General features: G+C 39.3%; 2 protein-coding genes across 3 annotated transcripts; one reads left to right on the top strand and one right to left on the bottom strand.

The window, feature by feature from the left end:
* Positions 1-26630: 26630 nt before the first annotated feature.
* On the top strand, positions 26631-33314 carry LOC112173470 (protein DETOXIFICATION 46, chloroplastic). Its single transcript, XM_024311098.2, has 14 exons — positions 26631-27198; positions 27281-27375; positions 28468-28576; positions 28719-28774; positions 29300-29355; positions 29692-29830; positions 29957-30094; positions 30305-30373; positions 30463-30573; positions 30717-30845; positions 31116-31193; positions 32590-32661; positions 32751-32813; positions 32893-33314. The coding sequence occupies exons 1-14, from the start codon at positions 26784-26786 to the stop codon at positions 32992-32994; spliced, it is 1632 nt and encodes a 543-aa protein (XP_024166866.1). The 5' UTR covers positions 26631-26783; the 3' UTR covers positions 32995-33314.
* A 179-nt stretch (positions 33315-33493) lies between these two features.
* Positions 33494-35958, bottom strand: LOC112173471 (F-box/FBD/LRR-repeat protein At1g13570). Of its 2 annotated transcripts, none has more exons than XM_024311103.2 (4): positions 35684-35958; positions 34420-35354; positions 34151-34306; positions 33494-34012 (listed from the first exon to the last, which is right to left on the bottom strand). In XM_024311103.2, exons 2-4 carry the CDS (start codon positions 35239-35241, stop codon positions 33734-33736), a joined length of 1257 nt encoding a protein of 418 aa, XP_024166871.1. In that variant the 5' UTR covers positions 35242-35354; positions 35684-35958; the 3' UTR covers positions 33494-33733. The 2 variants fall into 2 exon arrangements, with proteins under 2 accessions (XP_024166871.1, XP_024166869.1); XM_024311101.2 differs by having other exon boundaries at positions 34420-35241.
* Positions 35959-61021: the final 25063 nt, after the last annotated feature.

Below are 61021 nucleotides of genomic sequence, written 5' to 3'. Positions count from 1 at the left end.
GTCTGAAAATCATATGTCACAGATGGTGACAGGTCACAGATGGTGACCAACGTTGATTCTAAGACCAGATGTGGTCTGAAACTCTTATGTCACAGATGGTGATAGGTCGCAGATGGTGACCAAGGCAAGAAATAGGGAATCAGGCCTTTGGCAGGGTGAATGGTTACGATTAGCTAGAGCGCCAGTCTGTCTGCCTTTATAGCTTATGGGGGTAAAGGTCGAGGTTGCTGGAGACTTATAAATATATAGTTTAAAGGAGAGTTCCGAGAGTATTATTCTTTTATTTTCTAGATGAGACTTGAATTGTTTCTTGATGGTTAAGTTAGCAAATAGAATATTGTCACAACGGTGACTTAAGTTGTCCCTTCGGTGGAAAGGAGATGGAATGTTAGAAGGAATCATGGTTGCATTGTTTCCTTAAGCTGATTTGTGTGAGTTGTTGATTGATGTTCATTAGTTACTCATACGAGCTTTCATAAGCTTACCGGGTTTATTGTGTGACAACCTGGTGCACCATTCAAACGGTGTAGGGGTTAATCCTGCAGGTTAGGATAATCGGGGCTGAAGCTGAGGTAGCTTGTTGGCAGCAGAATAGGTAGGAAGCAAATTTTGTTGGCTTTGCCATTGTTATGACTTCCGCTATGTAGTAAGCTCTAAGGAGCATTTACGTTTATTTTGTGATGACAATTTAATTTGTAAGCTTATGTAATATATGACTCTGTGGAGCGGGTCAATATTGGAATTGTGGGTTCAGGGCATCGATATGTACTTGGTTTAAAGGGAAGATGTCTCTATGTATTTTGTATTGATGGCTGAACGATCACGCATGTATAATTATGGGATTATATATCGATTTTTATTTGTGTTAAAAATCAGGGGCGTGACAAGTGCGGCCCCAATTTCTCTTCAATCAAAACACTGTTTTCGAAAGCTGAACTAAACTTGATCAATAAACCTGATTACGTCGAATTGAAGAAAATGAAGGAGATTGTGTACGGTGTGTAGTTGATTCGGAAGCTTAAAACTTGAAATACACACACACACACACACACACACACACATATATATACATATATATATATAGCTCATTCTGAGGCGGACGTCTGCACTGCCGCAAAAGTGTGGAGGTCCATGCTTCTGCCGCGATTAGGCGCCGATGGCGGCGTGGCTCTTGCCGAACAGAGGCCAGAATTCGATCTTGAGCTTCTTCTTGTCGGTGGACTTGCCGGCTACCAGTTTGTAGTCGACCTTGATCGGGCTTGAAGTTTCAGGTGAGGTCGCTACCCAGAACCTTCGACCTCGATCTCGTTGGCCTTTATCTTCATGGTGAAGCTGTGCGGGATGCCTCTGGGCTCCGTCTGGAAAGAGTCGCACCACCGTCGGCGCCTGATCGTTGTAAAAGCATGGACGTCCACACTTTTATAGTACTGCGGACATCCGCTTCTAATCCTGTGTGTGTGTGTGTAATATGGAGCTTTGAAAGTCAGAAAAGAATTTGAAGAAGGGGTCAGTGAGGAATGGGGTGTTGAGATTAATTCAACGACAAAAAGGGTTATGTTGTTTGGTGAGCAAATTCGGAGTTCCAATGAAAATAGGGCAGCTTCAGTGTGATGGATGACGGAAGGTGAAAAAGGAGTCCCAGTTTTGCCCAGAAACAAAGAAAGGAAGTGACAGTCAGTCAAACAATGTTAAAATTCATCTTTTGCATTCACTATCAAAAAGAAAAAAAAACTTTCTTTTACTTTTTTCATTATCTAATGAAGAACAACTAAGAAAAAACAAAAAAAGGTAAATTGGTCATTTCAAGTTCAAAATTGCCAGCTGGCAGGCGCAGTAACGGAGCTAACAGCTCTAGATACCAAAGTTCAGTTTGGGTCAGAATCTCAGGTACCGTTCTAATATTTTCAAAATGAGGTACCAAAATTATAAGGAGCAATAGTTCAGGTACTGTTTGGACCAATTTCCCTTAATTGTAATAGGATTCTGTACTTGTATTCCAAGCAACCATCTATGCAACCCTCTCTATATATAGAGGCCCATATTATGAGTGAAATATATACAATAGTCTACCCGAATCATATTCTCTTAAACACATTATTAGTACGAGTCTTTAGCCCTACCTTCGAATAGCCAAAACCCTAGGAAGAAGAAAAAAATCTACCTGCCGCATTAGCCTCGCAAGCCTTTCTGCCGTGTCAGCCTCGCTTACAGACTGCCCTACACAAACCCTATGCACCTTGCCAGCTAGCCTCACCTACTAGCCCCAGTAGCCCAGTGCTAGGACGCTCCTACCCTCGCATTTAGCCTTGCTAGAAGCCCACTGTCCTAGCGCATCACTCTAGCCTCGCTTAGCCAGCCTCTTCATCCCGCCTCTGCGCTCGTGTCCTAGCAGCCCACTGTCTTACTCCCTATACCCAAATTTACCGGTCTACTAGTCATCTGGACGGTAAACGACAATTATCTTCACTTTTAACTTCATTTCGATACTTTTAGGGACTTCCGAGAGTTGACTTCTTAATCCGTTCACTTTACGAGAAAACTTCATTCTAGAAAGTTGTAGAGGGCACTAAACTGAGTTTGTGGACAACTGCCATAGCTTTAAATCAGTGATTGGACATTTATTTTTAATTAAATGAGCATGCAGTATTATTTTCTAAATATTGTTCAAGTAAAACCCTAATTTGTGTTTGGCCCAAACTCTAGGTTACTTGACCTAGTGGTAATAGGGTTTAATTAGTAGAATCTAGAGATTATTTTTCCTTGTATGATTCAGACTCTATGCATTGTAATCCTCTATATAAAGAGGCCCCTATTATTAATGAGAATAGACAGCGATTTCCTCTCAATAGACAGCGATTTCCTCTCAATTGGCCCAAAAACCTAGAAAAATCGCAACCTTGCCACCACTGCTCCTACCCCATGCAGCAACGCAACAGTCTCCTGTGACCCCCTGCTGCCCAGCGCCTCCACTTCATCCCATCAGTTAATTGGTTAGCCTTTGCCAGTGAAATGAAAAAAAAAAAAAAAAAACCAGAAGGAGGAAGAAGAAGACACGTAGAAGAAAGAAAGAGAAGAAAGAAGAAAGAGAAGGAGAAAGAGGGAGCGGGAGATGGCCCAACAGAAGAAAAAAATATATATTGGCCATGCTGCCCACGTGCCCACAAGAACGAAAGAAAGAGAAGAAGAAGAAAAGAAAGAAAGAAAAAGGAGGCGGCCCTAGAGAGAGAGAGAGAGAAAAAAAAAAGAAAAAAAAAGGAGAAGATGGTGTAGACGTGGCCCACTGCCACAAGAAGAAGAAAAGAAAGAAGCAGAAAGGGAAGACATGGCTAGAAGAAGAAAAGAAAAACAAAGTGGCCCCGCGGCCCAAAATTTGGTCAAAGGCAAAAGGAAAAAAAAATAGAGAAGGAAAGACATGCAGGCCCAGAAGAACAGTCAAGGCCTCAGTGGGCCTGGGCCGAAGCAAGAAAGAAAAGAAGAGAGAAATAGGCCTGGGCCAAAGCAATTGATCAGCCCACCAGCCAACCTCCAGCCACCTCTGACCGCCGCCGCCGCAGGCAACTGCTATTTCTGGCCACTTTCCGGCCAAATTTTCCAACCATCTATTTCAAGGTATTTTTTACTAAAAGTTCCTGTTTTTGAGTTTTTATTCAATTTCTCTTCTTTTTCTCGGGGACTTGCAACCTCCCTTCTTCTACTCCCCTTTCTTCATCAAAGGGGAGACCAAATTAAGCCGAACTGTGGGGGTTCATGCTCACTCCAAGCTTAGAGCTTGTTGAGATCTCCAAACTTAGAGTTTGTAGAGAATTTATGATCAACCACTTACGTCATTGTTTCTATCTAATCCAATATCTCTTGGTATCGAATTTCTTGGAAGTGACTATGCTCGGAAATTTCTAATTTTTTGGAAGCGATTACGCTCAGAAATTTTATATGTTTTTGTGGTAGCCTATTGCGCTCCGAAACTAACCCTAATTTCTTGTTCTCTTTCAAGATGAGTAACCTGAACAAATTGGACTTTGCTCCATTGGGAACAACTGGCTCTGGATATCACAGGTGGGTTCGTGATGGCCGCCAGCATCTCAAGGCCGATGGAATCCTAGATATGATTCTCAAGCCTAGCCAGGACGTGCTAACTATTGAACAAGCTCAAGCTTTAGAAGCAAATAGAGCAGCCTTAGAGGCAAACAAGGCGAAAGCCATCATCCTAATGACTCATCATATGGATGATCCGCTCCAGTACGAGTGTATGAATGAAGAAGACTCCAAAAGGCTGCAGGTCTCACTCGATGAAAGATTTGGCAACGTCCATGACTCCCTGCTTCCTGACCTAGAAGTGAGATGGCATAACCTCTGCTTCTGTGATTTCAAGTCAGTTCTTGACTACAACTCGGAAGCACTTCGCATTAAATCCTTAATGGAATTCTGTGGTAAAGAGATCACAAATGCGATACTGATTGAGAAGACTCTCTCTACCTTCCTAGTCTCTGCATTGATGGTTGCTAAGTACTATTGAATCGATGTTACTGCAAGACGAATCACTAGGTTTCATGAGCTTATTGGAGCTATGAATGTCATTGAAAAGCATGACAACATCCTTGTGAAGAACTATAATTCGAGATCCGTGGGAACAAAGCATATTCAGGAATCCAATTATAGTCGCACCCCAAAGAGAGGGCGCCAAGAGCGAAACCCTAATCTTAGGAATACATTTGGACGTTCTGGTCCATATAATCGTTCTACTTGGGAAGATAATCGTCAAAATAGGCGAACACGGAACCGAAGAGGTCAAGGTGGAAAGAGAGAGGGAGGCAACGCCTCTGGCCATGTTGGTGGCGCCACCAACACTAAAAGCCATCTAAATGACGCTTTCAAAGCGCCTCAATCAATGGAGTTTGAGCATAGAGATTTATGTTCTCGATGTGGAGTGTCTGATCATTAGGCACACATTTGTAGAGCTCGTGACGAAATTGTCATCGCCTACAAAACATATTGTGAAGTAAGAGAAGCTCACTATGTGGAACAAGAAGATCAAGAAGATGATCTAAAGTGAAGGGTTGAAGACTACAAATCTGGCTGTGATCAATATATCGTCAATTCTATTTAAGTCTTTATTTTTCCAAGAGAAGTAATAGGCAATTGCCATATATTTTTGTAGTAAATGCTAACGGTTTAGTATTTCTTCAAAGTAGGCTCACCCAAAGTAAGTGTGATGTCTAGGAAGGTTCTGAGATTAGTGGTACTTAAGCGAGACTTGCTCCACCGACATCTCTCTACTCACCTAGTCACATTTACTTTGGAATTACCGAAAGAAGTTAGATGACTACCATTGTTTTGCATTAGCTATCATTTTGGATTAGATTTTCTTTGGTCAAAGAGACAATGATGTAACTCTGTTGGCTTATGAATAAAATTTCGAGTTCTTTTCATCATGACTCCATTTTGATTATGAGCATATGACTTTTATGACTACGATGGTTGGGCCATCAGTATTAATTCAAGGACATGGAATAGCCCAAGTTCCACTTGCCAAATGGCACCTTAATTACTGTCACAAAAGCTCTCTACGCTCCTAGGGCCAATCGCACCTATGAATAGCCAACAGATTCCATGCGAAAAACGCATGTAGAGAACGGAAATGAGTTTCTTTGCAATACCTCTAATGATTGCGAACAAAGGCACATCTTAGAGAAGTTTATGTGTCTCTCTAGTGGACTCTATGTCACTATTCGAGCTATTAATCCAATAAAAGTTATGAGAGAAGATCTCTTGGATTTAGACACATATTGGCTTTGTCAAGACAGGATAGGTCATCCTAGTCATGATATGATGATCCGTCTACTAAAGACTTCACATGGACATCTTTTCTCTTGAGCGAAATGAAGCATGAATCAAAAATTGATTCCTGGACTAAGTGTGACCGACGCTGCTGCCTAGGGCACCGCCTCCGTCCACCACCAGCCTAGGGCTGGCGCAATCCCTATCCATAACGCCATGGATGGCGTCCATCATGGTGATGGTGCCCCAGGTGATGCTGCAATCACCAACTTGCTTCAAAATAGCGTTTCAGATGCTCAGGCCTAACCAAAATTCTCATTGGTTGCTTCTAAAGCCTCTCGCTCATTTTACAAAGCCCGTTCCTTAGGGAAATTAGAACTGAGACTGTCCTATGCAAAGGATATGAAAATACTCATTATGTTCTTACATAGAATCCGTAGGGATTCTGTGGACTATTTCAACCAACCTGCGGACGTTTAAATATCTCATGATATTGGCTGACACGCAAACACGCTGGTCACGTGTTGCGCCATTGTCCACTTGTAATGCTGCTTATGCTACACTCCAAGCAAATATCATATGACAACGGGCTCACTCTCTGAATTAGAGGTGGCAAACGGGCCGGCACGGCCCAGCTCGGCCCATTTTAAGCGGGCCTAGTCGTGCTTCGTGTCGTGCTTGGGCCGGCCCATTTATTATCATGCCGGGCTCGTGCCGGCCCATTTACTTAAACATTAAGCCCGGTCCGACCCATGGCCCGAGCCCATATCGTGCCGGGACAATAACGGGCCGTGCTCGTGCCTACCCACTATAAAGCACGATTTTAAAATCTTAATTTGAACAAATAAAAATTAATTTTATTTAACTATTTAGAAAATTAAAATAAATTATGTTCTACAACGTTTTTCTTAATCTTAGCTTTTTAAGATTAGATTTCTAATAATTTTTTATATTCCACTATAAGAAAGAAGGAAGAAAAAAAAAACTCAAAATATATTGTTTTTAGTATATTATTGTGAGATTAATCTTTATTAATATAATGAAGATTTAGTATCTATTATTCTTTCCTTCATTCTATAGTTGTATTATTATGAGATTAGTCTTTATTAATAAACATATATTTAATATTTAGAAAAAATACTTATGTCAAAACAAGGATATAATGTTTTGTTTCATTATTTTGACAATATAAAAGAAAACATTGGTGGAATTGCCATGAGATTTTAAATAAAAATGTCTCATATTCAAATCTCATCATTGTATTTTTTTTAATATTTTTAAAAACAAAATGAAATTTTGTGTTTGTAACGGGCCGGCCCACAATATGTCGTGCTTAGGCCGTGCCGGGCCCATTACGGGCTCGGGCCGGGCCAGGCCAATGGGCCAATATTCTTAGGCCCAGCCCAACCCATTATTCTAACGTGCTCGGGTCTTGCCGGGCCACTAACGGGCTTGGGCCGTGCCGGGCCCGTGCCGTGCTCGTGCTTAGTGGCCCGTTTGCCACCTCTACTCCGAATCATCATATTCAGTCAATTGGATTTGACATTGCTAGAGAGTTTACATCGAAGACTTTCGATGGTTATTGCAATGAGATTGATGTTGGACATCATATTCCCATGTAAACACCCAAATAGTCTCGCGGAAACGACTACGATGGTTGTCCGGACATTGGTAATGCGCACCAATCTCCTTATATCTGCTTGGGGTGATGCAATATGGCATGCAGTTATGCTAATTCGTCTATGACTCACCGCCACTCCATGTACCTCTGCATTACACCTAGTGACTGGGTACAAGTATTGTACTTACGCATATTTGAGTGTGCCATTTATGTGCCAATTGCGCCACCACAGCGCTCTATGATGGGTCCTTACAGATGAATGGGCAACTACGTTAGATTTGAGATTCTAACAATCGTCCGCTGCTTAAATGCCCTTGCTGGGCGATCTCCTTATCGCTATATTTGTAGATGTCACTTTGATGAGACAGTCTTCCCGTCGTTAGGGGGAGATAAGAACGCGGATGTTCAGCAGGAACGACAGGAATTGTCGTGACCTGTCCCCACTATGTCTCATCTCGATCCCTACTAAAGTGACGAGATCACACAAATATGCTGCAAACATGCCTGCAAGGAATGATGTCCCTACGAGAGGACGTAGCGCCTCCCTACACGGATGTAGGCATGGCGCCAATGTCATAGAGAGTGGCACTTTGGCGTTACAGGCCATGGCCCCAGCTAGGATGCGTGGGAGGCCCGTAGGTTCAAATGATGCTTTGGCACACTCCAATCCTTTGATCATCGACACTCAAAATCTGTCTCATGAGAATCTTCCGGGTTATGGTTATCATTGGGGGACACCTCAACGTCAGAACCTATTCATGAGAATATAGAGCTCTTTGAAACTCCATCATAACTGATGATGTAGTCGCTCATTTCGTTGCGCATGAGTTTGTTGAGTCCAATGATATCGAACCAAGCTCTGTTGATGAATGAATGCCAACGTAGAGAAATTTGGCCTAAATGGAAAGATGCGATCTAGGTTATGATGGATTCTCTAACGAAGAGGAAGGTTTTCGAGCTAGTGATGCCAACACCTCCTAACATAAAACATGTTGATTAATGGGTCTTCGTTAGAAAGCGTAGTGAGAAAAAGAGATGGTAATCTCGCCTTATGGCGCAAGGCTTCTCATAAAACGCCCTGGAATCGACTACGATGAGACATATTCTCTCGTAATGGATGTCATTGCACTCCACTAGCCTGTCAGCTTGGTAGTTTCCGAATAACTGAACGTGCAGCTTACAAATGTGGTCACTACGTATCTCTATAGGGATCTAGATACGGAATATACATGAAGGTTCATGGTGAACTTCATTTACCCAAGTCAAGTGGCTCTAGACCACGGAGCGCGTTTACAAAGTGGTTGAAACGCTCACTAAAGTGACTACTTGATTGGGCAGGAATATGCCCACGCGTTTCCATAACAAGTTTAGGATTCTATCGCGGTTCATGTTAGACATGATCTTCATTAGAAGCCCTTAAAGCGTTAAGGGAAACCGCTGAACACTTAAAATCCGATTTTGAGATGAAGGATTATGGGAGAACACGATTATGTCTCGGTTTGGAACTTGAGCATCGTGTCGATAGATGCTTAGGCATTTTGACAAGGTCAAACCTTCAAGCACTCCCATGATTGTCCGTAGTCTTGATCCTGAAAAGGATCCTCTTCGTCTGAAGGATGATGACGAAGATGTGCTAGAGGAAGAAGTGCCTTACTTGAGTACAATAGGCGCATTATTATACTTAGCTCAATGCACAAGACAGGACATCTCATTTGCAGTGAACTTGTTAGCTAAGGTATAGCTCTGCGGCAACACGGCGCCATTTTGATTGGTGTAAAAGACATCTTTCAGTACTTGAGATGTACGATTGATATGGGCTGGTTCTATCCCTACAGAGAGATGATGGATTCAGACCCATCACACGCCAGAAACGCCGCCAACACTGGCCTGCATTCTCTATCCCCACCCTAAAAACGACAAAAGTGTTTTGGAAGGTTTTGCTGATATTGGGTATCTCTCTGACCCATACAAAGGTCATTCCCAAAATGGTTAAGTGCTCACCATGGATAAAGACCGTGATATCTTGGAGGTCTACAGAATAGACCTTAGTTGCTATATCTAAAAAACAATGCAGAGATTATTACTCTTCACGAAGAGGTTCGTGAATGTATATGGATTGGATCCATAATTACGCATGTTCGAACAATTGTGGTTTGAAGTCTACCACAAATGAGCCTACGAGCATTTAGGATAATGCTGCTTGTTTTGAACAAATGAAGCATGGCTACATCAAAAGCGACAGCACCAAGGATAATCAGCAACAACAGACTCTCCTCAAGATCAAAGTGAACTAGGTTCAATCTGAGGATAGTGTGGCAGGCTTGCTCACTAAGTCATTGCCTAAATTCCACTTTCGAGAAACATGTTGGTTGCATCGTTTGTGAAAGTTATCCGAACTCCCATGACCGTTGTCATCAGGGGGAGATGCATACATCAGGGGGAGATTTTAAATGTATGGTCTCGAAACATGAAGGGTGTGTTGTGCTCTTTTTCCCCTTCGACCGAGGTTATTTTTGTCCCACTGGGTTTTTGTTACTCGGCAAGGTTTTTAACGAGGCAACGAGAGAAGCACCGCGTTTGGGCAACACAAGGGGCAGTGTTCAAGTAAAACCCTAATTTGTGTTTGGCCCAAACTCTAGGTTACTTGACCTGGTGGTAATAGGGTTTAATTAGTAGAATCTAGAGATTATCTTTCCTTGTATGATTCAGACTCTATGCATTGTAATCCTCTATATAAAGAGACCCCTATTATTAATGAGAATACACAGCGATTTCCTCTCAATTTCAGCTTCTCTAAAACAAATATTAATTTATCGAATTGATTTTACGATTTATAATAAATGAATTATGCTTTTGACAAGTTATTTATGATTTATCAGAATTACTTTAATTTTTGTTTTCGATGACTTGGTTGAGATTTGAGTATTCACTTGATAGTGGTCAATATTTAATATTGATTTTTGTTGAATATTATGATCGGCCTTGAGTTCATTTGAATTATAAGGATAAATGTAGTTTGATATTTGATTTTACGATTTATTGAGTTATTGAGAAATGGTTTTCAGAAAGTGGATCGGTTAAGTAAACCATATGAGAAATATTGAGTTTTCGAGGATTTCTTTCGGAAAATAGAGATTTCAATATTATGATTGATTGAGTTCAGAATTATGTATTCGATGAGGTAAATATGAACGATGATGAATGATAGCACATGCATGCATTACTTGGTCGGCAGTACCCTCCAGACAATATTATGGTTGGCAGTACTCTCTAGAATATATATTTTGGTCAGCAGTACTCTCTGATGCGTCATCTGGTCGATAGTATCTTCCATATGGCATGAGATATTTAGTCCGCAGTACTCTTTAACTATTTATTCCGGTCAGCAGTACCCTCCAGATAACATGATATGGTTAGTCACCAGTACCCTCTAGCCATCGCCTCCTCGTATTCCGGGTTGCCTCCGATGAGTCACCTGGTCGGCAATACCCTTCAGGTGGCATGAGACGACTAGTTGGCGGTACCCTCTAGTTATCGCCTATTTTATGATGTGAGCTTTTTAATTGAGGTTTATGAGATTTTTGAAATGAATTTTGAGATATTCTATCATATGAGGATTTGTAACGATTTTTGAGAAGATTTACAGTATATTGAGATTTCTAGAATGATTTTGAGATAAATCATTATGAGATATCAAGATATTTTCAGATTTCAATACCAGAGATCAATTAAAAGTATTTTCTCGATTCCTTACTGCATGCTTGGTTTTATATGAAAAAAAAATTGGGAAAGCAATAAATCATGTTTTATTTTCCTTTGAAATTATTTATTTTTCATCCTCTCACTCTAACAGTTTTCGAATGCTTTTCCTTGGGCTTTTGGGTTTTACGTGCCCAATCTGCAGATAGGTTGAGGTCGAGCGTGCATAGGTGTCTTCGCGATGAGGCATAGTGTCCACCACTTCCGATTTCTTGTAGATTAAATATTTAATTAACTTGTACTTTATTTCAGCTTAGTATCTAGATTGCTTTGATGACCAACTTTCAGTTGTATTACTAAGAAGAATATAATTTGAGATTGTGATTAAGTTTTCTGGTATTTCACTTGGTGGAAGTTGAATATTTGAGGAGAGCTTGTAGGCTTACTAGAGATGGAGTTTTGGTTGGCAATTACAGAAGTGTTTAATTGTTCACAAGTTTGGGTAGTCCACTTTTAGGGGAAGTTTCGTCAAATTTTTGGTAGAATTTCTTCTAAGGTGTGCCTCGACAAGTTTAGAATTTTTTTCTTCGAACGAGTGTTCAAAGAGAAAAATTTGGGGGCATTGTGGGAATAGTCAACCTTTGCTGCTCCCGTAATTAAGGCGATTAACTCCGCAATTAGTATGAAGTTAAATTCCAATCATGAATGCAGGGATTATTATGGCCTTAACTACTACAATGATTATGGTTATCAATGCGTGACGAATGACCGTCGTAAATGAGTCATGATTGACCGTCGTTAATACAACAATGATTATCAACATAAGTGAGCGAATGAATGCGAACATAAAGATGGGAATAATGACGGCTTGTCCCCCAAGTAAGCCATCACTTAGGTGGCTCGATGTCAAGGTAATCCATCTTATTCCAACCTGTTTTACTCCACTCGACTAAGAAATGTACTGACTTAGGCATCGGAGGGTTTTCTGCAGGTACCCCCCCCCCCTTCTAAGGATTGTTTTGGAATTTAATTAGTAGTTGTTGGAGGATTTTGTGGTTCATGGATGAAGAGGAAGTGTTTCGGACGAATAATTACTCGAAACGTTTTATTTTCCAGGGGTTAAAAGGTTGACTTTTTATACGTTGAGATTCTCTAAAAGCTTCCTTCACAAAAGTCGTTGAGCACGTCGATACGAGTTCGTGGACATATGGAAAGTGAAAATTGAAGTTTGTATGAGGAAGTTATGGTCAGCAGAAGTTTCTACTATTTTTGGAAATTTCTATAAATAGGGGTTTCTGTTTTGAGTAAATCAAAAATTTATTAGTTTGGAAACTTTTCAAAACCGGAAACCTTCCAAACGCTCCGTTCTCTCTCTTCTTTACACTCGACCCGACCCAAACCCGCTTTTCCGAACCAGTTTTATCTCTAAGCTCCGGTGACGACGGACCATCGGACAAGCTCAGACCTCTTCGCCTCCACCATGCGCTCCTCTCTGTGGCATCCTCTAGCGTCGATTCTCACCTACGGCGGCACTGCAAGGCTGCGTAATCGAGTGTAGTCGGACCCGATCGGTTCTCCGATCTCCGACGATGGTGGGGCTTCAAGCTTGTGGAGCTCGCAGCAGCCTCCCCTGTCGATCCTTGTGGTGGTTTCGAACGATTCTCAGTGTGGAGTTGCAACTCAACGTGAACAGTAATTATTGAGCTTTGAACGGCGATAGGCAGCGATCTAGACTAAGTTGGCTTGAACCCCAAGGATTAAAGTTGCTATACTTGGTATTCTTGATATTATGGACGATTGGATTGATGTGGTTTTCAATTTTGGCGGGCAGTGGTTGTGCCTCGGCCTGTGGCGGCGCTGTGACGATGTTCCGGCCATGTAAGGGACAGTTTCTAGTTTTATATATCATCTACTATTGATACGAGCGTTTTGATATATAATACATAATTTTTGGAGATCGTATGATTATGTTATGATATTTACGGTTTCGAACCGTTCAATTATTCGATCCGTGAGGATTCGAGTGTTCGATCGACTTGTGGTTTTGATATATCGATCGGACGATTGTTCCGAAGACTTCAGGTGGTCTCGGATGTGCTTTCGCCTCGATTGGCGTCACTTTGGAGATTTTAGTTCAAAACGGTTCAAACTTTAATCACTTTGTGATTGTGATTCATGCACTGAATCAAGACCGTATGTGTTTAGGTACTTGACAGACTTGTGTTGAGCAGGTTGCGGTGATTTGTGCTTATCTTTGTTAGCGTGTGAAGACGTAGTAGGATTCAGAGGTGAGTAAATCTCATGATATTCGTTATGAGCATAGTTACCATATTGTCTTGGAATTATTAGTTTAACCATGACTATAGTTGGTATTAGTGGCATTCCTGAGTGGATGACTACGTATATATATATATATATATATATTTACGTGAAATATATATGTATTGGTGCATTTGTTGTGATATGAGCAATATATGATGTATTGAGTTCATCATCGTTTGGAAATAGTGAAATTGTGTATTGAGTCGTAATTGTAGAATTTCATTTGTTGAGATACCATGGGTCTAGTATGTCCATCTTAATTGGGATTTAAGATATAGTAGCTTGTATAGGAATATCTGTGTAATGAATCGATGACATCAGTGTGATGAATCTTTGTGATGATTATGTTAATCCTTATTGGGTTTGAGTACCCTCTTGATCAATCTTTTGTCGCAAATACACAATATATATTTAAGAATTAAATAAAAGAATCGAAACTATAATATACTACAATATATCCAACAATCACAATACTAAAGCAAATTGAATGAACAAAAATGCAGTCACTGACTTGGTTAGTTGAGAGAGGCTTGCGTATACAGCACAATGTCCTAAGATAGAATTTCGTCCCCACATAGGTGTTGTGGTTGATCGTAGACAACTGCCCTGCAGGATACAACTCTCGTTCCAAGGCATGGCACCGTTGCCTTGAAACCTAGCGAACTTCACTTGTGTTTCTCTCGAGTGTTTATGAGAAGAGATGTCAGAAGCGATTTTTTTCTTATTCTGCAATGAACCTTCATGTCTCTTTTATAAAGAGCGGACAAGAAGAAGAAGACGTAACTGTTCAATCAATTTGAATTTGATTTGAACAGTTACAACCGTTTTTGGATCAGTTTTTCCAAAATTGTCTTTATCCGAATTTATAAAAAGAAATGGTTTTATTGGAATTTTAATTTTGGCCCAAGGCCCAAGGCCCTATCTTTGATATATTGAATATATATATATATATATATATTTATCAAATATATATTTCTAATATTTTCATTGCAAAGGGCTTGTTTCCCATTCAATGGGCCTCCACTTTCACTTTGTCTATTTAATATGTTTCTTGTGGAAACATATATAAAGAGATCAAAGTATGACCTTATCTCCTATGTGGGATAAGGGAGCACTATCTATTCCAATCGGTTCTAACAGATTATTATGTAAAGCTTGTGTAGGAATATCTGTGTAATGAATCGATAACATCTGTGTGATGATCTTTGTAATGATTGTTGTGTAAAGCATGTGAGAATATCTGTATGATTACCGGTGAAATATGTGTGATGATCAGTAGGATGATTGCTATCTGTGTGATGACAGGTGAAATATGTGTGGTGATTAGTGTGATGACTGCTCTGTAGAGGAGTTGAATTGTAATTAAGTTAACAACAATTGAGAGGATTGTTGTGATGGTTGGAGCTACCTACAGATGTCAGAGTATGGGGTTATGATGATTACTATGACTTGATTTATTTTTTTTAATGTAACCTCCTGAACTAAACTATATGGGGGTTACTATGAATTGTTTCACTTTGTTTTGAATTGTGATTGCCTTGTTTTCTTCTTGGTTTTATTTGTTGATAGTTTGATTGATCTTAAAAGCCATAGTGGTGACGATTATTCTCTACGGTGAGGATAGGAAGGTGATTCATTGATTTTCACCTTTGATGTCATGTTAATGACAAAGGCTTCCAGTGGGGAGGAAATGAGTGTGATTTTATAATTCGCCGTAGTGCGTTAAAATGGTTTCAAACATTACTTGAGGAAGTTTTGTTTGACCGGATTTTGTGTAATTAGATGGTAGGTTGAGAATCTGAGCATGTGGTTTTAGTCACGAGTTGACCTACGTGAGCATAATATGGAAGGTTATGAAACTGATGGTTGTAGCTGTGAGTTATATGTTTATCGCTGTTTAGGTTGAGGTGACTTAAGAATGTATTTCTGCTTTGTGGTTTTGAGTTTACTCATACAAGCTTTCATAAGCTTACTAGGTTTGTTGTGTGGCAACCCGATGCACTATTCGATGGTGTAGGGGTTAATCCTGCAGGTCAGGGTAATTGTGACTAAAGCTGGGGTAGCGTGCTACCAGCTTTACGGTAGTTTACGGTAGGAAGCCAATTTTGTGACTTTACGGTGATTAAGACTTCCGCTGTGTAGTAAGCTCTGAGGAGCATTTACTTATTATTTTGTTGTGGCAACTTAATTCGTAAACTTATGTAATATTTGACTCTACGGAGCGAGTCTGTATTGACATAGTGGGTTCAGGGTATCAGTATGTACTTGGTTTCATAGGAAAAAAATTTCCAAGTATTTTGTATTGATGGCTAGACCATCACGCATGTATAATTATGAGATTATATATTGATTTTTAATTGTGTTTAAAAATCAGGGCGTGACACTTCTATCCAATCCGCCATCGTCACCTTTTTCGTGAGATTGGCATGCTTTCTACCTCTCGATAGATGTACTTTGGATTTATGTGTGTACTCCACTTTTACTTTGGTAGTATGAAATTTCGGGGACAAATAAGGTGGGGAGATTATTACACCCTATACCCAAATTTACCAATTTACTAGTCATTTGGATGGTAAACGATAATCATCTTCACTTTTGACTTCAATTCGATACTTTTAAGGGCTTCCAAGAGTTAACTTTTTAATCCGTTCACTTTACAAGAAAACTTCCTTTTGGAAAGTTGTAGAGGGTGTTAGACCGAATTTGTGGACAACTGCCATAGCCGCAAATCAATGAGTGGACATTTATTTTTAATTAGATGCGCATGCAATATTATTTTCTGAATATTAATTTATCGAATTGATTTTACAATTTATAATAAATGAATTATGTTTTTGACGAGTTATTTATGGAATTATTTTAATTTATGTTTCCAATGACTTGTTTGAGATGTGAGTATTCATTTGATAATGGTCGATATTTAATATTGAATTCTTTTCTGATTATTATTATCGGCATTGAGTTCATTTGAATTATAAGTATACATGCAATTTGATATTTGATTTTATGATTTATTCAGTTATTGTGAAACGGTTTTTGGAAAGTGGATGAGTTAAGTAAATCATATGAGAAATATTTGGTTTTTGAGTATTTATTTCGGAAAATATAGATTTAAATATTATGATTGATTGAGTTCAGAGTAATATATTCGAGGAGTTAAATTTGAAAGATGATGATGATAGCGCATGCATGCATTACCTGGTCGGTAGTACTCTCTAGTTAATAGTCTAGTTAGCAGTACCCTCCAGAATATATAATCTGGTCGGGAGTACTCTCCAGAATATATATTTCAGTCTGCAGTACCCTCTGATGCATCATCTGGTCAGCGGTACCTTCCAGATAGCATGAGATAGTTAGTCAGCAGTACCCTCTAACTATCTATTTCAGTCAGCAATACCCTCCTATGCATCATCTGGTCGACATTACCTTCCGGATGTCATGAGAAGGTTAGTCAGCAGTACCCTCTAGCCATCGCTTTCTAGTATTCCGGTCGACAGTACCTCCGATGCGTCACCTGGTCGGCCGTAACCTCCAGGTGGCATGAGATCAATGACTAGTCGGCAGTACCCTCTAGTCATCACTTATTTTATGATGTGAGCTTTTTAATTAAGCTTTATGAGATTTATGAAATGATTTTTGATATATCCTATCGATCATATGAGGATTTGTAATGGTTTTTGAGAAGATTTACAATATATTTGAGATTTCTAAGATTTCTAGAATGATAAATCATTATGAGATATCATGATATTTTCATATTTCAATACCCGAGATTAATTAAAAGTATTTTAACCTACTTGTACTTTATTTCAGCTTATTATCTAGATTGCTCTGGTGACCAGCTTTCAGTTGTATTAGTAGGAAGAATATAATTAGAGATTGTGATTAAATTTTCTGGTATTTCACTTTTTGGAAGTTGAATATGTGAGGAGAGCATGTAGTCTTACTGCAAATGGAGTTTTAGTTGGCAATTGTAGAAGTGTTTAATTGTTCACAGGTTTGGGGAGTCCACTTTTAGGGGAAGTTCTACCAAATTTTTGGTAAAATTTCTTCTAAGGTAGGCCCTGCAGGGCCATTTCGGTTTTTAGGGTAAAATCCGGGGCAAGTCCTGTCACACTGCCTCGCACATCCCAGTGCAGCACGCACCCAGCAACTGCCCACATAGCAATCAGCCGAACACGCCTCCAGTCTGGCTTCCCTAGCGCGCCTCTTGCACAGTACTACACGCTGCTCTGATCACCAGCGCTGCACCCACGCACGCTTGTTAGCCTCGCCAGCGAGAAAACAAAATTTCAAGAATGGACTCCGGAGAACTACAATGTCTCGCGAATAGTGTGAATACGCACACTATACTTCACCATAGGCAATTATTTTAAGAGGTGTGCCTACACATGCCTTTGTGACAACAATGGCAGGACTGTCCAACTTGGTTCAGATCATGGAATATCCCAATTCCTCCAAATCTGCTTTAGGAATTGAGTTCAAGTATTTCAAAAAGTGATCTTTTCCTAAAAGCAGCATTCATTTATATCGATTAAAATTTTTTTCAAAAGTGGAAGCAGATTTATGTTTGCAGAATGTTGTATTGTATTTAAGTAGTGAGCCCACAAGCAATGAGTTCTTTTAGTTTTTTGCTGCTTTCATCACCACATTTAGGGAAAACATCACCAATGGTCACTAAGTTATGACTTATTCGACACTTAACTCACTGTATTTTCAACAATATCACTTAACTCACTCAGTTTTACGTCTTTCACTTAACTCACTGTCGTTAATTCTGCCATTAAAAGTTATTAAAATTGATGGTATATTTGTCTAAACACTAAAAAAAATGCATTTCTAACTTTTTCTTTTAAAAAAAAAGACAATTTTTTTTTTCAAATTATATTTAAGTTAAAAAAATCATTTTTATTAGAAATCTCAGACATTTAAAAAATTGAAAAAAGTCTAAAAAATGTAAATTGATGGTATATTTGTCTAAACACCAAAAAAAAATGCATTTCTAACTTTTTTTATTTTTAAAAAGACAAATTTTTTTCAAATTATATTTAAGTTAAAAAAATCATTTTTTATTAGAAATTTAAAAAAAATTGAAAAAAAGGTCTAATAAATGTAGTTTTTTAAAGTTAAAAATGATTTTTAAGTGTTTTGACAAATATACCCTCAATTTTAACGGCTTCTAACAGTAGAATTAACGGCAGTGAGTTAAGTGAAAGACGGATGTAAAACTAAGTGAGTTAAGTGATATTGTTGAAAATACAGTGAGTTAAGTGTCGAATAAGTCATAACTCAGTGACCATATATTGGTAATATTTCCCCCCACATTTAACAAGTTACGCAACCAAAAATATGAAAATAGTCAATGTGGATAAAATTTAGAATATCCTCATATTATGTCTAAGGGATTATATTATATAAAAATGAACACACTACCTTGAATACTATGGCTAGCATTGGTGCCTTGGTGAATCTAATTATTGTTATGATCTTCACCACTATTTATGTGCATCTCATTCACATTATACCATTTGATGATCTGACGATATCTTTTATTCGCGGTATTTATATCTTTGATGGTCACTTAACTATGACTCATTTGACATTTTGGTCACTCGATTTTCAAATATATCACTTGGTCAATCAACTATCACTCTGTCAATTACTTTAGTCACCGAATGGACATTTTGTCTCATTTTAGTCACTTAGACCATCTCCAACAGATGGGTCTTTTGCCATCTGGACACCCAACGGGTATTTTTGACCGACCAAACCATTCTCCAACAGATGTGTTTTTTACACGTGGATTTGACATCCACCTCTCCTCTGTCAAAAATGACAGAAACCATTGAAGCTGTCTTTTAATTTTTTATTGTTTCTTTCTCTCACTCTCTTTCCCTTTCACGGCTTTCTTCCTCTCCTCTCACCCAGAACTTCAAGCTTCCACTAAAAGATCACCCAGAACTTCAAGCTTCAATCTTCCTCTTCTCAAGATTCTTTTCTCTTCTTAGGATCATGGATCAAAAGAATTCAGCTTCATCTTCAGATGGTGCAGATGAGGAATTTTGGGATCTTGCCAATTCATCATCAGACGAAGACTTGATGAATATGCAGATTGAAGCTCGACAAGAGAAGGGGAGAAGAAGACGCCGGGGCTCAATTCCTGGTCACAAGCTGAATCTGACAGTGGGGATCATCCCGTCCTTGAATGTGGCAACCGGTCTGCTCGGGTTCTTCTTCGTCAAGTCCTAGATCGGGTTCTTGGCCCAATTTGGGTTTCAGGTGAAGCCCTTCACCAGGCAAGAGAACACTGTCATCCAAACTTGCGTCGTCTCTTGCTATAGCCTCGCCTTTAGCTGTATAACCCTCAAATCATTAGCTCTTTTAATCTGTGTGTAATTAAATTTGGTTGCATCTTTTTTAATACTGGAAAAAATTAAACTTGGGAAATTTTGATGACAGGGGGATTCGGTTCGTATTTGGTTGCAATGGATGAGAGAACATATAAACTCATCGGGGAGGATTACCCTGGTAACAGGGCAGAAGATGTTATTAATCCGAGCTTGTGGTGGATGACTGGTTTCCTCGTTGTTGTCAGCTTCCTTGGACTTTTTAGTCTTGTTCCGCTTCGCAAGGTAACTACTTCCACTGTGGTTTGTTCAATCTTCCAACAATGTCTTGGAAAGTATCTAAGCATGAGTTTAATTTGGAGCTGCTTTAAGTGGTTCTTCAGTGGTATTGGAGATTCATGTGCGTTTGACAACTTTCCTAGCCTTGAATTGACACTTTTTAAGAACACTTTTATGGTGAAGTTTGGTTCCTTCATTTTGTTGTGAGCAGCTGTTTGGTTGTTAACAGTCCGATTAGGTGAGAAATTACTCAAATTGCTTTCACTTCCAGCTGTTTGGTTGTGAGAAATTGAGTTGTTAGAATGTGAAATGAGATTTGTGTTCTGGCTTTCCTTCCCATATATTACGGCAGGAATTATGCATATGAATTAAATGCATTTTTTTGTTTTGATTTTTTAGATTTTGTATTGTTTTCTGTTGTGCAGACTGATAAATGCTACTTGTGTTAATAAATGCAAAAGAGTTAATAGAGTTAGCTACCAAATGTAAATGAAATGTACTTAAGAGATATGGAAGCCTTTTGAGTGCTTTCTCTGTTCATAAAATGGAACAGTTTGTTGTATATGAAGATTTTGTTGGGTAGATTTGCCCAACTATTTGTGTAAGAATTTGACAGTAAAAGGAAACACAAGTCATGGATTCCAAATCCTTGATTTGTAATTTACAGTGCAAAATATATTTTTGATGTATCATCATTTTTTAGATGTATGAACAGGCTCCTTGAGCCCAAAATATATATAGCCTTGGTGTGACTTTCAGCTTGATATGCAGTATGGATTCATTTGTGACCATGTTTGATGATTGCTTGCTGGGTATTTGAATTTGTCTGGGATATTTTGTCTTTGATGAATTTGATGCTACTAATATGAAGAACGAATCATATGAAATAATTTCCTACTTTCTGAAGCTCTACTGTTGTTTGAGTCTTTTTGCTCGTCTTTTCCTGTCTTCTGTGCTGCCAAGTTTGTGATGCTTCCTTCGCTTTGGTGTTTGATGGTGGCTTGCCATCGTATATTTGTATTGCTTGTATTTTTGGGATAATTGGGTGATATTTATGATGAAGAAGAAGAGCAGCAGAAACTAGCACTGGAACCATTTGCCTTGTATGGTCTTTGATTTACAAGATACAAAAAGAAAGAAAGGAAAACAACTCTTAAAATAGAATTTTATATGTTAAATAATATTCAAATTTGACATCTCCATTGGAGTTAAAACAAGTCTTCATGTTGCTATGTCAAATTTGCCACCTCATATGTCAAATTCAAATTTGACCAAAGCCAAATAACAAACCCATTGGAGATGCTCTTATCTCAATCATTCCAATTTAGATTTCTCAATTTTTCACGACTGGTTGAGCGACAATATCCTTGATATTATGGTAAATAAAGTTTTTCTTTTTTAATGAAAAAATTAGAGGAGTAACGAAAGTGAATAACAGAGTTAAAGTTGGGTGATCAAAGTGATATATTTAAAAAGTGAGTGACCAAAGTGTCAAACAGATAAAAGTTGAGTGACTAGTTGTGATATTCTCCCAAGTATTTAAGTATTCTTCCTTTGTTGTATAGGATCATCCATGAAGTAATTTTCGTAAATCCAAAATAAATTTCAGATTTTGAGGTTGGGGAGACTCAAACCCTTCCCAACACACATGCAAATGAAAGCCCCAACCACCGAACCACTTGCATGGTATTGGTATATTACAAACAAAAATAATATATATAGATATAGATGTATAATTGTTTTAAAAACAATTATATAGAGGAGGAGACGAACTTAAACACAGCCTCTAATGGCGGCAACCACCACCGCCAAGACTTCGGCTTCAACTCCCAAACTCAAGAGCTTCGCCCCAGTCCTCCTGCTCCTCCTCATCCTCGTCTTATTAACCATCTCCGGTGGATCTACGAATCGGATCCGGTTGGTTAAGAATCAGATCCCCAACTACTGCGACATGTCGTTAGAAGCGCAGTGCTCCCAGAACCCCAAGTGCCGGTGGTGCCACAGCGAGTCCTTGGATGACATCTGCTTCCCCAAGTCCAAGGCTTTGCGATTGCCCCCTCAGGTCTTCACTTGCAAAATTGATCCGATTCAGCCAAAAAATTTGAGCTACTATGATTGTATTTGAGTTTGTTTACTGAGTTGTTGTTCAAATTGTTTCGCTTTACTCAGAATCAACTAGTATGCGTTGTTGTTTGTTCATTAAGGAGGAGGAGCTGTAGCTGAATCTAGGGCTGTCTTTGAGGAAGATTTGGAGTGGACAAGAGCGAGAAAAGAAAGCTAGTCCTATCTTCCTCGATTGCGTTGACTATGCCGTTTTGTAGGGAAGAGAACGACGACTCGGCGGCTCCAGCGGCATCGAAGGCGACGTCGTACTCGGGGTTGATGAGGGCGCCGTCACTTTCGATGGAGACGGAGGAGGAGTGGAGGAAGATGAAGGAGTTGCAGACGTTGACGCGGTTAGTGGCGAAGCGGAGGAGGTCAGAGAAGCAAAGGAGCAGCAGCAGCTGCAAGGAGGAAGAGCTGGCATTAACTAGTTCTTCATGAATTCTTGGATTGGAATCTAGTTCTTAGGCATTAACTAGTTTGATTGGTTAGGTGGCTTCATATTTTCATTTATTATGGAGTACTAGAACAAGTGCTTAATTTAGAAGATGGCTTCTTGGGTTTCCCATGTGGTCTCCTCTTTTGACACAGGCTTGACGATGACAAAGTGTTTTTAAAACAATTATACAACTATATATATTATTTTTGTTTGCAATATACCAATACCATGCAAGTGGTCCGGTGGTTGGGGCTTTCATTTGCATGTGTGTTGGGAGGGGTTTGAGTCTCTCCAACCTCAAAATCTAGATTTTATTTTGGATTTTTCCATATTTGGTTGGCCAGGGTCAGTTTGGGAACTTCACTTCTGTGTGGGCCTCACTTTTGATGAGTTGGAAATGCTATGTCAGCACTTAACGTCTGAAATTGACTGAATTGAGTCGGAGGGACCTAGTTTGGGAACTTCACTTCCGTGTGGGCCCCACTTTTGATAAGTTGGAAATGTCATGTCAGCACTTAACGTCTGAAATTGACGGAATTGAGTCGGAAGGACCTATTGGACGAGAATATGATAGTGCGGGGGTGTTTTTGATAAAATTGAAAGTCGAGGGACTGAATTGATGTTCGACCAAAACCACAGGATACTAAACAATATTTAGCCCTTATAATAACTTATATATATTATTGTTCCCCAACACTACAAGCATGTCTACCAAGGTGGAAATCGCTTCAGGCTCAACTCAAACTCTCTTTTGAGCACCAGTTCCAGGAGAGTTGAAGAAAGCTCTCATTTTTTTTGCTCTTTTGGCTTCACCAATTGCTCTCCCCTCCTTAGAATTATATTCTTAGCCTCATTTAGATTATCACAATATATCCATCACAAATGGGAAATCAAACTCCAAATCCGATGTTGTCAATGAGAAAGTCTTGGTATGAGAGTTTCACACATTGCACAAGAGGCTAATAGAGTAAGTCTAATGAGAATCAACTCTAAGAAAGGCTACGAGAGCAAAAGTAGTTCCTAGATGCCCTGCACCACAGAAATCTCAAGGATAACAACCAATCTTTTGCTGTTAGAGATAGACAAAACCATGATCAATAGGAGAGATGAGAGCAGAGACGAATATGAAATAGATGTGAGAGATGAAAGAAAAGTTGGAGATAAAAAAGGAAGGAGAAATAAAATATGTTATCATTGACACGATCCATGATGGGGCCATAAAGTGGTGGATTGGCAATGTTATAGTTCATGACAAGTTTGCAACTGGTTTTGCAAAGCTGATGTTGGCAACTCATGATAGAAAATAATTTCTGATTCATTTTAATAGGGGATATGAGTTCCAAAGCTATCGAGTAGTTTGATAAATGACCATGAGATTTTTTTAGACATTTGCAGGGGCAACACAGTGCTTATGTAATGTAGCCAACACATCACATTCTAATCACACTAGCTTGAAATTCAGCGTACTTGTTGTTCCAATGAAGTAGGTAATCTATTGAAGAAATACAAGTAGAAGTTTCAAGGCGGCATGCTTACTATTACATAGAACTACCTTAGCATTAGAGGTAGCAAACAGGCCGGCCAGGCCCATTTTAAGCGGGCCTAGTCGTGCTTCGTGCCTTGCTTGGGCCGGCCCAATTATTATCGTGTCAGGCTTGTGCCGGCCCATTTACTTAAACATTAAGCCCGGTCTGGCCCATGGCCCGAGCCCATATCGTGCCAGGCCAATAAACGGGTCGTGCTCGTGCCTGCCCACTATAAAGTACGATTTTAAAATCTTAATTTGAATAAATAAAAAATAATTTTATTTAATTATTTAGAAAATTCAAATAAATTAAGTTCTACAATGTTTTTCTCAATCTTAGCTTTTTAAGATTAGTTTTCTAATAATTTTTTATATTCCACTACAAGAAAGAAAGAAAGAAAGAAAAAAATAACTCAAAATATATTGCTTTTAGTATATTATTGTGAGATTAATCTTTATTAATATAATGAAGATTTAGTATCATATTATTCTTTCCTTCATTCTATAGTTGTATTATTATGAGATTAGTCTTTATTAATAAACATATATTTAATATTTAGAAAAAATACTTTATGTCAAAACAAGGATATAATGTTTTATTTCACTATTTTGATAATATAAAAGAAATAACATTGGTGGAATTGTCATGAGATTTTAAATTAAAAAGTCTAATATTCAAACCTCATCATTGTGGTTTTTTAATATTTTTAAAAACAAAATGAAATTTTGTGTTTGTAACGGGCCGGCCCACAATATGTAGTGTTCGGGCCGGGCCGGGCTAATGGGCTAATATTCCTAGGCCCAACCCGACCCGTTATTCTAACATACTTGGGTCGTGCCGGGCCACTAACAGGCTTGGGCCGTGTCGGGCCGCTTTTAAGCTTGCCGGGCCTGTACCGTGCTCGTGCTTAGCGGCCCGTTTGCCACCTCTACTTAGCATATCTATTTGAGAAAAATCTGGTGAGTCCTCAAAGGGAAAGTGAAGACTATTTGTTAGGCAGTTATTGAACTTCTTGATCATGCTTATAATTGGTTCTCAAAAAAATTTAATGATAATGCAGATTTATTTTTACTTACATTTTTGTTTAAGAGATGGGGCCCAGCAAAAAACAACAAAACTGTAACTATTGCAATTCCTGTCAGAAGCTCATACAAGTCGTCAAGAATAGTAGGAATCAGTTGGGGAGGAGGTTGGTCCATGACTCAATGTCAAACTCGGAATCAACACTGAATTTAGAAGGAGCGTGATTGACCATATTCATGTCTTTTGTAATCATGGGTAAAATTTGCAGCAATTTAAAGTGATTTGCGAGGTGGGTTTCCTCGGCACCATTATGCATCATATGAACTAAGATTTCCGTGTCACATTCCACATGAAGTTTTATGTCGTTATGGAAGCAGCCATTCTAAGAACAACTAAAAAGGCCCGAGCATCTTTCTCATTCACCTTTCCGATTCTCATACTCGCAACAAAGCCAATGAGCCATTATGGTCTCTAATCAGTAATTAGCAATTCTCCAATTTAAACTTGATCTTGCACCATCAACATTAAGTTTGAGTCATACCAAAGGCGATCTTAACCATTTCAAGATAATAATGTTATTGACGAAGTGGTGTTAGCTCAGCGGTTAGAGCACCCACTACCTATGTACGAAGTCATGGGTTCGAGTCACCATGAGGGCATGAGTAAAACCTTTTTATCCTCTTTTTTATAAAATGAAGAAAAAAAAGATGATAATGTTATACCACTCTTGGGAGGCATAAACTGTTATTTTAGTAGGGTTATGTGGCTAGGTAAAACCAATATTGAATATGGTTTTGTTCTTCCATTTCCAAATGCACCAGCAAGTGAACATGACAGTACTTCGATTTAAGTCTCCATAACATTTGGAGTGTTCTATGTGACTGGCATGCACCAATCCAAATTTATTTTTATATTTATTTTATGAAATTTTATTATTAAATATTTATTAATAAGGTTAATAGATATCAAACTCGTATTATATTTCAAAAAAAATGAAAATAGCACCCCAATATAAAATTTGATTGTTGAAGACATGTATAGTCGTATAGATGCTATATGAATAGTGCTCTAAAGGAGATGCCAAAATGAGTTTAACCTACTAAAATAAGACTTCATCACTGGAATTTTTTTGGATCAATTATTTTCCGCACTAATTGAACATAAAATGATAAAATTACAAACTGTCCTAGAAGATTATTTATATCGGTGTAAATTACAGTCAACTAGCTAATAATTTTACCGTCAAATAGTACTAATGATGACAAATAATTCCCACCGGCGCAAACAACCTTCTAGATTTTGATCACTCATGTACACTCCTTACATGTATTCCCTATGCTTAGTTCAACCGAGAAATTTTATAAAAAAAAGTTGAGTTTTTGTTCGGATCACAAATCCTTTTGTGGTAATTTCCAAATTTTTTGTTCCTTTTCATTCAAGCCCTGATAAGGAAAGGAAAGGAAGAAATGGCCGCCAACCCTCCACGCAGCTCCCCTAACTTTGATTTGAAATTTCAAAACTATATAAACCACTCACACCTCTGAAGTCTGAACCCTCTCTCCTGTTCCCCCGTCTCCTCTTCTTCTTCTTTGCTTATTAATTTGGGGGCAGGGTAAAATCAAGGTGTGTTTTCCAGGAAGAAAGCAAAAATGCAAGCTAGAACCCTCCACCTCATTTCTCACTCTCTCTCTTCTCAACCTTGTTGTCTCTTCTCCACTACTCCTCCACCTTCTTCCTCTCTCTTCTTCAACCACACACCTCGATTTCCGAGCTCACGCTCACGCTGCTTCTCCTCCTCCTCAGCTTCAATACGACGCCGTCCGATTCGCCCTGTAATCGCCTGCATTGGTGATGGCGGGGCCGGAACGGACGCCATTTCGAGGTCTGGAGAAGCTGCGGAGGTTAAAGGAGGAGAGTTGGAGAGTCAGAGTATATGGAATCAGATGAAGGAGATTGTCATGTTTACTGGGCCGGCTACCGGGATCTGGATCAGCGGCCCACTTATGAGTCTCATCGACACCGTCGTCGTCGGTCAGGGAAGCTCCATTGAGCTTGCCGCATTAGGTCTTCATTCATTTCAACCTTTTTTTTTTTTTTTTTATTATGGTGGAAGAAGCTTAGCTGAGGTCTCTCTCTCTGTTTGCAGGTCCTGGAACTGTAATGTGCGATAATATGAGCTATGTTTTCATGTTCCTTTCTATTGCAACTTCCAATATCGTCGCTACTTCCCTTGCAAAAGGGGTTAGTTTAGTTTCTCTCCTTTCTCATCTATATGCACATTCATTTTCCTATACAGTATTGGTATTTCACTGTGTACGTCTCAATCATTGAAAACTTGCTTTAAGAAATGCAATGCTACATGCGAGGCTGTATCAAACAGTAATAGAATTATCGTGTTCAAGGGGACTAGATTTAATGAGGATCAGTGCTGTAACTATCTATTTCTTCAAGTCTATGTGTATACCTTTTTCGCTCTCAGGTTTTATTCTTTCATTTCGCTATGGGGTTTCAGTGTCTTTTGAAATTCCAATAAGCCCCTTGGCAAGCTTTTCCGACCTCTTTCTTTCTCTGAAACTGAGGGGCTTTTGTGATATAGATAGCAGAGCCCAAATTCTATAAAGTTGAGTCATTGTTGGTCATACACTAGTTGTAAGCTGCTACCCTTTCCACTATATTTAGCAAAATTGGATAGGTTCTATATTTAGCATAACTAGTGTTTATCTTTAGTCGAGTAATTTCTCATTCATGTATTTGGTGTGAATAGGTTTCCTTTATGGGGGCGATTCTCAACGCAGGCTACAGAGCTCAACTCTGACTGTTGTGATTAGAATCAGTACCCTTCATCCTGTTCCATGCTTATGCTTGCCATCATAATGTAATTAGAGTAAAGTTACTGTTAATTCCAAAAGCTTATGTCACTATCAATCATCGGGAAATAACTGTGGGCTGATACGTTCTAAACCAAATATCGATCTATAAGAGTTTGAATTGTTAGGAATGAACCCAAGAATTGTCAAGCATAGCATAAACACAAAGTAGGAATCAATTATGTTCATGCATCTTGTTCATATGTTTTGTCAGATATGTATGCACCATAGACTATACGACTATACTGGGTCAATTGTAAATATTTCATAGTGACATTCTACATTTACTGCAATGACATAAAACCATCTCTTTCTAAAATTAAAATAAAAAATCTCTCTGTACTTGTGAAGCCTTCTGATGTATATGTTTGATCACTAATATTTTCCTTTTGCCTTTCTTCTTTTTTATTTATTTATTATTATTTTTTTTTTTTATGCATTGTTTGACTATCTAGTATTTGTGCAGGATAAAAATGAAGTGCAACATCATATATCCACCTTGCTCTTTGTTGCATTGACCTGTGGCTTCTTAATGCTTTTATTTACAAGATTCTTCGGCTGTTGGGCACTGACTGGTAATAAGAATTGTTACAGCTAATGTTGATGTTGTTTTGTTTTTTTCATTAAGCATTTTAGCTAAACGTAGATAATGAGAGCTCTCTGAGTCTATCAAAGTAGCATTCATGACTAATGATTGCTGCAACTGTGGATTTTCAGCTTTTACTGGATCAAAGAACATACATATTATTCCAGCAGCAAATACATACGTTCAGGTGTACTTTCTTCTTTGAGCTAAAACTTGTTGGTTACTCCACTGTTCATAAAATTCTTTGGTTTTAAACCATTCAGCTGGTTTGGAAGAGTAAATATATGATCGAAGCCTTTTCTATTTATTTGTTCATTTTGTTACATTCTGTAAGCGTAACACTATTCTAATTTGTGGCAGACTTAACATTGTCTTGTCAACATATTCCGCGACCAACATGTCATTCTTTTGCTGTTCTCATTGTTCAAACTTCATATTAATCCTTTGCAAGGTCAAAATAGATAGTTGTTAAGGAAGTTCTGAATAATGTATCTGCAACATTACTGTGCCTGAAAAACTAATTAGTATGTGGAGCTCAGACAAACTGTGTATACTTGATTGGTATATTGTCATCCTCCAAGGATTTTCATTAGCATGTCCTTTTACTTCTTCTTCCACCAGTATATACCTTATCATGGATTTTTGAAACATATTTTAACACTCAATATCTTCTAAATGATTAATAACTGAATATGTTATTTTCTATTGGTAGATACGGAGTTTGGCATGGCCTGCAGTTCTTGTTGGTTGGGTTACCCAGAGTGCAAGGTTAGATATCTTGAAATAAAAATTTAAAATGATAGAAGATTTAGTTGCCCTATTTGCCCAATGTTTTTGGGGAGAAGAATTTACTGCTGAAACAAAAAAAATTGTTTGGCATGTATGGACTGAAATATGAAATTCTATCTAGTGTGTGAGTGGTTATAAAAATATCATGTCAAAAACAAAAAATATCAAACACGCACCCTCATTTTGACTTAAATTACTTATTCATTGCCTAAGGCAAAGTTATCTCTGGCAGGGAGTTTTAAATGCCAAGGTTAATGAGATTGTGAGCAGCTGTTTCATCATGTTCGTACTCTGATATTCACCATCTGTTTCCAGTCTTGGCATGAAAGATTCATGGGGTCCTTTGAAGGCCTTAGCTGTAGCCAGTGCTATTAATGGCGTTGGTGATATACTACTCTGCAGCGTTTTAGGCTATGGTATTGCTGGTGCAGCATGGGCGACAATGCTATCACAGGTATGCAGAACAACTATGTTTCGAATATAAATATTTGGTACATAATGGTCTGAATATATTATCATATGTTCTTGGTACTGACACAGAAGTTTCCCTTTCCAGTTTTATTGACTGGTGTAATTTTAGATTGTTGCAGGATACATGATGATTGAAACTTTGAACAAGAAAGGATACAACTCTTATGCTATTTCTGTTCCCTCACCCAAAGAACTTCTAACACTAATTGGGCTTGCTGCTCCAGTGCTGGTGACAATGATGTCCAAGGTTACAATTGACGCAATTATATTTCTTTATCCAGTCTCAGAGAACTCTTCAGAAGATTTGTTTAGTCATACCTTAAGGAGGGGTTCAAACAATTGAACCCCAGTCACAGAAAGAAATTATATAAGAACCAGCACTTAATTTATGAAACTAGTTCACACGACACACTAGGAAACCTCAAATCCTCTCTAACAAAGACATTGTGATGTGTAGGTTGCTTTCTACTCGCTCATTGTATATTTTGCAACATCTATGGGCACATATACAATGGCTGCTCATCAGGTTAGTTTTGGATGACCTTGTCATGTTTGTTGAATTTTCTCTTTGGAGATGAATTGTTGTTTGTATTAACTACTTGTCACTTACTCTAGGTCATGATTCAAACATTCATGATCTGTACGGTGTGGGGCGAACCTCTCTCTCAAACTGCACGGTCATTTATGCCTCAGTTGATATATGGAGTAAATCGTAGTTTGCCCAAGGTTTGTAATGACTTATGACTCGTGGTCAAATTTTATTAATATGGCAAATCTATCCTCTAATCTTGGTCATATTGGTTGACTCACAGTCATTTTCTGTATTGATCATTGTTATAATCTTCTGAAAGTTTAATGACATGAAACAGGCTCGAATGTTGCTCAAGTCACTTGTCATCATTGGAGCAATCCTTGGTTTGGCTCTTGGAACTGTTGGAACATCTGTTCCATGGTTGTTTCCTAACATCTTTACACCTGATCAGAAGATCATACAGGAGGTTGGTTCTTTCTGTTGTGAGCTATTCGTAATCTTCCTAATTTCTACTCGGTAGCATTAATTATCATGTTGGGTTTACTCTCTTCTACTAAGATGTCAAACACTTTACAGTATGTGCAGCTTTCTATTAAATCACTTCCTATAAGTAGATAACTCCTATTAAAAGAGTCATGGCCATTTAATATATCGATGATATTGGTCATCGTGAAAAGGTTTAATAACTGGTCCAGAAATATAACTCCTTTTGATATTCTATTGTGTGTTAATGCAGATGCACAAACTACTGATACCATTTTTTTTGGCATTGGCTGTGACACCCGCCATTCTCAGCTTTGAGGGAACATTGCTGGTATGTTTGGTTTTATCTTCAGTGTTATGAATTTTCTCATATTCTTATTACCAGCATTGTTGTTAGACATCTTGTGCCCATTTGTGGACCAAAACTTGATTGAAATTATGTGTCATCTATATGCTGCATTTGCAGTGGAAGTAATGGGAGGAGTTCATCCTGTTTATGAGGGTGAATGTAAGGTTGCTTGTAAATCTAATGACCATGTTATACGTGAATTGGATTTTAATATCTCTGTGGCAAAGCATGTGATGGGTGTTCTTGTAACTTGTCTTGTCTTGATCAATCACTTCTTGGGGAGAACTCAGTTTCCTCTATCTATTGAGTGTATAACTGCTACATATACACACACACACACACACACACAATCTTTCTATGCTAAGGACCTCCTTAGATTTTAAAATCTAAGGATTTCCTTGAATAACTTTTCGATCGCATATCCACATCTCGACCGTTCAGTTTTTAGGTCCTAATGTATAGATCACTTCTGCAAATTTTCAGCCAAATTGATAATCGTTAAGGTGTCGAACTAGATTAAATCAATGAACGAACCGAATCTGTCCAACCTGAACCGTTCGTGTTCATAATTGTAAATCGCAGTTTTGAATGCCTTAATGATTTTCAATTTGGCTGAAAGTTTGTAGAGATGATCTACTCATATGTGCCATGTAAATATGCAATCGAAAGTGAGTCTATTCAAGGAAATCCTTAGATTTTAATATCTAAGGAGATCCTTAGCATAGAAAGACTATATATTCATTTAACTTATAGTTTGATAATTTAGAGGACCTTCTCCTTTTCCCTTTTTTTTTTTTATTGTTATATATTTTGTATCAGACTAGTTTCTGTGTGTTTATTGATCTCAGCTGTAAAAGTTCATTTATGTACAAGAGCTGACAATTGACCTACAAATTTAACCGTAAGGAATCAAAGGCCTAAACTTAAGCAATTTAGATAATTGTGAATAGCGAGTACAAAAGGAGATTGTCATTTGGTTGCTTTTGCTGGACACTGGATGCAGCTTTTGACCCATGTTTCAACTTTGCTCAGAAATTATGGAGTAATAGTTCAGTTCTTTTGATCATATACTTGACTGCGATGTTAGGGATGCCATGTAGGCCATGGTGTATTTTCACAGATGCATAATCTTTTAAGTAAGCAAAATGACCTATCTACTCAGCAAGTTATTAAGTTTTGCAAAATATTCTGCTACTTTCTGATTATCCAAATTCCAAATTAATCAGGACACCTTCATGACTGGTGATTTGTAGTTCCAACTTGCTTTGACTTATGGTTCTTGATTTTATGCATTACATTTTAAAGGAGGTTGTCTAACATCATAGGTCATAAGTTTTCCTCTTATATCAGCGTACTGTTTGTTTGTTTGGTTCCTCAGGCTGGACGAGATCTTAGATTCATTAGTCTATCAATGAGTAGCTGCTTCTCTTTAGGTGCACTTCTGCTGCTGGTACGTTTATGTCTTTCACTTCTCTGGTGTTTTAGAAGAGTATTGATTCTTTATGTATTTAATTACCATCCCAATTTTTGTTTCATCAGCTTGTGAGTAGCCGAGGATGTGGTTTAGTAAGCTGCTGGTGGACACTTGTAGCATTTCAATGGGTAAGAGATCGTCTATAGCTTTCACATGTCTAGATATTTACGATTCAGAACTTATCTAAATACAAGTTTTAAATCTTAGGCTCGGCTTTTCCTTTCTTTACGGCGCCTTATATCACCTGATGGCATACTCTACTCTGAAGATATGAGCCGGTATAAACTGGAAGAAGTCAGAGCTGTATAGTTTAGGAATCTCACGAGTGATAAGCATACAAGATAAATGGTTGCATCTTGGTAAGGGTCAAAGTTCATGTATTAATGTCATCCTTATACGAAGTATCCAAAGATGAAGTCGACACTAGTCCTTTATTTGCAACAAGGCAGAGAGCACGACCAAATGTGGAGTCAAGATACACCGAGCACATGGAAACAACATATGGCGTCAAGAAATTAATCTCAAATAGCTGCTGGTTCGCTTTGGATCAATTGTTGTAATTGTTCTGTATGTTACAAAATTCAGTCCTAAAGTCCAAGCAATTCAAGGCTCATTCTTCTATCGAACTATTTTCCCTTTGTTCTATAATTTTTATACTTTGGTGGTGTATCAGAATAGTTCCGAAATGGGAAAGGAAATTAATTCTAGCATACCATACGCTATTTCCTCTTCAACATCAATGCATTGCTTCTGAAAATGACTCAAAATGGCTTCTCTAAATTCCATGCGGAATGAGTTTGGAATTCTGTTGAGGAAATACCCTGCAGTCCATAATATCATTGATTTGGAAAGAAAAATGCTAATACAGTTCCAGAGGTTTCCAATTTCCGAAGATATTAAGCAGTAACACCGTCATGAGGACTAGCAATAAAAGTATGGAGATTTTTAATAACAAACAGACATAAAAGACTCCTGCCAAACAGTCCAGAGCCACATTCATTCCTGCAGGTAGGTTCTCCTATCTTAGCCGCAAAGTTCCACAGATGAATCACGGGTCCAAGTAGATTATCTCTGAATGCACTGAGGCACGCCCAAGCCGGAGCAACTTTTTTAGCAGTTCTGAAGAACCATTGACAGAAGCAGGCTTAATAGTCATCCTCTCAAGCACAGGTGAACTTAAAAGCAAAAATCTAATGAAATCTAATTCAGCTTTGGCACCAGAGATGCTGGTTATTTTCACAAGTCGCAGTTTAGTGAATGACCAAATGAGGTTGTCATCTAACCAAGAGTTCACTTCTCCCACAACAGCTCGATCCTTTGGGAAGGCCTACAGAAAGCCTATAGCGTCAGAACATTGAACTTTCAACAAAAGAGCTCTTCAAAACAAATTTCTAGAGTAGAGTTGGTTTGTAATTTTTAATTTAACCCATCAAAATATTGCTTTCATCAGTAGAGCAAAACTTACTGCGATTTCTAGTTCTTGTAAAGCAGGGGAGCTTCTCAGAAGGCGTACAGCAGTTAAAATCTCCTCCAGATCATTAAAGTGTATCTCTATAGTAAGAAATTTCAGATGCAAACATGGTTTAGGCACCTTTCTTGTCAAGGCACTAACAGCCAAATACTGGAGCAGGAAGGATGCAGAAAACAGCAGACTCAGTTAATATATGATCTCAAATTCCAATAGCCATGTAAAATTGTTGACCATCTGAGAGTATGAAACCACAAGTCCATTACCTTTAAAAAGTTACTCCTGATTGCAAGTCTTCGAACACGAGGCAGGTGAAGGAAAAACAAGACCAGATTGCTAGAACTATGGGGAACCCATCTTTGGTCAACAGTAACCTCCAGATAAATGGTAACAGCATCAAGATTTATGGTGTTTTCAAGAATAACATCATCAAAACGACCCCTAAAGCCTAAGAATTGAAGTTTTGGAGCATCAATCTTGAGACGGGTGAAACCATCACAGTCTATGAAAGTCAATGTCTTGAGAAGAGGACAACAAACAATAAGATTTTCAAGAACATCTTGGGCCAAGGTAACACGCACAATATCAAGTCTCTTCAAGCTCCTGAAGCCTTTGAATGTGGGCAAAGGTTTTAGAAAACAATTCTTCAGCTTTAAATGAATCATATCTTGCCAAGAAAACAAACATGAAGGAATGTTGTAGCACTGCCCTTCGTGAAGTTCAAGTTTAAACTCTTTGATAGAGTGTCTTGATAGATGGACAATCCATCGATCGATATCTCTACTGGCTAGAAAGCCTTGTTGAGAAAGCTTGAAGCTATGTAAGGGGCCAATGTGAACTAAGAGTGCATGATCGACAATGGTCACAAAAGATGTGTGGTTTTGAGACGAGACGCACTGACCATCAAACACAAGCTGTGGAAGCTTCGCCCATCGGTACCTCCACTTGTTAGATAAAACACTTGTCCTCACTGCATCCCTAATTGGCAAAAGTAACAATATCTTTTCTATAACATCACTTGGTAAGTTGCTAAATTTGTCCAACCCCATATCCATTTTCAAACGGCACTTGGGTGGCATTTCTGGCATCTGAGATTTCAAGTAAATAAATTCAAAACTCACTGATCCAATGAAATAACCAATGATGTCAAGATCACATGCACCGTGTCCTTGAGTGTTTGAATGTTGTTCAAATTTCTACACTATAGCCAAACATGATATGGTCATTCCTAGTCTGTCATAGAACCAAATTCCAACACTACAAAACAAGATTAACATGCAACAAACAAAAATGAAGATACAAATTTAAAAAATGCAGGTTAAAAAGCACTACAAGTCTGAAACTTTCAAAAAGCAACTGAATTAGTGTAAAGCTAATTAAAAACTCGAAAGGAAGGGAGGATTCCCTAATTCCCTTCACTCCAAAAAATTGAGAACAGCACAATGCACTAGCACAGAAAATTCTCTATACTGTATGAATCAATGCAATGAAAATAATGCAAATTTCCCCAAAATAAAGCGGAAAACTTACCATCTCACTTGCCTTGTTTCAAGAAATGAAGATAGCGAGCCAAATACTAAGTACCCTTTTCTGAGATCATTGAGAATTCACCAAAATAACACAGTTTCAAACTAAATCAAGAAACTCTTATCATCTCTGACATTTTAATGCAAGAACAGGGAAGCCAATCGAGTTTGGAACAGGAGCCGAGCCCTACTAAACCCAAACAGTCCTGGGTCTTAGAGAGAGAGAGAGAGAGAGAGAGAGAGGGAGGGAACTGTTTTCCAGACCAGCTCAGTTCTGAATGTTGTAGTGTCAAAACATTTATTTTTCTCCTGTTTTTGTCTCTTTTGTAGTGGTCAAAAAAATTCTACCTTTCTCTGCATTTTCTATTTTTCTTTTAGAAAAATCGATTAAACAGTGTATGAACTTTTTCAGACTATTAACTTTTATACTTATATTTTAAAAAAATATCAAAATAGTACCTGACGATTTAAGCCCGATCCAATATTCATACCTAGCAACAGTAAAAACGTTAACTCCGTTAACTTTTCAATGGTATTTTCATCCTTCAGTATTCATACCAATATTACACACCAAATCTACTGTAGCACAATTTGGTTAGCTAACAACCTGGGTTCGACTCCCGGCAGCGGAGCTATTTTTTGTTTTGTTTTTGTTATTTTCCATCCTTTTTTCCTGTCCTGGTTGAAATCGACATCATAACCAATCCTCCAAACCCATTAATGGCCATGGCGGTGATGGCCACCAAAACCCTATCCTCCTTCCTTTCTCCCTTCACTTTCACACTACCCAACACCAACCTCCACAACAAACAAGAGCTGAAGCACTTTTACAGACCGAGAAACAAAAACACTGTCAAATCCACAAGAGGAGAGGTGAATAAGCCAGAAGAAGGAAGGCTTGCCCAACATTACATCAGTTTAGTCGCTTAGACATGGATGGTTTGTTACTCTAGTCAACTGTGAGTTTATCACCTTGTATACTACTACAAAAATTGAATCAGACGACGGCTAAAAACCGTCGTCTGATATGGAGGCAAACCGTCGTATATCGAGGCGCCGTCTGATGAAAGTTGATTGTAGGAAACCATCGTGTGAATGGCTCGACAACATGGCGGCAGCTTGTTGACAGCATTAGCTGTTGCGTGCTATTCTTCAGACGACAGGCGACTTTAGAAACTGTTGTGTGATTGCAATTCAGAGGTTGCTTTATTTTATGCCCGTTGTGTGACTTTCATTCATACGACAGTTTTTCAAAGTATCCATTATCTATTTTAAATTCAAACGATAGTTTTTATTGTTGGGTCATTGTGACTATTGTGCACATACAACAGTTTTTTTGTGGTTATTGTTGTCCTAATAGAATGATTCAATGCATTATATTTGCTGGATGTGGAATCAAAAATGACCAAATTAACAGTAACTGATCAATATATATATATATATAGAAGAAATTGTCATAATCCACATCATGCACCAAAATGAATTTTGCAAAGATAATCTTTTGTCCACAAAAGGAGTACATCTAATAATACATCGAGAAATTTACTTAAAGAGTGTCTAGCTTTGCTGCTCTCATGGCCTCATTGGAGTCTAAGGAGCTTGAAGTTTGAGGAGCTCCACACCCTCAATGTCTTCTGGAGTTTCTTCAATGGCATCAGAACTATTATAGGAGGCTCATTTGTACATTTGTCTTCTCTCTCTTTCTGTCAACTTTGGCTGTTTTCTATATCATACAGTGGTCGGGTACTTTACAGCTCCTTAATATAGTCAGTTGTCCATTGCCTGCTATAGTCACCTCCTTAATATAATCGCAGTGTGTTCATTGCCTGATATAGTCAGTTGGAACCAAGAACCCAATCAATTTAATAACACAAATTCACACAAAAATGAGAAGAATGTTAGCAATTAGAGAGAACACCATGAAAACGTAAACAAGCTGAGAAGTGGGTCAGAGGGTGTATAAACCATGTAATGCACACCATCCTGCAGCAAAGAACCACAGATTAACCATCAACACAACAATGGTTAAGTACGTACAACATATACAACATTATAACTTCTTGTACTTGATCTCATGAAATGAAATTTTAAAACTGTTTACATTCAATTGATCCACTCCAAAAGGTACTAAACCAAAAGAATGTATACTGAAGACTCTGTAGTAACATGTAAGTGAAAAAGGAGATGGAACGTTCTATTTCTCCAGACTATAAGAAAATAACTTTAAATCAAGATCACTTTATTAAGCAATGAATAACCTCTCCTAAAATGACAACACCTCAGGTTTGAATAGACTTTGTTCAGCAACTTTGTTATACTTACATAATATATTTCCAAGTCCACACACATTTCTTTCTCTTTACTGTTATCATCCATCTTTAACTGTTTGACCTCATGAGTAAGGACAAATATATAACATGAAAATTCATATATCGTCGAGACTCACCAGCAGTGTCGATCATATCATCTACCATCAACAACTTTTCCTTTTACATCGCCAATCAAGTTCATCACTTGGGAAGGCAAATATTAAATGTGCAACAAATCTTTGCTTGCCATTTTTCTAAACTAGTACTCGTACAAAAAGAATATTCAAGATTTCTATCAGCTAGTAACATTACTGTGACCATAATGTTGAGACCCATGTTGATATGCAACTGCCCCCAATAGTCCTAACATAATATAATCCCAAAGAAACTAATACGTAGTACAAATTGGAAGAGTAATGAAAGGCATTAACACTGCCGAAACTATTTCTAAGAGGATGGATTAAATGTGTGGAAAGACAAAGCATTAACGAAGACATGTGAAAACTGGTTTGACATTGACATAAAACTTCTTGATATCACTAGATAGCTGACCTTTCAAACTCATTATTAACTGTCATAAAACTTCCCAATTTAATAGTTACCAATAGTTTAACAATATCCATCTTACTTTGTCTATGTTCTATGGGATCATAAAGTTAGTCAATTCCTTGGTTTTTTTTTTCATATGGATCTCTACATGAAATAGAAACAAACATATAAGAAAGCATCAGACCAAATAAGAAACCATTACCAGTATGCAACCTGTAGATTCCTCTCACTATACATGGATAGTTTGCTACCTCACCAAGCATAAACAACACCCTCATGGGATCCAACCACTACTTCCATCTTGTAGCCTTATGTTCAAGCTACGCTACGGTATTCGGAAGTGGCAAATACGTCGCCGGGAAGCCACCTTCCCGGCCTTGCCAAGTTGCCTTCACAAACATGCTTTCTAGACTAGAATAGTGATTTCTACATCCCACATCTAAGAAAATGTAAAGGAGATGGCTTCCTTCACCTATAAAAGGAACTCTCCTCCCACATAAACATCACTTCATTACACAATTTATAATCCCAAACACACATACTACAACATTCAAGTGGACGTAGTCTCTCGCTAAGACGGAGACGAACCACTATACTTCTTGTGTGTATGTGTGTGTGTGTGTGTCTCTCTCTCTCTCTCTCTTTCTCTAAAGCTAACTAGAGACTCCCGCGGACTCTAACGTTAACATTGGCGCTAGAAGCACTCGGCCTTCCTTGCCTTGTATTCTCAATCAAGCCTTACATCCGCCGCAACCCATCCTAGCGGTAAAACAAAAACCAAACAATTCTTGCATCAAGTTCAACTTGGGCTCAGTGCTTGCAAAAATCCAAATCAAGGTTGGTCAACACCCAACAAGGCTAGCCAACTCCGGCCAACGACAGCTCAGAGTGGTTAACGCCCACTCAAAAAAAAAAAAAAAAAACTTTTTTTGCCAAATTGCTCTGGACACCTAGAGCTCCACTTTGGCGTTTTTCAATCATTATCAGCGCCTCCGTTGAACTATACGCCTCTGGCCAAGCACCAATAAACTCCACCACCGAGTATCTCCGCCAGCTACACCACCGTTGGACAACTCTCCACACCCAGAAAACTTCTCTGGGCACCCATCACCATTCTTCAATCATCATCAGCGCCAGCATCATCACCGTTAGTGGCGCAACTCCGCTAGCCAACCTCTGCTCCACTCAGACAACCTGCAGCAGCCTCCCTAGCACTACTACTGACCCAAGCAAAATCCCCGCTGAACTATACACCGCTGGCTAGGAGCTCTGTTCCGCTACCATTGCCGCTGGAAGTTCACCGCCGAGCTGCACCGCTGCAGGTTCACTGCCGAGCTGCACCGTTGGAAGTTCTCCGCCGAACTTCGCTGTCAAGCTCCGCTACAAGTTCACCGCTGAACTTCACCGCCGGGATACACCGCTGAAAGCCACCGCCGAGCATTACAGCTGGCCAATCACCGCTGAGCAGCACCTCCCTGGGCACCTCAGCTGAGCAGTTAGGCAGCCTCAGAGCTTCACCGCTGAGCTGAGCTTCTCTACCGCTGAGTTCTCCTCCTCTGAGAATCAGCTGAGCTCTCTTCCGCTGGGCTTCACCGCTGGCAATTTCCGCTGCACACTGATGAACATTCAAGCCATTAGCAGAGCTATCTGGGCTATATTAGTACCCAGCCATATAGCAATTCGATCTCTACGGCAAAGCTAAGTGTTCCTCCATATATAATATTCTCCTTACTATTAAAGCACCACGTGCTTCTGCTTTCTCTCATAATTGGGGCACACATACACTTTTGCCGCATGGGACACCTGTCTGCACAAACACCACATATAGTTATGTTTATATTGTTGGCCACATGCGCCGTTTCCAACTTTCCATCAGCTATGGCCACATACACAAACATATAGTGTTGAGCTAATTATTAAAATAATAGGTTGGAACTTCTTTACCAATTATGCATGTGGCAAAGGCATGTGAACTATACATATATATATTTAATTAATGACCTTATCTCAAAAAGCCTGTTGTTGCTTGCATAACATTGCCGTGCGTACAGCTCACACGCACCCTATATATACTATAATATATTATACACTTGCAGAGGAGATAGCATTGAAACATTATGTGTCATATTTTAAATATGTGCATGGTCAACTACAAATGCCATATAATTGCAATAGATGTGTCTTAATATCTATGACCGGGACATAGCCGCCATGCATGTTTCAATTTCTATTACACAACAGTAAATTCGGTATTGTCCCTCGGACACTTTGAACTACAAAATAGACTTGTGTAATCAATAGGTTAGTCTTCGACTAACTACATCACCGACACACTTGGCTTAAAACTAATCGATCAAAGTATATATGCAAAATACTAGTATTGATTTTACAAATCCATATATTAATCATCTATGTTGTTTTAGGGAAATTCAACTATTTCTATCAAAGCATTCAACCGCAACTACGGGTTGACGTACATTATCGGAGCACTTTATCCACCAAAGAAATGGAGCGTCATGCTTGAACAACTCCAACATGATTTGGGTACCAAAGCCAATTTCAACTCCAACTCGCTCCAAATCGACGTAAGATAAGTAACTCGATCTTATCTCTTACGCTCTTGCAATTAGAGACTTTGCCGTGACTATACATGTCTCCATGACCCTTAAGCATGCCTCCAAAATATTATGAGAAACTTTACTACAAGTACATGCTACACACATACATGCTTAAATTCACTTTCATGTGACATGCATCTAGAAGCTTGCGACACTTATGACTTAATTAAACATGCCCGGATAAACTACTTGCTCGGGTTGTGACTCGCTTGGGTATCGAGTATGGCCACGACTTGCGCTTGGGCCATGCCCCGCATGCTCGCACAGCGCCTATATACTCAACTACACCCAACTTGCTCGATCATGTCCAACATGATTCTCGATCATGTCCAACATGATTTACTTAAGCCCCAAGTTCACAAACACTTCATACTATGTCACCGGGACTACTCCCACAATTTTATATGGACACCTATTACACTTGCCACTATCTATTGTGCGTGTTATATGGCCATAAGATCCACATATACAACTACCAATATTTTACATGTTCATACACATTAATGGAATATTGAATTCTTCTACCATTTGTCGCTCGCAACAAATCGAATTCTTTTCGCATTCCATTAATACGAGCCGTAACCAATATAACAAAGCATTCTACATATGCGCGTTTTTTGTCTCATTGTGCAGGTTAAACTAGTCCCTTCCTACTTAAGGAGTTCGGGCACTTGTAGGGGCTAGGCGCCTCTCGGACATTGTTTATGCTTGATGACTTCATATAACTCCCCAACCAAGAAGCTCCTCGTACTCGGGGACTTCGGGGACTTGTAAATACCCCTCACTATACATAGATAGTTTGCCACCTCACCAAGCATAAACAACACCCTCATGGGATCCAACCACTACTTGCATCTTGTAGCCCTGTGTTCAAACTACGCTACGGTATCCGGAAGTGGCAAATACGTCACCGGGAAGCCACCTTCCCGGCCTTGCCAAGTTGCCTTCATAAACATGCTTTCTAGACTAGAATAGTGATTTCTAGATCCCACATCTAAGAAAATGTAAAGGAGATGGCTTCCTTAACCTATAAAAGGAACTCTCCTCCCACATAAACATCACTCCATTACACACTTTGTAATCCCAAACACACATACTACAACATTTAAGTGGACGTAGTCTCCCGCTAAGACGGAGACGAACCACTATACTTCTCATGTCTCTCTCTCTCTCTCTCTCTCTCTCTCTCTAAAGCTAACTAGAGACCCCGCGGACTCTAACGTTAACACAACCTTTCTCCCTCATTCTGAAATTTCTTCTTCTGGCACTTGTAGCAGCTATATAGCCTTGGCCATAAGAATCACAAATAGAAAAAAAAGGGAAAAATTATAATCAGTACCATAAGAATCTTCTAGCTAATATCCGGTATGCAAGATAGATAAGAAATTGCACATATGGTCAACAGAACATGCAAGTAGACAACAATAAGGCAAAACCTCAACCAATAGTAATAGATAGTTCTCTGTCTAAGGTAATACAAAATTTATGCTATATAAAACATGAAGCTGCACTAGAACTCATTGTTGCTTGCACTCATTTTCTTTCAACCACATAACATAACATCCTCTCAATTGCACAAGTAGTAGTACTAGAACTCATTGTTTCCTACACTAAACATAATATCCTATTTATTACACATAAACATAACAATCTGGGCATAACAATCTGCCAAGAATTAAAATATAACAATTGGGCAGCATATCAATTAAACTTCCTAGTAGACAAGCCTATTAAGTATATATCAATATATTAATTAAACAAATTGGGCAGCATAACAATCAGTATCTATCAATTGAAATCAGCAGCTGCTTATACTTTTTGAGGAGCATAGCAATCAACATAACAATCTGGACATGCTCTACTTTATTCATTTTCCTATTGACCTTTATCTTTTCTTTTCAATTTTGGAATGTTGGTTCTGGTTAGGCTATTACTGTTGGTTCATAATGCATTCAGTTTGTTGGCTAAACTATAATATGAGCACAAAACAGCCAAATTTTAGGTAGACAAATCATGATGTTAACCATTCAGGTAGATCAAGTAAGCCAAGAGATCAATACCAATCATTGACCGAAATAAAACGCAATAAACAAACAAGTTGTTCACTTTATGCCTCTTAGCACAATCCATATAGTAAACTTGGGAAGTTTTTAATTAACAACCCGCCATTCTTTGGCTCCCACCCACAACACAACAACAATAGTAACCAAAAGCAAGTCTAACAAAGGCCTAAGTTTCAACATCTGGGCAGGAATCAATTAAAATCTAGGCAACAAATTTGAAGAATACCAAACAACATCTATGCAATTCAGTCAATGATACAAAGAAATTCTGAATCAGTAGTAACAATCAACAATCTTATATTCACAAAGCCTTTGAAAAGCAGAGCCTAAACATTCAAAGTGCGAAAATCAATTGGAATCATCCCTTCAAATCTTTTGATGCGAATCGAACTCCAAGTCTACAACTTAAACTCCAAGTGCGAATAGTCTCTTTTAATGCCAAATCCTTGAGAAAACTAATGGGTTCTAAGAGATTTTTATCATCTTGCTGCCTTTTGGAAGTCAAGAGTGTAGAGTCCAGAAACCTAACATGCAATGTTGTTCAACTACCAAACTTGACAATATCAGATCACCCAATAGAAAAAGATGAAGTCTTTACTCAAAACTCAAACTGAATCCAACAAAATCCAAATCAATTCCAATAGGATCACAAAATCTACAAAATTAATAGTAACCCACAAACAAGAATATCTAAAAGATCAAAATCTGCAAAATTGACAGTAACCCACAAACTATTGCAACCAAATTAATGGGGTTGCTGGACAGAGCTTCAGCAGATTATATTTGACAAAAACACCAGATTACATACAACTTAAATCACCAAATTACATAGTTCATAACTTCATACAACTTAAAAGTCCCTTACAATGCAATCAACCCATCAACAAATGATGGCCAAAAGTAAGACATTTACTCAGACCCAGATACATATATGATTGTCTAGATAGGATCGACTCAAATCCAGATAAATATAGATGGGAATCATATCTTCAAATGGCATGTTGCTAATCAAACTCCAATACCTTCAAATGGCCTGCCGCGAATCGAGCTCCAATCTAGCTCAAATTGACTGCGCGAGAATCGAAATCAAACTCCTAACTCGAACTCTGGGTTAGGGATCGAGACCCAAATCAAAAAGTGAAAACGATTTTGAAGAGAATCGAGACCCAGTTACAGAATCGAAGCCAATCAACCAAAAGAAATGGTTTTGCTAACTAAGGCGACGAGAACAAGTCCAGCTAAACTGGCCAATAGTGCTTCGCTCCAAGGGAATCGGCTCGATCTGGAGAGGCTCAATCTCAGTTCACTGGCTCAATCCAATTTGCAGAGAGATGAGATTGGTTAGAGAGAAGAACGAGGGTTTGGGAGAGTGAGGTTTTGGCTAGAGAGTGAGGATTTTCGTTTTGGTATGGGTCTGTCGAGATAGAGAGAAGAATGAGAGTTCAGGAGAGTGAGGTTTCGGGTAGAGATCGAGTGAGAATTTTGGTTTTGGTCTGGGTCTGCCGACAGTGAGGCGACCAAGAAAGGAGACGACTGAGGATTTGTGTTGCGTTTCCTATTTTGGCTTTTAATTTTTGGGTTTGTTGACAGAGACGAGTCAAGATTGAAGGAGGCGCTAGCAGTCGAGAGAGGGTTTTGCTGTTTTGTTATGTTTTTTGCTGCAAGTGTTAGGGTTTCAGCCGGATTTGTGAGGACCTATCAATTTGGAAAAGGATTCACACAACAGATTTGTGTAAGAACGTGGTCTGAATGCAGCCATTTAAATTTGGAGGTTGTCTCATAATATTTGGACTTCCCTCCCTCAGAAGTTGGAGAAAAATTGTGGCGGAAAATCTCCCTCATTTCTGTCAAACATATTAATCAGACCACAGTTTTATTGTTTCTTGTCGTATGATTAATACATGTTGGGGAAAATTTGGGGTTTGAGATGGGGTTTGGCACCATATGACATGGTGGGAAAGTTGGCGCTTAAATTTTTTAGGGTCATACAACGGTTTTTTCCTTATACGTCTTCTGAACTAATCCATAATTCTATATTAGATGACGGATTTTTAAAAAACAACTTCTAAAAAAATAAAAATCAATCAGACGACAGAAAACCATAATGCGTCGTCTGATTCAATTTTTGTAGTAGTGGTAGGCTGAACCAACTGTGCATTCAAATGGTGATAATTAAAGTACCATAGTCTTCAGCCAATGTATATGCTCAATTCATTTTTGCTGAAGAAAGGCCATGATTGAGAGCCTGCCATATATGGTTATACAGCACAACCTTGGACAAGCCCTTGAAGCTTTCCACCGCTGTCGTTTGGCCGTGGTTCTGACGACCCGCTTTGGCGATCGATTAGTTCAAGATGCTCGAAGGAAGTTTAACATCTTTCACATGCTTTGAAATCCTTCATGTGATTAACCCAAAAACTCAACCAGGAAAGAGAAGTCCCGGCCAAAAATTTGGGGATGGAAGACAAAGAACCTTGAAATTTCAGCTAACCCAGGAAAAGAAGCCAACACCACCTCAATCAAACCCACTGGGAAAGATCATTCTGGTGGCATTAATTGCTGCCTGAATCCATTTCGGATGGGCCACAGTGACCGCTGCACCTCCCACTTTGGCCAACATCGTCCCTTCATCGTCGTCGACTCCTCTCTTGCCGCCATCACCGTCTTTCTTGCTTGGTCACCTCTTCAGCGAGTCCCTCGACAAACCAACCAAACCACGTGCCATCTCCGTCTTCGTCGTCCGGTTCTGGATCCTAGCGGTCATCTCTGACTCCGACACCAAGAAGGGATGAAATTAGGTTTAAGAGATCGATTTGGGGGAAAAGGATTAGGGTTCAAGTGAAGGGATGAGAAATACCCTTGAAAAGTTAACAGGGTTAATGTTTTTACTAGTGCTAGATACGAATATTAAGTCGGGCTTAAATCGTTAGGTACCATTTTGATATTTTTTAAAATATAGGTATGAAAGTTAGTAGTTCGGAAAAGTTCATATATTGTTTGGACGATTTTCCATTTTCTTTTCAACTGAACTTCTTACCTCTTCCAATATGTTGAAAAAATGCTTCTCTTTTTCTCTTGATGAACAATGAGTTAAAATGTGAAAAGTAAAAACTTCGAAGTTTTTTTTTTTTCCTTCAAGATATAATTGACCGGAACTTGGTAAAAATTTTGACAAACTATTAGTATTTCCCACACTGATTGGGACAGATTCTCTATTGATTAAATTGAAAATTTCAATCATTAGTCGGTCCAACATGGAATGAAATTTTAATCTAATCCTGTTGAGTTCTGATTCTCTGATCAGTAGCTATTAAGATTGAAATAGCATTTTCATTTTCCTAGAGCACATACTTTGTTATCAACTTCTCTTCCACTCCTAACATGGTCACAGCCTGGATATGTTCTTGCTTCTCAAATGGGCTAGCTCCTTATATTTGCTTGAGGTTGGTACTCATAATCATAATATAGGGTGGGTTTAACTGATTCAGTTTAAATTGGACAAATTTAGTTTGTTTGCTAATATAGCCTATTCAGTATATTAATAATTTTTAATTTGATTGAAAATTTGTAGAAGTCTACTTATGGATAGGGGCGGATTCAGAGGGGGGGGGGGGGGGGGGGTCGAGTCTAGGCAGTTGCCTAACCTCGAAACATAAGATAAGTTATGGAAGTCTCCTTGGTCTTAGGGTTATGCAGAAATCTTTTCTGAAAGAGAGGGCAAGAAGGTTGGGAACGATACCCTGCACAACCTTTTTGTTTCTTCTCTCTAATAAAGACTCCGCTTGGTAGTTTTTTTTTTTTTTTTTTATTTTTTTTTTTTATGACTGGAAGAAAGTTTACAAGGCAAAGACAAAAACACTAGAAACACCCCCTCCCAACTGATCCAATCGAAACGCTGGGCACATAGAAAGGGTAAACAGTAGAACCAACTTTTAGGACATTAAAAATTATAGGTAAACAAGTTAAATGATCAGCTACAAAATTCGCATCTCTATAAATATGCCTGAAGATGATATCTTGAAATTTATCCGCCAAATCTCTAATATCTAGAATCAAAATCTTCATCACCCAGGGAATTGTTGCGGAGCCACATATGCGATAATGAGTAGCTTGGAATCACCTTCCACTATGATACGGTTAAGTCCTTGAAGTTACACAGTATGCAGTATGCAACCGCCTGGTAGTTTGAAATCTTTAATTAGGGATAAGAGTCATAAATATATTTAAATACAATTAGGGTGGTGTTATTCACACACTCTTTTTCTCTAATCAAACACCCTATTTACTTCTCTATTATTTTAATTCAATTTTTTTTTTCAAATTACCCCAACTACCCTCTCTTGCAATTCTATTTTCTTTTTCTTTTTTTAACATTAGGCTGAGGAAAAAAAAAACTCTGGAACATTACTTCCAGTATGTAACAAGTAGATCATATGCAATAATATCTCAAATGTTGCAAAATAGCACTAACCAGCACAAAATCAAAGTATCTTATAATCAACTAGCCAAAAATCCACAGCCATATATACAACATCATAATGATGAGAATTGATTGTTAATCTTGCAAATAAAAATAATAGGAATGTATTATGCAAGGCCAGAATAATCAAAGTATGAGAGAACATACAAGTGTCAACAATGTTACACTACACCAATTTTTCAATCAGACGACAGTTTTTCACTGTCGTCTCAGTATAGAGTTGGCTGTTGTCTATCTCAATGCCGTCTGATACATGAATCAGATAATACCAAAAAACTGTCGTCTAATAAAGTTTACTACAACAGCGACTACTATATTTTCTGTTGTCTGAATACCACGAAAAACAACAGCAATTGGCACCTTAACTCTTGTGCAAAGTAATTTCAGTTGATAGATCCTAGAAGAATGTGGACGTGTAATGAAAATTTAGAGAACATTGATTTGTAAAAAAACTGTTGTCTGAAGGAAGCTTGTACATCTGCAAAGTAATTGAATACTATTGACTGACTTTGAACAAGACAAGAGCAAAACTATTAAAGCCATTGTGTATCATTGCTTCATACTATTGCATCCTAAAATAAACTGTTGTCTGAGATTTTCTTGAACTACAGCTTTCTTGCTTTATGGATCCTTAAAGTCTCTTTTCAACCATATGGCCTCCCAAGATGTTGTACTAGTTGATCAATTCATACAATTGTAGCTTTTCAATTCTCTGTGGTCTTCCTTTTCATCAGACAATAGAACACATTTTTTTTTTTTTTGTGTAATATCTTGTTAGACAATTGAATTTGTTTAATAACTTTTGTAGATAGATGATTCAGACAACCGATTTTTCTTTCTTTTTTCTTCATGTTCATTTGTTAGACAATGGTTTGCTGTTGGTTTTGAATATTGTCTGAGATATAAGAGAAGACATACATTCTGTTCAATTGAACACATCCTTGATTCCAAAAGCCATTTCATTCCATCAGCAATATTCATCCCAACATTTACATAAGAATTAACATTGCCTAAGTGCCTATAACTGCATAAAGCCAGAAAACATAAACGCGTCCAATGCGCATTAACCATGCCTATAACTAAAGCAAAAATAAAACCAGCTAGCAGGAGGCCCATCAAAATACCAAAACAAAAATGCCTTCAACTGCGCATTAACCATGACTATAACTAAAGCAAAAACTAAAACCAGCTAGCAAGAGGGTGATCAAAATACCAAAATAAGAGCCCTGCCTTGAACAACCATCACAGCTATGAAATATGATACTTCATCACAAACTTAGCCCACTCTAACCTCACAACATCAATATCCTTTTGGGTGTAGATCAATTAGGATCGTCGCTACCACTGAAACAAAAGGCATAGTACAATTTCAACATCACAAAATCATGCAGCAACAAGAACATTAAGTTATAAGGGAAAATCTCAAACAGTACCTGACCTATCGACCACTAATAACTTTCGTACCTCAAGTTCAAAAAATATCAAATTGGTACCTCAACTTCTGACCCCGACCTAATATCAGTACTTAGGAATAGTAAAATCGTTAACGGGGTTAATTTTTGAAGGGTAAATCTGTCATTTCACTGTTCATCATCTCCAAAACTCTCCCCTCTCTCTGCAATACCAGATTTCTTCTTCTTCTTCTTCATACCTCATCACCACTATCAACCAACCTTTCACTTCTTCAATAGCCACCATCCCATCCACCACCAACTCCTCTTACCTCTCACCTCTCCTTTGGTCAATTTGGGTTTGTGTGTGTGAGGTATGAAGAAGATAATGAAAAATCTGAGTTTGTAGAGAGAGAGGGGAGAGTATTGGAGATGATGAACAGTGAAATGACAGATTTACCCTTCAAAAATTAACTCCATTAACGATTTTATGTTCCCAAATACTGATCTTGGGTCGGGGTCAGAAGTTCAGGTACCAATCTGATATTTTTTTAACTTGAGGTACGAAATTTATTAGTGGCTTGAAGTTCAGGTACTGTTTGTGAGTTTTTCCCAAGTTATAAAGCTGTCGAACTAAAATTTAAGGCTTTACCTTTGAAGCAAAACCCAGGTTCTTATCCTCAATTATTTTCGTCATGTACTGCATGATGAATATGCCACAGTCCTTCACATTTTGTTGTGCCGGAATACCCTAAAAACAGTCATTACAAAATCTCAGCAGTGCACTAACCATAGCATGTACAAAATCTGAACCTACAATTATGAATACTAGCATACCCCCATGTTTTGCCACACTATTGATTTCCGGCCAGACCTATTTCTTTGAGCATTGTAAATTTTGATCCCACTTCAACAATAAAATAGAAGACAACAGTAAGTTTAATCAATCGGCGACAAACAAACCAACATAAAAATCATCATTCCAGTATTTTATCAAAATCAGATACTTAGGCAGACTTACTTTTCTACAACAATTTGCCATTCTCCACCAACTAGTCGACGCTGCAATGGATTCATGAAATAGATAGTTCTTCCTCCGGATTGACAATAGTCAACATCCAATGGTTACTTATAATTTATACCAAGAAATTAAGTCAGCTCCAATTTTTTTATTTTAAATATATATATATATATATATATATATATATATATATATACATATATATTACTTACTAAACGACATGTTTTAAGTAATTAATTAGAGAAGTTAAAGATAAGTCATTCACCCTGCATTATACGGCAACAAAAAAATCTGGCCCTTCTCTGCAGTTGTGAACCTATTTGCTAGAAAACGCAATCTTTCCGTTGTATTTCCACTTCCAGCTGCTCCAATCTGTGAAGGGTCCACAAAGCTAACCATGTGTGACATCTTTGCTCTCTTCAAGACTTCATGCAAGTAGCTGTAAAAGCACATAACCTTAATACATTTGAAAATAAATAAGAGTATACATATTGAATACATTTATGAGATAATAATTCATCGGAGCCTACTGATTTTTCCAACTTACCATATATACATTGAGATTACTCCACCTGATAGTTCAGTCATTGTACACATTAAGTCAGCTTCCTGTCGATGCCAAACACTTTCTGTTCCAAATTGAAGGAGATTGTCCTCCCATTTGCCAAATTGTCCCTTGCCCAAATCCACAAGCACTTTAAAGGTGCAGGGTAATCTTTTGGTAGCTTCTTCTTGTCAATATTCTCCTCTTCAGGAATGCTTACTTGCCTTTTCCTCTTCTTCAAACCCTTACTGGACTTATTTGGTTGTTTCTACATGATAACATATCGAGTTATTACTAAATACACAATGGAAGAACATGCATGCTTCAGTTGCAGTTTCAGTTAGTTTACCTTCATAGTGTTAGGAGGGGATTGAAGTATGAGGTCCCTCGGCCAAGCAATGTAAGTCCCAATAGCATCTTTGACAGTAACTATCTCATCATTGACTGGGAATGGAACCTTAGCTTGAGGATCAAGTGGACGCAAAATCGACACTCGCACATTCCCTTCTTCCAAAGCAAGACCATGAAGTGTTTGTTTTTTGCAATTAGTGTCCACTTCAACAATTGTCACGCCCCTGATTTTTACAACAATAAAAATCGATATATATAATCCCATAATTATACATGCGTGAATATTCAGTCATCAATACAAATACCTGGAACATCTTTCCCATAAAACAAGTACTTACTGATACACTGAATCATCCAAGATAACATACACTCGCTCCACAGAGTTATATATTATACAAATTTACGAAGTAAATTGTCATCACAAAATAAAGCTTAAATGCTCCTCAGAGCTTACTACATAGCGGAAGTCATAACAATGGCAAAGCCAACAAAATTTGCTTCCTACCCGTTCAGCTGCCAACAAGCTGCCTCTGCTTCAGCCACGATTTTCCTGACCTGCAGGATTAACCCCTACACCAAAAGAATGGTGCACCGGGGTTGCCAAACAACAAACCCGGTAAGCTTCTTCAAGCTCGTATGAGTAACTCATGAACATCAATCAACAACTCACATCAATCTACTTAAGGAAACATGCAGCCATGAATCCTTCTAACATTCAATATCCTTTCCACAGAAAAGACAACATGAGTCACCGCTATGACCATATCCTATTTGCTAACTTAACCATCAAGTAGCAAATCAAGTCTCATCTAGACAATTAAAGAAGAATGCCATCTGAACTCTCCTTTAAGCCGCGAACCTATGAGTCTCAAGCAACCTCGACTGTTACTCCCATAAGCTATCATGGCAGATAAACTAGAACCCTATTGAAATTGTAATCACTCGTCCTAACCAGAACGTGATTACCTATTTCCTGCCTTGATCACCATCTGTGATCTATCACCATCTGTGATCTGTCACCATCTGAGACATATGATTTCAGACTCCGTCTAGTCAGGAAATCAACATCAAGGTCGCCATCTGCAACCTGTCACCATCTGTGACCTATAATCATTAGACCCCATCTGGTCTCAGCTCAACCATTGATCACCATCTGTGACTCATGATCTTCAGACCCCATCTGGTCATGAAGTCAAACATCAAGGTTACCATCTGCAACCTGTTACTATCTATGATCTATCACCATCTGTGACGTAAGATCTTCTTAGACCCTATCTGGTCTTAAGGTCAACGTTAAGTAAGTCGCATCTGACCTAAAAACGTTACAACACCTAGTTTCGGTTTTCCTAATCCCTGCTCACCATCTGTGACCCTTGATACTAAAACCAATACATCTAAAATGAGTCACGCTTGACTCAAAATGTAACATCAAGCTCAATACTTTCCAAACAATAGAAAACATCTTTTTCTATAATATCGTTTCCTGAAAAGTCGCATTTAACAATAATATGAACACCATCATGCATATTATTATTCATCACAATCATTCACAAGGATATATATATATTTCATCTAAATATATATATATATATATATATATATGTAGTCATTCGCTCAGGAATGCCCACTAATACCAACTATAGTTTGCAGTTAAATAATTAACGCCAAAACAATAATGGTAAATCTGTTCATAAAGGTCCTTGTGAGATTTACTCACCTTGAACTCCTGCTGCGTCTTCAACACAGAACCGAACCAAAACTATCACCAACCACTCGTCTGAATACTTCGTCAAGTACCTATTCACATATGGTTCCAACTTAGTAATGATTCACATTTGATTTAAGTTCGAAACCCCTGTTTTTGAACTAAAATCCCCAAAGTGGTGCCAATCGAGGCAAAACCACATCCGAGACCTCCCTAAGTCTTCGGAATACGTCCACGATCGATGTGACCAAACCACAAGTCGATCGGACGCTCGTATCCTCACGGATCGAATAAATTCACCGATATGAAACGGCAAAAATCATAACAAATCCATTCGAACTCCAAAATTTGCATATTATATATCGAAACGCTCGTATCGACGAGTAAAAGACATATAATACCAGAAACAGTCTCATACATGGCTGGAACACCGCCGGAACGCCGCCACAGGCGGTGGCGCACCGCCGCCGGCCAAAACTCAAAATCTCTCAAAACTCCCAACATCAAAAAGCTTCATCTAAGCATGCTTGTGAACTTTCATAACTGGATCGAAGTCAGAAAACAAGCTTAAGGGATCGAAAACTACCTCACAAGCCGTGAATAGTAATCCAATCCGAGTTGATCGAATTTTCACGTAAACCGGTCGAAACAAACACCAAGGATCGACCAGGGAGCTTGTTCTGAACTCAACCCAAGAAGCCTGAAGCCACGAGGTCGCCGGAGTTGTGTTTTCCGGCCGGGTCCGAAAACACAAGGCTGCACCACCTTGCAGCGCCGCCGTGGAGAAGAATCGGCGATAGAGAACACCAGAGGGACGACCAGACGGCGGAGGCGATCCTGTCTGGAAAGTTTCGTCGCCGGAGGTGGCCGCAGTTCGCCGGAAATGTCGGGTCGGAATGCCGGGTTCGGGTCGGGTCAGTCGAAAAACTTCGACTCCGAGGGCGCGGACGAGAGAGAAGAGAGAGAGGATAAAAACTTCCGGAAACGGAAATGAGGAATAATGAAAAAAAAACTGATTTTTCCTTTATATACCAAAATGGAAACTTCTTTCCATAGCCATAACTTCCTCATACGAACTCCGATTTACGCGTTCCGCATGTCCACGAACTCGTATCGACGCGTTCTACAACTTTCGTGAAGGAAGTTTTCCGAGAATCCCAACATATAAAAAGTCAAACTTCACACGACCCCTAAACTGTGAAATTCAATTATTTATACGTACGAAAATCATTCCACTCCATATAAAATCTACGAATAAAGCATTATAACAATTATTCGTACAACTGGTCCATTATTAAATACCAAATTTAAATAACAGAAAACCAGGTCATCACAGTCTACCCTCCTTAAAGGAATTTCGTCCCGAAATTCACGCTTGCTCGTCAACAAACAACTGTGGGTACTTCGCTCTCATATCTGATTCCAACTCCCAAGAAGCATCACCCTCTTTAAACTCAACCTGTCTCCTTTTCAAATCTGCATAACTCTTCTGTCTACTCTGTGCTGTTCGAATCCTGTCCCTGATAACCGAAATCTTATCAGAGGTCTCCTGGACAATCTCAGGACCCAATAACACCTTATCTCCTGCCTCTGCCCCGCAGATCGGAGATCTACATGGCCTACCATACAGGGCCTCATATGGTGCCATGCCAATACTGGAGTGATAACTGTTGTTGTAGGAGAATTCAATCAACGGCAGATGATCCTCCCAGCTTCCCTTGAAGTCCAACACACAGGCTCTCAACATATCCTCCAACACCTGATTCACTCGCTCAGTCTGCCCATCAGTCTGAGGGTGAAATGCCGTACTCATATCTAAATCAGTTCCCATGGCCTTTTGGAACCCGCTCCAAAATTTTGAAGTAAACCGAGCATCACGATCAGAAACAATTGACACAGGCACACCATGAAGTTTCACGATTACCTCGATGTAAAGCTCGCACAACATGTCAACCGAATACGTCATTGACACCGGAAGAAAGTGCGCTGATTTCGTCAAACGATCCACAATCACCCACACTGCATCGCGACTTCGTTTGGACCTAGGCAGTCCAGTGACAAAATCCATCGAGATCTGCTCCCACTTCCATACGGGAATAGGTAATGGCTTCAACATACCTGCAGGTCTCTGATGCTCAGCCTTCACACGTTGGCAAGTAAGACACTTGGAAACATACTCTGCCACGTCCTTTTTCATTCCATTCCACCAGAATTGCCTTCGCAAATCCCGATACATCTTAGTGCTTCCAGGGTGCACAGTATACCGCGATCGATGCCCCTGACGAAGAATCTCTCCCCTGAGGTCAACACGATCCGGAACATACAACCTATGGTTCAACCTCAAACCATCATCTACTCCCACCGTCCACTCACCTGGAACATCAATGGGTACGTCTGCAGCTAACTCTGCCAACTTCGAGCGTGAGAACTCATCCTCTTTCTGACCTTGAATGATCCTGGAAATCAGGGCAGGCTGTACCGTGATACTTCCAAGGAAACTTCCATTCTCAACTCTTGCTTGCACAAGGTCAAACTCAGATGCAGTCTCCAACATAAGCCATTCCTGAACCATAATAGAAGCAACAATACCTCTGGGCTTTCTACTCAAAGCATCCGCCACCACATTGGCCTTTCCTGGATGATACTCCAAGGTGAAATCATAGTCCTTTATGAGTTCCATCCACCTTCTCTGTCTCATGTTCAACTCCTTCTGAGAGAACAGATACTTCAAACTCTTATGATCCGAAAAGAGTTCGAACTTCTCCCCATACAAGTAATGCCTCCAAATCTTCAAGGCAAACACAACAGCAGCCAACTCCAAATCATGAGTGGGGTAATTACGCTCATGCACCTTCAACTGTCTAGAACCATAAGCGACAACACCTCCATGCTGCATCAATACAGATCCCAAACCTTGATGAGACGCATCACTATAGATGACTAAACCGCCACCGCTTGTGGGAATAGTCAACACTGGGGCTGTGGTCAATCTAGCCTTCAACTCATTGAATGCTCGTTCACATTCCTCAGTCCACACAAACTGGACATTCTTCCTGGTCAACTTGGTCAAAGCCGAAGCAATGCTAGAAAATCCCTCAATGAATCTCCGATAATAACCTGCCAAACCCAGGAAACTACGTACCTCAGTAACTGTAGTGGGTTGGACCCAGTTCATCACTGCTTCCACCTTAGAAGGATCCACAGAGATTCCATCCTTCGAAATCACATGACCAAGGAACTTGATCTCCCTTTGCCAAAATTCGCACTTCTCGAATTTCGCAAACAACTTCTCTTCTCTCAAAAGTTGTAGCACAATCCGCAGATGCTGATCATGGTCCTCCAACGTCTTGGAATAAACCAAAATATCATCCACGAACACTACCACAAACTTATCCAAGTACGGACTGAACATACGGTTCATCAAGTCCATAAAGGCTGCAGGTGCATTGGTTAAACCAAAAGGCATGACAACAAACTCAAAGTGTCCATACCTAGTCCTAAAAGCAGTCTTAGGAACATCATCATCTTTCACCCTCAACTGGTGATATCCGGATCTCAAATCGATCTTCGAGAATACAGCAGCTTCCTTAAGCTGGTCGAACAAGTCATCAATCCTAGGTAAAGGGTACCTATTCTTAATCGTCACCTTGTTCAACTGCCGATAATCCACACACAACCTTAGTGAACCATCCTTCTTCTTCGCAAACACCACAGGTGCACCCCAAGGAGAAGCACTAGGTCTAATGAACCCTTGCTCAAGTAAACCATCAATTTGCTCCTTCAACTCTTTAAGTTCAGTTGGTGCCATAGATACAGGTGCAGTACCTGGTATCACATCGATAGAAAAAACCACTTCCCTCCTCGGAGGTAATCCTGGTATTTCCTGAAATACATCAATGTACTCGGAAACCACAGAAATCTCTGCCATAACCGCAGTACAACTCACTGACTCCACATGAGCTAAGAATCCTGCCCTTAAAGCAGTATCTGACCTAAGACACCGATAACGAAACACCGGCTGCCCAGGTATATGAAATGACACTACCATTTCAAAGCAATCAATCATAGCATGGTTTGGCCTCAGCCAATCAATACCCAAAATGACATCATACTTATGATCTGCTAATAAAATCAAGGCCGCGGTAAACTCCTTACCACCAATCACAATTGGACAAGCATCACAAAACTTATCAAGCTCAAGGGAAACACCAAGTGGGGAAATAACACACAAGGGTCTAGCGAGAGGCCTAGGAGTTAAACCTAACATATCAACCACAGAACTAGATATGAAAGAGTGGGACGCTCCCGTATCAAATAACACCCTAGCAAAGAATTCAAATAAGGATAAGGTACCTTCCACTCCGGCATTCAGCTGACCAATAGCAAACACCCTAGCATTTCCCGGAGGTAGATGCCTCTGCTGATTTCCTCGTCCCCTACCCTGCTGGGTACAATCCCTTGAGAAGTGCCCCGTCTGGCCACATGTGAAGCATGCCAAGTTCTTAGGTTTCGTGCAATCTCGAGCAACATGGCCCATCTCATTGCAATTGAAACACTTCGGGTTCGCCACTGGCCTATTAGGTGCAACCCTAGCAGGTGCAGCTGCAGCCCTAGCTGGTGCCTGCTGATTAGTCCTCTGTCTTTTCCAGAATCCACCTCGATTCCCAGATGCCTTACTGCTCCCCGCAGTTGCCTTTCCCTTTCTTTGGAAATCCCTCTCAGCCGATTCGTGTTCTTGGAGAGTCAAGTTCTCCTGCTCAATGGCCATAGCCTTAACGAAAATGAGCTCTACCGTCTTCAGTTCCAGAACAGCGACATCGCGCCGGATTGAAGCATTCAGTCCCCACTGAAACTTCATAGCTAAGCTCTCAGCATCCATCTGCCTCACAAAGCGATACAACCTTGAGAACTCAGCTTCATACTCCCTCACACTCTTAGTCCCTTGGACTAACGAGATGAATTCCCTTTCCATCTGCTCCCTCACTGAAGGCGGAAAGTACTTCTTCCTGAACAGTTCCACAAAACCGTCCCAGGTCATGGCGGACACATCCATCACCCTCTGTGTGCCATTCCACCAAACCCGTGCATCGCCTTGGAGCATAAATGTGGAAATCTTCCTCTTCTCAATGTCGTCACAGACGACCATCTCGAAGTAGGTCTTCATATTCTCAATCCATTGGTCTGCCAACATGTGATCCGTACCTCCCTGAAATGGAACTCCTCCCAATCTCGAAATCTCCTTTGCCAACTTCGACAAACGAGTAGGATCTACAACATTAGCAACCTCCACCACAGGTGGAACAGGCAACTCAACATTTGATGCCTCCACATCATTCTCAAACATCTCCTCAACAGGAGGAGGAATCCCGCCTCTACCTCGGGCTCTACCTCTGCCTCTGGGTCTACCTCGACCCCTAGCTCTGCCTCCTCGAGGGTCCATCACCTAAGGAGTATAACAACATGTGGTTAATACATGTATAACTCTCAAACACAAGTATAAGTCAACGCTATGACTCAATCAACCACAATGCTACGTCAAGGATACAATTCCATCCCCTACGTAAATCTTGAGTTAGACTAAAGGTCATCATTCCTTAAAAGTCTTTAACTCATAGAAGCTACATCTAGCTCCTACACTTCCTTCCCTAAGTCGACACTACCCTGACGACTCACATCCTACCGTTCACTACATACCCAATGACTATATCAATACCGAAGAGCATATGATGGGGATCCGCTGCAGACGGGCCATCACTCGAGGAGTATTGATTGTGTCACCAAATATGTACCTTACGCTCTGATACCAATCTGTCACGCCCCTGATTTTTACAACAATAAAAATCGATATATATAATCCCATAATTATACATGCGTGAATATTCAGTCATCAATACAAATACCTGGAACATCTTTCCCATAAAACAAGTACTTACTGATACACTGAATCATCCAAGATAACATACACTCGCTCCACAGAGTTATATATTATACAAATTTACGAAGTAAATTGTCATCACAAAATAAAGCTTAAATGCTCCTCAGAGCTTACTACATAGCGGAAGTCATAACAATGGCAAAGCCAACAAAATTTGCTTCCTACCCGTTCAGCTGCCAACAAGCTGCCTCTGCTTCAGCCACGATTTTCCTGACCTGCAGGATTAACCCCTACACCAAAAGAATGGTGCACCGGGGTTGCCAAACAACAAACCCGGTAAGCTTCTTCAAGCTCGTATGAGTAACTCATGAACATCAATCAACAACTCACATCAATCTACTTAAGGAAACATGCAGCCATGAATCCTTCTAACATTCAATATCCTTTCCACAGAAAAGACAACATGAGTCACCGCTATGACCATATCCTATTTGCTAACTTAACCATCAAGTAGCAAATCAAGTCTCATCTAGACAATTAAAGAAGAATGCCATCTGAACTCTCCTTTAAGCCGCGAACCTATGAGTCTCAAGCAACCTCGACTGTTACTCCCATAAGCTATCATGGCAGATAAACTAGAACCCTATTGAAATTGTAATCACTCGTCCTAACCAGAACGTGATTACCTATTTCCTGCCTTGATCACCATCTGTGATCTATCACCATCTGTGATCTGTCACCATCTGAGACATATGATTTCAGACTCCGTCTAGTCAGGAAATCAACATCAAGGTCGCCATCTGCAACCTGTCACCATCTGTGACCTATAATCATTAGACCCCATCTGGTCTCAGCTCAACCATTGATCACCATCTGTGACTCATGATCTTCAGACCCCATCTGGTCATGAAGTCAAACATCAAGGTTACCATCTGCAACCTGTTACTATCTATGATCTATCACCATCTGTGACGTAAGATCTTCTTAGACCCTATCTGGTCTTAAGGTCAACGTTAAGTAAGTCGCATCTGACCTAAAAACGTTACAACACCTAGTTTCGGTTTTCCTAATCCCTGCTCACCATCTGTGACCCTTGATACTAAAACCAATACATCTAAAATGAGTCACGCTTGACTCAAAATGTAACATCAAGCTCAATACTTTCCAAACAATAGAAAACATCTTTTTCTATAATATCGTTTCCTGAAAAGTCGCATTTAACAATAATATGAACACCATCATGCATATTATTATTCATCACAATCATTCACAAGGATATATATATATTTCATCTAAATATATATATATATATATATATATATATGTAGTCATTCGCTCAGGAATGCCCACTAATACCAACTATAGTTTGCAGTTAAATAATTAACGCCAAAACAATAATGGTAAATCTGTTCATAAAGGTCCTTGTGAGATTTACTCACCTTGAACTCCTGCTGCGTCTTCAACACAGAACCGAACCAAAACTATCACCAACCACTCGTCTGAATACTTCGTCAAGTACCTATTCACATATGGTTCCAACTTAGTAATGATTCACATTTGATTTAAGTTCGAAACCCCTGTTTTTGAACTAAAATCCCCAAAGTGGTGCCAATCGAGGCAAAACCACATCCGAGACCTCCCTAAGTCTTCGGAATACGTCCACGATCGATGTGACCAAACCACAAGTCGATCGGACGCTCGTATCCTCACGGATCGAATAAATTCACCGATATGAAACGGCAAAAATCATAACAAATCCATTCGAACTCCAAAATTTGCATATTATATATCGAAACGCTCGTATCGACGAGTAAAAGACATATAATACCAGAAACAGTCTCATACATGGCTGGAACACCGCCGGAACGCCGCCACAGGCGGTGGCGCACCGCCGCCGGCCAAAACTCAAAATCTCTCAAAACTCCCAACATCAAAAAGCTTCATCTAAGCATGCTTGTGAACTTTCATAACTGGATCGAAGTCAGAAAACAAGCTTAAGGGATCGAAAACTACCTCACAAGCCGTGAATAGTAATCCAATCCGAGTTGATCGAATTTTCACGTAAACCGGTCGAAACAAACACCAAGGATCGACCAGGGAGCTTGTTCTGAACTCAACCCAAGAAGCCTGAAGCCACGAGGTCGCCGGAGTTGTGTTTTCCGGCCGGGTCCGAAAACACAAGGCTGCACCACCTTGCAGCGCCGCCGTGGAGAAGAATCAGCGATAGAGAACACCAGAGGGACGACCAGACGGCGGAGGCGATCCTGTCTGGAAAGTTTCGTCGCCGGAGGTGGCCGCAGTTCGCAGGAAATGTCGGGTCGGAATGCCGGGTTCGGGTCGGGTCAGTCGAAAAACTTCGACTCCGAGGGCGCGGACGAGAGAGAAGAGAGAGAGGATAAAAACTTCCGGAAACGGAAATGAGGAATAATGAAAAAA

This window comes from Rosa chinensis, chromosome 6, assembly GCF_002994745.2.
Source record: "Rosa chinensis cultivar Old Blush chromosome 6, RchiOBHm-V2, whole genome shotgun sequence".
NCBI classification, from domain to species: domain Eukaryota; kingdom Viridiplantae; phylum Streptophyta; class Magnoliopsida; order Rosales; family Rosaceae; genus Rosa; species Rosa chinensis.
Note: the sequence above shows the minus strand (reverse complement) of the source record. Positions and strands in the feature narration are given on the sequence as shown.

Coding starts and splice junctions, on each gene's coding strand:
- LOC112173471 (XM_024311101.2), bottom strand. Junction 34,307..34,419: donor TCAGGAGTAACTTTTTAAAG/GTAATGGACTTG, acceptor TTCCTGCTCCAG/TATTTGGCTGTTAGTGCCTT. Junction 34,013..34,150: donor TACAAGAACTAGAAATCGCA/GTAAGTTTTGCT, acceptor GGCTTTCTGTAG/GCCTTCCCAAAGGATCGAGC.
- LOC112173470 (XM_024311098.2), top strand. CDS start 26,784: ATGCAAGCTAGAACCCTCCACCTCATTTCTCACTCTCTCTCTTCTCAA. Junction 28,577..28,718: donor CGGCTGTTGGGCACTGACTG/GTAATAAGAATT, acceptor GTGGATTTTCAG/CTTTTACTGGATCAAAGAAC. Junction 32,814..32,892: donor CACTTGTAGCATTTCAATGG/GTAAGAGATCGT, acceptor TTTAAATCTTAG/GCTCGGCTTTTCCTTTCTTT.